This window comes from Ixodes scapularis, unplaced genomic scaffold (genome assembly GCF_016920785.2).
Source record: "Ixodes scapularis isolate PalLabHiFi unplaced genomic scaffold, ASM1692078v2 ptg000827l_1___fragment_3__unscaffolded, whole genome shotgun sequence".
In the NCBI taxonomy this organism is placed as follows: Eukaryota; Metazoa; Arthropoda; class Arachnida; order Ixodida; family Ixodidae; genus Ixodes; species Ixodes scapularis.
The window spans coordinates 423,241-495,130 of NW_024610047.1; the positions used below are offsets into that span (position 1 = coordinate 423,241).

General features: G+C 48.6%; 2 protein-coding genes across 2 annotated transcripts; one reads left to right on the forward strand and one right to left on the reverse strand.

Moving 5' to 3' along the window:
- Nucleotides 1–22,818: 22,818 nt before the first annotated feature.
- Nucleotides 22,819–31,943, reverse strand: LOC120841294. The gene is made up of 3 exons (XM_042287990.1): nt 31,444–31,943; nt 24,235–24,574; nt 22,819–24,099 (listed from the first exon to the last, which is right to left on the reverse strand). Exons 1-3 carry the CDS (start codon nt 31,941–31,943, stop codon nt 22,819–22,821), a joined length of 2,121 nt encoding a protein of 706 aa, XP_042143924.1.
- Nucleotides 31,944–42,238: 10,295 nt separating this feature from the next.
- On the forward strand, nt 42,239–49,745 carry LOC121834243. Its single transcript, XM_042287991.1, has 3 exons — nt 42,239–43,197; nt 43,789–45,223; nt 49,575–49,745. Exons 1-3 carry the CDS (start codon nt 42,239–42,241, stop codon nt 49,743–49,745), a joined length of 2,565 nt encoding a protein of 854 aa, XP_042143925.1.
- The last annotated feature ends 22,145 nt before the right edge of the window (nt 49,746–71,890 follow it).

The following is a 71,890-nucleotide window of genomic DNA, read 5'->3' on the forward strand; positions in this document are numbered from 1 at the left end:
CGACTTTAGAGAATTTGCATCTCAAAACGTTCGCGAATCCACTGCCGGTCGCCACGCGCACGAGACGTACGCCGACCACATAAAGCGAAACTTTGCAAAGTTGAAAATGACGCCCACCTCGTCCTCGTTCCGCAAGCTCGTCAACCTGTACGAGACGCTGTCCACAATCCAAGATCCGCTCGAGCTTAAAGGATTTTGTTTGCGAGCGTGGGCCCTGGACAAGGACGGCGTGTGGGTTGCGGCCGAGACGTTGAGCTTATTTGCGAAACAAAAGATTCCGGTCGGGACGCTCTTATCGTTGCACGGAGAGAAACTGCATTCTCATGCCGGCCCCGAGCAAGTCCGGCTCTTGCAAAAGGCCTTTGATTCGCAACAGCAACCGTCTACCAACGACGAGGCGAGCTACCGCCAAGATTTGATAGAGATGAACAATCGAATCCGATCGGCCACGCCGCTACCTTCAGTCGGTAGTCTAGTAGCGATCCTCGTTCCTTCGACAGCGATCGGATTGGTACTTGGAGTCGGGACGTATTTGATCACGCGTTGATCAATACAAAAATGTCTAGAGACGCGTTGAAAGAAGACTACGAACGGTTTTACGATTACGTAAAGGAAAATTGGACCAAAGTTGCCCTTCGCACTTTTCGATTTTGGCACCAACACGTCAAGAATATACAGATGTACGAATTCATAGGTCTGAGTAGACAACAACTTTTCTATATGCTAAATTCCAAAGTTCGCATGTGGATCGTCGCCGAGTATGCCCTGACTTTGCCGGGACGAACCAAGTTTGTGGAGACGGTATGGCCGTCCTACAGTCGAAGGGATCCCGAAATCTTTGACTCGTTTTACGACGACGACACCGCACTGACCAAAGAAAACGATGGCAAGAACAAATGGCGCTACGAACGGCAAGTCGACCAGTACTTTGCGGATAGATTTAGAGTTACGAATGCAGCGCCGATCACGTCCAGCACGGTCCGAAAATTTGTCGACGTGTACGAGAACCGTCTAAAGACGATCGAGTTGGCCAAACTGGAAGACCTGTGCGTGCGCGCCTGGTACAGCGAACACAAGGACGCGCTCTGGTTCCTCACCGAAGTGTTGGCGGCGTGCGCCGGTCGCGACCTGTCCACCGACCAACTCATGCTAATGTACGGCGAAGAGCTGCATTCGCATCTGAGTACGTCAAACTATAAAATTTTAACCGAAAAGTTGGACGTGGAAGCCACGGAAGAGGAACGCGGGTCCATACACAATTCGGACACGCTGTCAAATTACAGGGTGGACCTCGCCGAGATGGCCATGGATCGGCAGATCACGTTTCTACCCAAACACTTTCGAAGTAGTAAATTCGCGACGACGACCGATGAGGAGCTGCCACCGCCCACTGACAGACCCGTTACGACCGACGACTCCACCCGTAAAATCGACCCCTTATTAAAACTCGTGATTCCGTCGGCCGCAACGGGTCTCTTTGCGGGCGTGAGCGTGCACCTCGTTACGAGTACAAAACAATAGAGGATGGATTTAGTTTCGTTTTATTCTTACGTCAAGAACAATTGGAGCAAAGTCAACGCCGCCGTCTTTCCGTACTGGCGAGTCCACGTTAAAGATTTGGACTACGACATGTGTTGGGAAGAGATAGTATTTCGCAAAAAGGGGCTCAACGGGGCCCTACTTTCCGTGTGGTTGGCGGCCGAATACGCCCTGACTCTACCGGGAATCACAAGGTTCGAGACGCACTTGCGCTCGAACGCCAAGATTGTGAGGAAAGACATCTTGGAGGAATTTTACGATTTCCGACCGCCCGCCACCGCAGCGGAGCCGTCTGACGACATAAACCGTTACAAGTACGACGTAAATAGAAACTTTAATAGACTCGAAATTCAACTGACCTCGATCGTCTTCAGATTCTTTATCGAAGTGTACGAAACCTTCAAGACGGCCGCCCGCGAGATACTCGAAAAGGTCTGCATAATCACCTGGTTTCGCCACGGGAACCTCTGGCCCATGGCCGAAATCATGACGACCTTCGCCAACGAACGCCTACCGACCGACGAGTTTCTTCGCGAACACGGCGAAAAAATTTCCACGCAGGCGACGACCCTTCGAAACTATTTAATCTTGTGCGACGTCTTCGAACAGGAACAGGTTGGCGACTACGACGACACGCTAAGTCTCGCGTTACGATCGTTGACCACCTACGAGACGTCTCTCGCCAAACTTTCCGAGGCTCACGGCATCGACTTTATGGAGAAAAGCTTCACTCGTAGCGACACTCTGTCTACTTCTCGGCCCGAGGAGTCCGGCGCAATGACCGCGATTACGTTGAGCTCGACGGCCGTCGGCGTGGCTGCCGGACTAGGCGTGTATTACTTTACGGCTCACAGGTGAAATATAGTCTTGAGATACTTGTCGTCTCGACCTCTTTCGTCTCCCATCGCTGCCAGTCGAGCCTCCAAAAGGTTCTTACACTCCGTCAATTGCTCCTCTTCTTCTCTCCTCTGTTCGAATCTACAGTGATCCAACACGTTCGCGGCGGCATTATAAGCGTAGCGCAAAACGTCCGCGTCATCCACGTGCTTGGCCAAGACGTGCAGCAAGTGGTCCACGTTGCCCCGTATGGCCGACGCGGCCCTCCGTTCGGCACTGGGAGGCGGCGTGTAGTACATGTGTCCGTGGAACAACTTTCTATCGTCTTCGACATAAAAAGTGTCGTTTCCGAGCAGCGGTCTCACGTATTCTTCTAGGTAGCGTCTACATTCCTTGACTAGTTTGTCGTCTTCCCTTCCGTTTTCGCACAGCAGAGTGAACGTGGCGTAAACGGACATGTTTTTTTATCTAAAACAAAAAATGCCCACGTTCCAGGACGTATTGACGTCATACGTAAATCTCACGCGGGAACAGAAACACATACTAGACTCGCAAGTATCCAAAGACGCAGATAACTATCCGGACCGTTATTCGAAAGAGTACGTGTTCTTTGCGTCGCTGCGAGAGGCCCATAGGTTGAATCGAGACATATTGGAAACTCTGCGACAAAGCAAGGACGGCGTCCCGATCTGCGCCGACGAGTCCTTTTTTCAAAGCTTGCTCGATAGAATAAAGACGGCAAAAGACATTCACGTCCACGTATCCAATTGGGGTATGGGACACCTGATGGCCCTGACAGTGAGCGTTCTAGGCCTGCAGCTCGTGGTCACATCGTTAATAGGCTACGGTTACAACGAGTACGTATTGAACAGATACGTACAGCGACAAATACAGGCGTTCGACGATAGAAGAAGAGACATTTCAGAGCCGAGAATCGCCAACCGACCGCTTCCACCGAGACCACAGATAGACAACGAATACGAAACGCTACCGCCCCCTTCGCCATCGGTGTACGACGTTCCGCGTAGTGCGGAATCTCTATACAGCGTTCCACCTCCGCCTCGGCCCGTGCAATAATTTTTCACTAACCTAGACGTATCTATAATAAAAATATAATGGCATCAGTCGTACCAGGAGGAGGTGGTGGTGGCGGTGGTGCTGGTGCAGGGTCGCCGCCGCTCGCCGCAAATAACAATCAACATTCGTGGGCAAACGGAACTCTGCGTCACGCATATCACCAACCCGGCGCGTACACGGCCGAGGCCCCGAGTCCCGTCGAACACGTTGTTGAGGTCGTCCTCAGGGGTTCCTTCACGACAAACTACTGGGGTAGTTACGATCGAGACTCGTACGCCGACAACCCGATCGCCTTTAGACCCCACGTACCCAACAAGAGTCTACTCTACCCCTTTTTCAACACGAACGGCGATCCTCACGACGTGCACACGATTCCCTTCTTTCGCGTCTTGTACGCGGTACCCACCTTCTTTCACATTCCCGGAGAAACCCGTCGAATCATCCACGCCGAGAGCGACTGCGTGGAGAACCTGACCGCCAAGTGGCGTCTCACGATGGAACTGGACCCGAACCAAGGAATGCTCCTATTTCGAGTTGGCACGCGCTCCGTCATCGATAACGGATGGGTCCTCTCGCATGCCGTGCCCTTCGATCAAGTATTGGCCCGCATGCTCTTTACCGACGAAATAGAGCCGCACCTCGGCGACCTGCCCTACGATTGGGCTCGCGAGTTTAGGGTAGGCTACGACAAGGCCCTGACTCTGATCCCCAATCACGACGAAATCTTTAGCGCGTGCAAGACGATCCTCAGGTCCCCGTACTTTGCAAATACAAAGATATTTGCGAAGACCCTCAACCCATTCACTTCGAGCAGGTCCTCGGTGTGGGACGCGTCGGCGGCCATCATGCTCCTGGCCGAGCGAGAAGGAGTCTTTTACGTTCCGGCTCTCAAGACCAGACTGGCCGAGCGGTACCCGTCGCACACACTGTACGGAACGGTGATCGACGTAGTGTACTCGTCGGCGACTCACGCGGTGGACAAGAACGTTTTGGGCCGATCGCACTATCACCTGCACGAGACAAAGTCTCTTTCGGACGACGTAGCCGAATGTCTCTTGGACTTTGTCGCTCTTCGCTACGTGTGCAAGGCGTACGCCCTCATGCGCGCCGGAATGGTAGTGTCCAACACCAATCTGCCCCGCCTGCTAAACTCGCAGACGGGCCGGCCCGAAGAATCGTCCACGTCGGTGCCGCCGGTGGTGGCCCAACTGTTTCCGCACGCCCTGCCTTTTTTCATCACGGGCGGCAGCGCCGAGAGCGACCTGATGCACATGGAGTACAGCTCGTCGGACCTCTTTCGCTACCTCTACCATTTTGTGGTCACGGACCCGCTCCCCGACACGGACAGGCGCTTTGCCGTGACGAGGCGCGTCGCGGAGCTCTGGCTGCAAAACCTGGCACCGTACGTGATGCGCAGGGTGATTCTCACACACTTTTTACAAGGCACCGCCGACAACATCGAGACGCAGACCAGAGACGATTTCCACTACATGCGCATCATGAACAATTCGCGAAAACTAAACGAAATCATGGTACTAGTCGACGGACTCCGCAAGGCACTCGGCGTGGCATCTTCGATCGATAACGGAATAAACTTGGCCGGGTACGACGGAGACGCGCGGGTGGTCAAAAAATACCTTAGTCATCTGGGTGCCGGCGGGTCGGGCATCACCGACATGGTGGAAACGTACCACTTTCAACTCCCCATACACACGCACAACGGGCAGAGCCAACACTTGGACGCTCGTCTACCCTACGAGAGGGTGGCATTACCCGACTCTATGGAATCCCTCTGGGACAGGCGACCATCGCCACCGACGCAAGGGCGTGCGGCTCCGGCGCCGCCCAACAACAACAACAACAACAACAAATCAGCTTCCCGGGACAACTCGTATTGCCAAACAAACTCATTATTTACGCCGCCAAGGTATCTACCGATTTCGTGGCGTCCCAAGTGGACGAAACGGTCGACTACGGCAGGAGACCTGAGAGAGACTCACCCGGCACCGTTGTCGGGACCGAAAACCCACCGCCGCCTCCTTCTCATTCATCACCAGCTCCGGCGGAGCATAGTGACAAGCCCAACAACGAAGTGTTTTACATGCTTACAATCGGGACGCTAGGAGGATTGCTGCTTGGCAGCGGTGTCGTGAATTACCACCAAACAAAAGAAAAACCAGCGACACCACAAACCAGAATCAATTAAATTTTATTTGTACCGCTTTCGATATATTCGCATTATTTCGTCGCCACTCATTTCCGTAACGGCCTTGCGCTTCCCGTACATCCTACCGGTCGTCTCCGACTGCATCGCGGAAGGGGACTTTGCATCTCGTCGTAGAGTAAACAGGTTTCCGGCCACGTTGCGGGCAAGCAGTCTTGCAAAGGGGGAATCGCTGACGACCAGTCCGTTGACGTGCAGTATCGCGTCGGCGACTTCGGAGCTGTTCTTGCCGAGGCTTTGTGCAATCTTGTACGCCAAGTCTTGGGCGTTGCGATTCTCGAAAGCGTAAGGAGCCATTCTCGCCATCAACTCGGTCATGAAGGTGGAAGAAGAGTCCATAGTGGCCTTGGCAGACGTCCTCGGCAGGACGAAACGACTCCTCTTGGATTGGTGGACGTACAACGAACAAATGGGAATTTCAAAGTTTATTCTCAAGAGAGCCAGCACCCGGACAGAGTTTAGTTTTCGTCGAGGCTGCCGAACTCGTCTTCAACGCACAGGACATGAACCTCAAACACTTGTTGCTCGTCGTCGTACCTGCAGTATATCACGTCTTTTCGCCGACACAGACCATGATGGCGACAAACACGCGCCTCGCCACAAACACCTTTTACAACATGAGAAACGCCCTGATCAAAGTACTCGAATACGTGGCCGTTCAAGCGCCGTCCAGGTGCGTCACGCCGTGCGTGTCCGATCTCGCACACTGCAGTCCCTTTGCCAAGCAACTGCTAGCCGACTGGAACCGCGTGTACCGTCAGCGTAAGTACGACGACGAAGGCGACGACGAGTGTCTGGATCTTCAGATCAGGTGCAGATTCATTGAGGCGCTGGGCTACGCGATCAAGGGCGACGTCGTCGACGTGACCGTTGGCATCAAAGACAAGATTACCAATCTAATGCTCCAATTCCTGTACGACGGCACCCTCGACATTTGGGACCAATATAGGCACGTGTGCGACATCAATCGACAGAGGAGAGAATTAAATCACATGTTTGATTACGCGAATCGGTGTTTCGAAATCCTATGCGAGGTAAAGTCGTGGATCAAGGGACATCGTCTGGTCGAGGCCTTCAAGGACCTGTGCGGAGCCAACCCCCGCAAGAGCTTCCGAGACTTGGAAAGCGTGGTGTCTCTCCTCCAAGACCTGGACGCCTTTGAAATTCGAGACGTAGCCGAGCAAGCGGACGGAGTTCTCGCCGACACGAGCCGTCACTTAAACTGCGCCGAGATGGACTTTAGCCAGTCCGTCAAAGAGTACGCTGCGCACGTATCGCTCGACGATTTTGTCAGAAACGAGGCCGAATACGCCAAGCTATACTTTCGAGTCGTTCACGATTTCTACTGGCGGCACAAACAAAAGATGGCCAACGTCAATTACACTTACTGTCTCGACAATCTCAAGGTAGACGGAGCCGATGACCCCTATTATCCCCTGCAGAAACCGATCGAAGAGCTCGTCGAGGTCATGAAGTCTCTCGCGGCTCGACACGTAGAGTACAAACGGGTCTACTTTTCTCGAAATTGTCCCTGTAAACGGCACCACCCAGAGCAGCAAGACGATGAACAAGACCGATGTTATCTATTTGACCTCAACGAGTACGCCGAGTGCCAGGAAACGGCATCCGTCCTCGAACTACACTCGATCCTCGGCTACTGCGATTCGGACGACTGCCGCTGCAAAACGGACGAACTCCTGTACAGCAAACACCTGTTGTACAAACAAAAGCGCTGTCACTTTTGGTTCATAGAACTCGTGTTGGAATTTCCCGTACGCGAGCACGTTCTGAATCTGGAATACACCAGATTGTAGATGGGCAAGGAGGGGTGGGACAAATATCGTCACGGAGATTTTGGGTCGTAAAATTCAAAGTCGTCCTCTTTTTCCTCCACGACGACGACCTTGCTGGTGTTTTGCAAGACGCCCACGTGCGAAATGTCGAGACCAAATGCAAAGTTGGTTGAAGTCCAGCCCCTCTTGCGTTCTTCGCACAGCGCCGACTTGACGAGCACCTTTTTGGGGTTCTCGAAACAGGCCGCCGAGAGGCGATCTCTCGACTTGCCAATGTACGATCGATTCAGAGAAGCAATTTTGTTTGGGTCTCGCGTCAGCATGTTGATGTACAAACGAATGTAGGCCAATAAAACGTTATCCTTGTTCGAATCGGCATCCAACACGTTCTTGAGACTCTTGTACAGGTGAGAATAGATGCGCCTGTTTGTTCGACACAATACAAACAGCGAAGACATGTGATCCAGTGGATCGATATAGTCTAGGTTCTTCAAGACCCACCGGGTAAACTGAGGGCACAGGTTGTTGGTAAAGTACTCTTGCGGAATGACAAAGACCAACTGCTCGTCTTCCGTCAAAAGGGCGCAGTCCAACAACTTTTCAACCACCACATCGCATCCGCTAAAGTCGACGGCGACCTCGTTCGCGAGACGAAAGTAGACCGGATTAAAGTCGCCGTTCTTGACCCTCTTGCCGTTAAACAGGGTGTACACAATCTGCTTGCCCTGATCGAGGGCGTCCACTTGCAGGCGCGACCGACCGGCCGCCCTCTGCCTAAACACCTGGATCGCGTTTTCACAGTCTCCTTCGGGCTCGTCGGGCTTGAGGTCCCCGTCCTTCACGTTGCGCATCAGATCTTTACAGGCCTTTTCTCGATTGTGCGAAGAGTCTAGATAGTCTTGGGTGAGTGGAGAGGTGATGTTTTGCGCCACCACGTCGCCCAGTACGATTCCCACTTGGGCAAAGGAAAACATCACGGTGCAAAACATGGCAGTGAAAAAATCCACGCCGCAAGCGTCGTCCACGTACTCGTCGTATTTGGGGGGCACGCGCATGTCCTCGTCGCAGTACGATATCAACACGAGCGTGTGGTGCAGCACGATCCTAAACATTTTGCGAGTGTAGTAGCGCAGGCTCGCAATCTGTTCCATCGCGTCGGGTGGGTCGCAATCGGTTGACACCAGAGTAGAGTGCACGACGGGGTCTAGGGGTGCCGCCACCGAAACGTTGTAAAATAGACAGCCGTCGTCAGTGGCATACTCGTACGTTTTCAATAACGCCTCTAGGGAGGGCAGACTACTGTTGGCATCCGGCTCCAGAGTCTGTAAATAGGCCTTTCGAATGTTACCCACTACTCTCCTGATTCTCTCCATAGATAAAATATGCGATGGACGGTATAAAGAGGGTGGGTTCGAAGCACCAATATATTCCAACCAAAAAGAATGCCGAGAGCGGTGGTGGCATAAGCTGGAGCGTCGTCTATCTGGCGTCCAGCGTCGGATTCCTTTGCAGCTTATATTACGTTCATTACAAAAATAGGCGGAGGTTGTTGGAAACCTGTCGATCCTACAGACACCTTTGCGAGCGCAAAAACGCAAAGAAAAACGCCCAGATACTGACGGACGAGCAACTGCTCGAGATTCTAGACGGGCTCGCGTACGTCAAACTCAGAATTTTCGCCAGCCACCCAAACAAGCTCAGAAAACTCGTTTATAAAGAAAATAATGTGGACGCAATATTCAAACATGCACCATTCTCTGTGTAACATAACGGCCGACGGTTACGTCTACAAGCACGGGCGGCTCATTGGCTACCCGAGCTGGTTCGTAACCGAAGAGTACGACAAGCGTCACATCGAGTGTAGGGTGGTCGATACCTCGGGCCTCCTCAAATCCCACCTCGAAGACTCGATGCGCCGAATGTTGGCACCCGACGTCATCCTGTCGCCCTACATCGACCGATGGGAGCAGAAACCGCCCGTCGTAGCCGTCGACGGAGAGTTTGTCTCACGAATTTACAGTGACCTCCGCGAGCTCAGCAACTCGGCCGCCTTTGTCGGTTTTGAAGACGCCTTCGAGCAGAGCCTCGTAAAAAATCTCCCCGACGGCGACGTAGTCTTCGATTTTAGATGCGTCGACCTGGCCTTTTCACTGTCCACCACTTACAAGACGGACCTCTTTCAATTTTTCTTCTACGTGCTCGTTCCCGTCTTGAGAAACTGCATCGTCCACGCCCAACTCACGCTCGACAACAACGAGTACGAAAACAGAACATTCTGCCACGCGTCCAACGTCCTCTACTACTTTCTGGAAAACCTAGTCTACCATCTCCTCACCAAAAATTCCTCGCGCAACAACGGACTCGCATCCCTCGAAATTGTAGACAAGTGCAAGCCCAGGGTCGACGACGCCAAAATCACCAAAAGCGTGCTCCAGCCCGTCTACGTCCGCAGAGCCATGACCGAGGCCTTTCGCCTCTCCTCGTGGGTGGGCGACGGATCCGTCGACTCCAACACACTCTGCATCCGCGTGGGCCATCTCAAGGCCCCGAGCACAGTCGAGATACGAAACGTAAACGCGCCCGTCTCGTACGTAAAGTACAACTCGGAATGTCGTTCGGAAGCCTATTTTGGCTCGGCAGCCACCTTTGTACTCGACGTACCCAACGACCGAGTCTTCAACTGGGCGGTCGTCAAGTGCAACGAGGCGCACGTCGAGGGGCTCCACTTCCCCATACCCGCCATCTCGGGTAGCCACACCGATCCCGTGTACATAAACTACCTAGACACGTGCGCCTCTAGCATCCGCGTGCTAGACATGGGCTACTTTACAGTGCCCGCCTTCTTTGGAAAACACGAATACAGCCAAAAGTTTACCTCGCTCGAGTATCTCCGCTGCGGCAGCCTGCAAAGCGAAAGCTGGTACGCGATGCTACATGAAAACACCTCGCCCGTGGCCTTCGAGTGGAACAACATCGTGAGGATTCTAGACTCGCGTACTCAAAAGCCCTGCGCCCTAATCAAACTCATTTCGGACCACACGACCCACATTGGCCTCACTCACCCCGATGACCTATACTGGCTAACTCCAGAACTCGACGCAAATTCCTGGACCTCGGCGTCCTTCGTAAACATACCGCCGTACGAGTTGCACCGCGAATATAGCGCTGGCGGCGACGTAGAAGAAGACTCGAACATAGTTATCATCACGCGAGACCGCTGGCCCTTCGTCAATCTTTTCAAGGTCAAGATATCCGTCGTAGAAGGGGGGCCACTCTGCAAGTATCTCGACTCGTGCATCTTCAAGCGCGACACGCCGCTCCTACCTCACTTGCAAACCTTTCACGTGCGGTGTCCCATAGACATGTTTACGCGCATATGCACCAAACACCTCAAGGGCGGCGAGCGACTACAAGAACTCACCGTCTACTGTGAAACCAGATTCTGCGACAACAGATACATTCAAATCATAAATCAAATATGCAAAACCGCCACGCGCCTGCGATCCCTGTCCATCTACAGCAACCCCTCGACCACCGCAGAGTATATTCTCAACAACATCCAGACTCAAAGTCTCCAGTCCCTCTATCTTCTCTCCAACAACATTAGCGTACCTGGCATGAGCGTTCCAGTCATGTACGGCGAGTCCGAACTCTCTCGCAAATTTTGCGTCGACCTACTCAAAAAGTCCTTTCCGAATTTGCGCTACTGTCTATGCGCCTTCAATCACATGTACAACATGGACCTGTCACCCACGCCCGCTCTGTTGAGGCAAAACTTTATTAATCCGCCCACGCCCATATCGTCTGTACGAGAAGAAAACGAAGATACGTACCTGCCGGCAAAGAAGCCTCGTCCTCCGCCCAGACAACAGCAAAGGCCCGTAGAGCCACCCAAACAATCCAACATGTCAGAGACTCTCTTGGAACAAGACTTTATTCCACCACCCAGCATTTCGACAACTTCGATTGAAGAATTTAAAACTCCGGACCCACCCTTATCGTCCACCACGGAAACTCCTCTGATCAGCGAAGTAGACAGCGTTAAGAACTTTCCATCGTCCGAAGACGGCAACAGTATTAACCTATCCAATCTCGGCAACAAACCCTCCATTTCTACAGTCTATGCAGATGGCGCCGTCTACTCCGACACGTCGGTAGAGGCTAAAAGAGTCTTTGAAAACGACCAAGTCGGTCGAGACGTGGTGCAATCGATGCAACCCAAGCCCACCTTCCCAGTCAACCCCTATTTACTTAAAGGAACGGCACAAGAAGAATACGACGAAGACATTTAAAATAATAAAATTTAATTATTTGCCTCCGACACCAGAGAAGCGGTCTACGTCCCGTCGGACAAGAGGGCGGCCGTGCAGTCTTTCCGCAAGTCTCTCTTTATTGACGAAGACCGGGTGTTTGATCCACCGCTGACCGACCGGGAAGTTAGCATTCGCCTCAACGACGACCGAAGAGGAGGGGGAGACAGGTTCGTCTATGCCTTCGAGATCGACAATCGACTCGTCGAGGAAACGAACCTACTATTCGCCAGGCACGTGCCTCAACTACTGGACGCTTCGCTATTTGTGCCGCACGAAGCGGAAAAACTCGTCTACCCAATCACAGACTCTTATCCGGCCGTCTGTTGGGTGACGCCCATCTTTTGCCTGTGCGCCTTTGCCGTTCTGTTTTCGAGCGAGTATGCGAATAATAAAAATGACTAATGAAACCAACAACGTCTACAGGGTCATGCTTCAGAGCATTTACTTATATAACCGAGACTTGCACGATCGACTATCCGACGTTGAGAATGGTTTGATAGTCGTTGGGATCTTATCAATACTTCTGTTTTTTGCTGTCGTTTTTCTCACCTTTCTCGTATACAGAGAGGGCCCGTCTTTGATACATAATAGTAAATAAGAAATGGAACTACCGGTTCTCGAGCGATTAGACTTTTGGCAGGCGGACACAGAGCCGTCGCCTTCTGCATTCGGAGACTACATTGACGTCGGTTTGGACGTGTGCCGCTCCATAGACCCCACGATCCTGGTCTACGTGTCCCGGTACTTTGCGGAAAATCACCACGTCCAAGATCCGCCCTGCGAACAGGTAGACGCCAAAGACATCGTCCTGGTGTTTACCTTCAAGGCCACGACCACCGTGGACGACGACACGCGCTACAAGATGACGATGGTCGTAAACTTTGTGAACGCCTGTAGAGACGTCGTAATATCCGACATGATGTACAGCCGACGGCAGATTTTTCTACAACTGGAATATAAAAAGAGACTGTACGGCGGTCGTCACAAGTTTACAAAGACTCTGGGCCTGATCGACTACGTACTCAACGGCTACCTCAATTCCAAATCGGGATTTTACAAAATTTGGTACGATTATTACGACGTGTCCAAAGAAGACCGCGTAACAAAGACGATAAAGTACGTGGAGGGTCTAAAGTAGAAGGGCGTCTACAAGCAACAGGATTTTGAAAAATTATCATCTTCGTGTGGCGAGCGCAAGTGGATGAATTTGAGAAACGCCGTCATTTGCAACGGCGTCGACACGAACAAGTACTATTGTTACGTCACATACCTCGGTTGGGACCGATATGACTTTTACATAGTGCCGAGATAACCTTGACAGAAGACTACCGCCGTCTACGAAAAAAAAATAGAATCGCGAAATACTCTACTCATCTACCCTCGCCTCCCCCCCTACACCGTCCACGCATGGTGTGATATTACGTGAGCGGCTCTCATTCGTCGGCTGATAACACGTGGGCTTCTCCGACGCGACTGCTTGTACTTACAGCAAAGTTAACCCTACCCTCTCCCCCCACATCGCTTCGAGCCAGCCCGAGAGTAGCACCATGTCCATCCTGAAGAAAATTTCCACCGCCGACCAGTGGGCCTCCAACTACGAGAATCTTCAGAAGATGTTCTCGTATGACGATTTTTTTAAACCCTACGTGGATGTGCCAAAACATCTCGGCGCCGCCACGAAGAACGTCCTCCAACATTTTATAGAGTGCGGGCACATTGTCTCCGGCAATGACAACTGTTTTATCAAGAATTTTGTGGTCGCCTTCGCGAACCCAACCGTCGACCCGGTGGATCAACGCATAGTCGACGTGATTAATATCATAAATGCGTGCCATTATCTGAATGTCTTTGACTTGGCGGTGACAAAGTACTATCTCTTGATATTTGTGCGGATCGTGCCGTCGAAACGGACGGATGCTGTCGGGCTGCGGAGAATACTCTGTTTTTTACACCGCGTCATCACCAGCTACGTGGGAAACCACCACGTCGAGTGGAGCGAAGACTGCGACGTGTTGGCCCCGCCGCCCCCGTCCACGATCCCCATGTACGAACTGGACTACAGGGGGTTTTTGGAAGTGGTGGACACTGACGTTTTCGTGGCCGAGTTGAGAAGCCAGCTAAACCGGGAGCGTCCATGGACGACCCTGAGGAAACTAGTCGTGAGACACGCCGACACTCCAAAATATTATATCGAGAGGGTGCGCAACTACGACCGTGCGGTGATTTACTAGGAAAATAAAAAGAAAACACTCGCAAACCAGAAACTGTGTCTTTATTCCCACAAAAAACCAATCGCCCGGGTGGAAACGGGCGCATTCGTTCGTCTTTTCGGAAGGCAGTAAAGTTGTTCCCAACGCGTAACAATAGGCGCGGTAAAACGCTTTTCGAAATGGGCAAACACCTGCGCAGCGCAATTTTTGCTTTATACTAAGTCTTATATCGACCTCAGCACATCTCAATGTCAACGCTCTGGGACCAGGTGCATTCGTCTCTACCTTTCCGAACAACAGACTTCTGGAGGCGTTACCTAAGGCGGGGGTAAAACATTCGCTTTAAAAATAAAAATGCATAAATTCGTTTCCAACGCGTAAAAATAGGCGCGGTAGAACGCTCTTCGAAAGGGGCAAACACCTGCGCAGCGCAATTTTTGCTTCATACTAAGTCTTATATCGAACTTAGCACATCTCAATGTCAACGCTCTGGGACCAGGTGCATTCGTCTCTAGCTCTCCGAACAACTAGACTTCTGGAGGCGTTACCTAAGGCGGGAGGTAAAACATTCGCTTTAAAATTAAAAATGCATAAAGTCGTTTCCAACGCGTAAAAATAGGCGCGGTAGAACGCTCTTCGAAAGGGGCAAACACCTGCGCAGCGCAATTTTTGCTTCATACTAAGTCTTATATCGACCTTAGCACATCTTAATGTCAACGCTCTGGGACCAGGTGCATTCGTCTCTAGCTCTCCGAACAACAGACTTCTGGAGGCGTTACCTAAGGCGGGAGGTAAAACATTCGCTTTAAAATTAAAAATGCATAAAGTCGTTTCCAACGCGTAACAATAGGCGCGGTAGAACGCTCTTCGAAAGGGGCAAACACCTACGCAGCGCAATTTTTGCTTCATACTAAGTCTTATATTGACCTTAGCACATCTTAATGTCAACGCTCTGGGAAAAGGTGCATTCGTCTCTAGCTTTCCGAACAGCAGACTTATGGAAGCGTTACCTAAGGCGGGGGGTAACCTAGGAACCCACCACGTCGAATGAAGCCAATACTGCGACGTGTTGGCCCCGCCGTTCCCGTCCACGATTCCAAAGTACGAACAGGACTACAGGGGGATTTTTGGAAGTGGTGGACACTGCCTTTTTTTTTCGTGGCCGAGCTCGGAACCCAGCTCAACCGGGAGCGTACGTGAACGACCCTGCGGAAACTAGTCGTGAGACACGCCGACACTCCGAAATATTATATCGAGAGTGTGCGCAACTACGACCGTGCGGTGATTCACTAGTAAAATAAAAAAAACACGCGCAAACCAGAAACTGTGTCTTTATTCCCACAAACACCAATCGTCCGGGTACCATGGGCTCGATTGAATAGTATCGACACGTCAGGCCGCCGGCGACGCTTCACAGGTGGGAGGGGCTGAGCTTGATACTATTGTAAAAATATTCTCGTGTTTATTATTCTCAAAATGAAATGAGCTCGTGCCGCGTAACGTCCTCTACCGTTGCTCGATCGGGCAATGGGATCCGGAACGTAGAGCGATGTTTGGTGACAGGCGTAGCGAGTCCACCACAGAGGGTTTCCGGTGGAGGAGGCCGACTTAACGGCCAAGAGGACGTAGGTGCTGTCGTGAGCGCCGACGACCGAAGATCCCTTGAGTGGTATGGGGAAGACGACCTTGACCGTCCTGGGCTCGGTGAACTCTATAGGTTCCTCGTCGCGCCCCAGCCGTATCTCGACCACCTCCTTGCACATGGTCACGGTGCTATCTTCTTGGGAATCGTCGTCGACAGTCTTCAAAACTACGTCCGCGCACTTTTCCACCTTCCAGACGTATTCTCGACCGCCGACATCGGTCAGTTGGATCGACCGAAGGTCGCACATTATTTAGATCTTTTCCACCACGGCAGATATTTTGTCGACGAGTCCTGATTCCATTAGAAGACATACACGCACCACGTGGACTCCGCGCACGCCCTGAGTCAGGAGGTGATCTAGCGGAATGACAGCCGCCTTTAGGAAGGAGAAGTGCTCAAACACGCTAATGTGCTCCTTTATATAGTCGGTGTTCTTTTTCAGCACGTGACAGAGTTCTGGGAAAGGGACGTACTTGACGGCAACGTCTTTGAGCTCTACCGTCACCACAATCTGCTGCATGTAGGATACGTACTTGAGGTCGGGATGCTCGGCGCACGCCTTTTGCGCGATGTGTACGAGCGCCTCGACTTTGGCGAGCGGCTGCGTGTCCTTTCGCGTGTGAAGCGACACGACACGCCCCATGCCGCCGACTTCTCCGTTGATCTTGGCGGCGATGCGTTTGAGTCTGTGCGACGAGTTGTCGTTCATGAGCGCGATGCGGAGAATGCCTTCGCCCGATTCCGTTTCGCAGTGATACACCGAGTCCAGTCCGCACTTCTTGACGACGTTTTCGTAGACCTCTAGTTTGGACTTGTTTAGCGTCATAAAGTCCGCGAGCTCCTTGGCACTGAGGGGCTTATATCCGTCGAATTTCGTGGCGATGGGCACGTTAATCAGAAACTGGAGACATTCGGTGCTAAAGAGAGCCGAAGCGCCAAATCTTCCGTCAACGTTGCACGTTATGTAGTCGAGTATTTTGTCCAACCCGGAGACGCGCTTGTCTTCCACATCGCAAAGCGTTCGCACCGGCATGTTTTTATATAAATTAAAAACCAATTATGGAGTATGTCGTAGGGCTGCTGGCTTCTCTGCCTGCCGCGTATAATATACTGAAGAGGAAATTTAAAGGACTACCCGTATTTGTGTACATATATTCGAAAGAAAACCAGTGCGTTTTTTGGGATAACGTGGGTATGCGGTGGAACTCTCTAAATAATACTTTATACCTGATGAGTGACGATTACAGTCCGGACAACCGCGGAACGACCGTCCTACTTTCGCCGGGCGAACTGGAAGTCGTGCACTCGAAGCGGGACAAGACAGCCGACGCGTACGTCCCTACGCACGAGAGCTCGCCTTATGCGAGCTCTCGGCTGCGAGGAGAAAATCTACGACGTCGTCTGGAATGGCGGTCAGCGCGTCGTCTACACTTCCATGGACCTGTTTCGAATGCTATACAACAAGGGCGTCTTTATTTGACGTCAAAGTTTGGAAAGTTGAGCGAGCACTTTAACAACCCGTTGAGCAGGCGCCTCGGAAGCCTGGCTCTGTACTCGTAAGGAGTCACGTCCGCCGTCGTCGGTCCGTAAATATGTAGCCACACCGAGTCTCGCTCGTCGCTTTCCGACGCCAACCTTCGGTTGGACGCGACGTCGTGGGGGCTTCTTCTCGCGTCGGGCGCGTACTTTACCATGTCCACCGGTACGTTTCGCGGTTCTAAATAACCCAAATTTCTGTTCATTGCAAACACGACAATCATGTTATCGTCGTGCGAGCGCCGCTTGTACGTTTCGTAATGTTCTCTGCGTACGCATCGTCTGATTCCTTTTCCGTAATTGCCGCATATTGCCTGCCCCGTGCATAGAGTCGAGCAGTCTCCGTCGTTGACGCAAGACACGTATTCCTTATCGCAATCCATATACTTTTTTGTTTGAAGAAGAGATGACCTTTAAAATTACTATACTCAAGGCTTCGGAAATAAACGAAGTCTATTTTCTGTGGGCTATGATACTGCTAGCATTTAGCGTTCTGGTTCTTTCGCTCACAATGTGCCGCGTCCTGTTTGCCCAAAGAAGAAACGGAAACCGAAAAAGGAATTGAGTAAACGGGACAAGCTCGTAAACAGCATTAATAACGACAGCGACTTTTCGGACGACTTGTACGAGAACGTTCTATAAATAAAAATGGACATGTTTAGGAGTGCATTCCTGCCTTCTTCGCGAATCGACAATTACAACAATCCCCACAGCACCACCACGGCCGCAACTCCCCCTTTCAATACGACTGTGCATACAACTACGGCTCCCATGACCACTATTACTACTACTGCAACTACTAGTACTACTACTGCTACTACTAGTAGTAGTACTAGTACGAACCACAGACTAGACACCGTCCCACTGACGACACCCGACCAAAGAAACGTAGCATCTAATGCGACCATAGTCTACGACATGATGCTGGCATATTTCTGGAAAAACACCGACAAGAACAAGCGATCCGACATTTACGACAGTCTCACTCTCCGGAACGCGGTGACTTCCGCGAGCGACCATCGAGCCGGTAGCGAACGTCTCTTTAGAAAACACGTTTACGAGGTTTTGGGCAGAACCTTTCCCTGGATCCTTAGCGTCGATAACGTCCGCGTCTGCGTCTCGGACCAGAGATCCGTACTGCCCATCGAGATCCTCATTCCACGCAGGGCGGCCTACACCAACGAGAGCGCAGACTTGGCTTTTGTCGGGCGCGTCCTATACGACCAGTACAAATCGGTGATTGATCCGTACGATCACGTCACGTATTTGGTTAGGAATCACCCCAAGCTCGTGGAACGCTACCCCATGTTCTGGTCCTACGTGTTTCTCAAAAACGTCCCGGCGTACAACGATTACGTGGAAGGCGACTGGAGCGACGAGAAGACAATCTTTTCGAGTCAGACCTATCAGGCGGGCTGGTTGAATGCAGACGCAATAACAATGCTGGCAAGCACAGTCACGAATCTGCCCTTTGGCGGAACGGGTGGCGTCGGCGAAGAGCCCGTAGCCCTGAGCGTGCGCGCCATGTACAACCTGGAGTTATTTAGTTCTGCCTACAACGGAGACTACCTGTTTACGGCCGCCGCCATCCGCAACGCGTACAAGTTTGCCTACGACTCGTGCCTCTACGTTCCGCGCGGCGTGGCCACGGCCGAGCTCCGTTCGCTAAAGAAGAAGGAGGTCCTTCTGGGCGTGCGGCAACCCACCATCTCCGACGTGGTCAACGACATCAACAACGTCAAGACGTCGTCCGTCATGGTCTACCTGGACGGAACCGTGAGAAAGAAGCGCGGCGGCGGCATCGCGAGTGGCGGCGTGGGTTGCCTCAAGGCTTCCGGCCTGCAAGAGGACGTGGTGGAGAAAATTGTCGAGAGCGTCGAGTCGACCGTCAAGACCATACTACCCCGACTGTGCGAGACGATAGGAATTCCGAGCGTGATTGCCAACGCCATGACGGCAACGAAAAAGATTCGGCTACTAGACGTGCTGCGCACCGTGGACAACGTCCTCTTCCAACACAGCGACTGGGAAGAGAGAATAAACAGGGGTCTTGCCGCGATTCCGTCTCTGATCAACAACATAACCAACGAGCCGATCGTCAGCTTTGTGCCGAGCAAAACGGCATACACGCACGTACCCACAGGCAGCACCCTCGAACTACCTGGCTTTGACAACTCGATTGTGCTCTCCACTGATCTCGATCCCGAAACAAACAAGCGCTTCTGTCCCCTCAAGTTCATTTTACAAGAGCCCTTCCTCTATCTAAACAAGGGGAGCGGGCGTTACTTTACCCACTCGAGTGGAGGTCACCCGATGCCCTTCACCCAGGTAGAGGGATTACGCATACTGTATCACTTTCTCGTCCAATAAAAAAAAACACAACCTCCATTATTTGGCGTGACCTTGTGTGATGAGAGTACTTAAGCGTCGCCCTTCTACACACACAATAAACGTATTGACACCATGGGTATCCGAAATCTTTGGAATACACTCAACGCAGTTTGCAACCGCGCCGTCGAGGAGGAACTGGCACCGTTACTCGAGTCTCAGTTACAGCTCTTGGACGACCCCGGCAGTAACGTCGAGACGGCCACGAACCTCGTTTTGCGGACGTATTTTTCGCCTACGCCGTCTGCGCGTCACTTCGACTATGAGAGCGTGACGTCTTCGTTCGTGATCGGAGAGTCGGCGCGCATTCAAGTCGTCGTCGACGGTAACATTTTTCTACACCACTGCAAGCACTCGCTGACGGACCACCATCTCAAGACGTTTGCGGACAAGATCGATGCCGCACGAGCGATCGCCGACCGAGAGGAACGAGAGCGAGCGTGGGAAGCCTTGAACCTCGAGATTATCAAACACTACGTTGGCGAGACCAACGGAGATCTGGTTGGCGATTACGTCGAAGACTATATCGAAGACGACGCGTTTGTTCTTCGAGATTTGGACTGGGACAAGGAGTACGAGGCGAGACCGGGCGAACGCTGCATCCGATACGACGCCTTCTTCACGACGGTGTTTCATTGCATATCTAGGACGGTCAAGAGGGTCGTCAAGGGGCTGTCCCTAAACAGGCGTGTGGAAGTTGACGTGGTGGTGGTGTTTGACGGAATGTCGCCGACGGTAAAGTGGCCCGAGCAGTACAAGCGTCGCAGTAGAGAGCTGGCCAACGTCATCAAAAACTCGTCTGGCGAGGACACCAAGCGAGTTCGGACCATCGAAAATTCGAGACTGCAGTCTGTCCTGAACGGAAGGCTCAAAAACTTGGCACGCTACGGCAAAGACGCCATGGCCACAATCTGCCGATTGACCGCGGCCTCGGACGTGATGCAGCACGTCAGGGAATATGCCACGCTTCTCGAGAACCCACTCTACGCCAAAGAGGTGATTGACGGCTACTCGAACGAGTCGGCTGCAGCGTACCAACTCTCGTCCTTTACGATCCTGCCGCCGTTCTACGTGGGGGAAGGCGACGTCAAGGTCGTGGACTCTTTAATGTGGCCGCCGCCAAACGACGAGCGCTGGGACGTGTCCGTCGTTGTCACCGACGATTCGGACATTCTCCTCGGGGTAGCTGCGGTCGTGGAAAAGATACCCTCGCGAGACGTCTACGTGTATTCGGCCCGCCAGTACAGCGAGAGTAAGAAGCGACAGGACGAACACAGGTTCGAGTTTGGCGGCGTGCAACACGCCGTGTCTCTGCTGGACAAGTCTCTTCCCAGTCGTCAGGCGGGTTACTACCACATCAAGGACGATTTCTTTACTCGCGCTGTACGCGTCAGTAGTTCCGATCTTCACCCGCTGTCGTTTGTGGTGCCAATCTTGCTGTACGGCGGCTACGAGATGCTCCCGTTTATGATAAGCTCATCTAAAAAGGTGGACGGCAAGAAGGTGGACCTGTTTCGCGCAATGATGAACGCCGCAACGAAGGAGACTAGCTTCTTTGACATTTTACTGGCGGCGGTCGATGCCGCGGCACCTATGGAAGGGTCCACTACGCGGAGGCGAGCGGCCGCAATGTCCAAGGACTGGCCCAAGGCGAACGAGCGTCGGCAGAAAGTAGAGGAGATTGTCACGAAATACCTGAAGCTGCTTCAGTACACCGCGCTCTACACCACGCAGCAGGACCGGCTAGCGTGGTACGTAAAGCCCGTAGAGTTTGTGTACGAAGACCGCGTGGTAGAGAGGGACGCGACAACAAACGCTTTCGTCACGCGACCGATCACGACCATGGGGCAGAACAAGGCGTGCCGCGTGAGTCTCGCCGACGTTGCGAGCGTCATAAGGGCCCTAAAGGCCAGCGACGCGTTGGAATCTGCGGTGGACATACGAGCTTACGTTATCGAATCTAGCGGCGAACACCTTGCGGTTTCCAGCGCCATCAAGGCGCTTTCGGCGCTCTACATGATGGGTGCTATGGAGTTTGATGACGACTACGACAATTGGTCGGACGTGGAAGCCCTTGCTGCCGTCTACAAGTGGTACGAGACCCGCTGTCTGTGTCCCTGCATCAAGACGATGGATCTACGACGCGTCTTGTGCATCTTTAGACAGAGCAGCGACTGGTCTCGCACGTTCACCACTAGCCTCATCAGACGGGCCTATAAGAAGAACAAGCGGCGACTGAGCAACCTTCGATTTCCTAGTTTCGACGCCATTTACAACGACATGTTGTGAATAAAAGAACGTTTGTTTGGACACACACACACACAGACGCACACATATAGAGATACAGATGTATAGCAGCGTGCAAGCTAGCGTAAGCGTTTATTTTAGGCAAAGCAGACAAACACAAGCGAAAGCGAGTCACTTCTTGTAATACGACACTTTGTAAATGCCATAGTCGTTGGTGGACGTAATGTTTGACTTTGTAACATCTTTTAATATCTGCAATTTCTGTATAGTGATGTAGTAGAAACAGTCGACGAGCCTCAAGACGACCAGATTGTGTAGACACATCCAATGCTTCTCGCAATAAAGGCGATCTGACACATACTGTCCGTCTTCCTTGGGTTTGATTTTGGCCACGAGCGCCGGTAGAGAGGTGGTCACCTCGTAGGTGCCGTGGTACGTGACTGGAATCACGTCGAAGAAGGATTCTTGTTCTTCCAGGGGATCGAAAGTGTAATCGAGTGGCAAAGTGGTCGTCTTGTCGTTTACATAGCTTTGCAGAACGTGGTGGAGAAAGGGTAGAATTGCATGCACGTTGTGATGCGCCGACGAGTGACGGACGTAGAGGTAGACGTAGTGCTTGGTGCATATCACGTCGTGCACCTTGAGATCGCGCAGCACGTTGATGAAGTTTATGCAGTCCACCACCACTCGGTTGGCGTCCTTGTCCCTGTATGAAAAGACGAGTAGATAGTTGGACGACGAGCTGTCTTTCTGACAACACTCTGCTCCCTCTACGACCGATGGGACGTTGTTTTGAATAAAGAAATTTGCGATAGCGATCCAGATTTTATAGGGTATCGATACCGAAAGGTCCAGTTCGCAATGGAGATAGTCTCGCAGGGTCCTCATTTTTTGTTGCGAAAAGATATCGACGAACGTGACCTGTTTCAACATTTTACTCCCTCGATCGTTCAAATCAGTCACCGAACCTTTTTGTTAATGTATATGGGGGCGTTGGCGGTTATTTATTTCAAATGCATATGGGCACGTTGCTGTCGTCGTCCTTGCTGTGAGGCGCGGACGTGGATGGATTGGAGAGTAGCGGCGCCATCATCGTGGAGACGTCTTCCATGGTTTTACGGGGCTTGTCTCGCATCGAGTTGGACAACAGGTCGTCGCTGTCGCATATCAGTCTGTTGAGAAACTTTGTTTCGACCGGAACGATGACTTCCACGTCGTCGGCCACGGACCACCTACAACGGGCTAGGAAGAGGCGCAAGGCCGTCGCCGAAACAAACTGCCCCCTAAACAGGTTGTAGCAATTAGACACGGAGGCAAAAGCCTCGAGTAGTTCCTTCTCGAGAAATTTCTTGTTGATGACGCTAATCTCGGTCTCGTCCTCGATAAAGAGCTTGATGAACATGTTCAAAAAGTCGGCTAGTACGCGTTGGTCCACCTCGCACGTGGATATGGCCGCCATGGCGCACTTCGCTCCGTTGGCGTCGCGCGTAGTGTGCATGGCAGTAGACATGGACGTGCACCACGAGATGATGGACGACGACACGCTAGGCGAGATGTGGTGTTCCAGACAGTTGGGCGACTGGACCCAGAGTAGAAAGTCGTTAAAGAAGCGCGAGTCGTACAGGTAGGTGTTTTCGCCGCGGTAGCTCCTGCAGAAACGCGTGTGATAAAACAGGTTGGTGGCCATCCGAAATAGCGCCGTGTTTGAGTAGGTGGCAATTTCTTCCTGGCGCGGAGTGGGTATGCCCTTGGTCATCTTGAGGCACTGTAAGGTGGCCCCAAACATGTCCGAGTCCATCATCTCAAAGTTTAGGCACTGTAGAAACAGACCGAGGTTACGGGGCGAGACGCAACAGGCCTGGCTGTAAAATTTGTTGTGCTCCTGCGTGCCCTGGTCCGACTGTTTGTGCACTTCGACGAAGCGAGAGTCCACGCGCCCGTTGCTCATGCACTGTTCTATGATGGAGGCGATGTTAAGGACCGACACCTCGGTGGCCGGCGCCTTCTCCTTCTGCAGGGCTAGCACGTAGTGGTTGGTACGCGGCACGGGGATCGTGTCGGAACTCTTCATGATGAGCTCGTTGTGGTCACGCAGCGTCGTAGAGATGGCCGGATCGATGATGTTGACGTCGTCCGTGACCCGCTCGGCCGGCATGACGGTCCGGAGCGTCATGTAGTCGGTGTCGCAGCGGTACACTCCGTTCTCGACGTTACTCGTGTACAACCTGTTGCTCTCTTCGACCAGGAGGTTGATGACGTCCTGTGGCTTGTTGTTTTGCGAAAACTTTACGCGAATGGCCCCGACAATGTTTTCGTTGACGGTGTGTGGCTGCGTGATCCTGTGCACGAGGCTGAGACCGTTGGCCACGTCGAGCCAGTTGTGGCCCATGGCGCTCTCAAACTGAAAGATGGGGTTGCACTTTACGCGCACCGCCGCGTAGTTGCACAGGGATACTAGCATGACCGCCGTAATCTTGGCTGCCGTACTTGCGCCCACCGCCATACCGCGAGTCGCCTCGCGCGCATGGGAAAATATCCCTTCGATGTAGAGGAGTAGCAGGCGCAGAATGGCAGTAGCGTACGCGTCCACGAACGGCTTCAGATCCCTGATGACGCGCTGAGTGGTCGACGAGGAAGAGGTTTTCCTAAGTATGTTGAGACTGTTTCGTACGTATTCGATTCCCATTACGCAGTGAAATACTGTATTGTCATTCAGGAGCGTTTGGATGGCCATCTGATCCTTGTCGACCGTCATCAGTATGTTACTACCGAGCTCGAAAACGCGAAAGAGCATATCTGCAACCGGTTCCACATCTCCGTTGGTCAGGAGCGTCGTGCGCGCCTTGGTAATGTGCTGCATGAGTTTCTTGGACGAGTAGCCGAGTAAGGTCGACGTGTCGTTCGGGAGCGTGGGCACGTATTTATCGCCATCTCTCCTGTAAGACACGTTTTGATTTCCCCGCTGCCGGAATACGGGTAATAAAATATCGGTGGCGTCTTCGTGATTCACCGAGTGTTGACATCGTCCCTTTTTCAACAGGTCTAAAAAATTTTCTGCGACAGACATTTTTATAATAAACAAAATTGCTACCGCCTATGGGAGGTCGACTCCGCTCCCAGTCGAGGTGAACCTAGATATGGAGAGAATATATATTGCGCACCGAGTAGAGGGCTCCTCTCATTATCGTCGCTATGGCGCACCTCGTTACGGATCCCATAAGCAAGGAAGTCGTGCGTCGCTTCAAGACGTTCGCCGAATGGCGACTTCGCACCAGAGCCACGCCTCGAGACTTTGCCTATGCCGGCCTAGAATATTGCGCTGACCGGAAACACATCTACTGTCGGCACTGCAAATTTCAAGTCGCCGAACAGGACTGGGAGACGCTCACGTTTCACCCGATGGACCTTCACCGCCGAATGCCGTGCAAGTTTCTCGAGCAGTACAGAGACCCGCGGCTGAACGTAGCAAGGGTCGTGTCCGTCTTGCCGAGCTACTCTCACCCGGTCTACAAGAGATACGTCGACGAGAAGATTCGAGCCAAGACCTTTCACGATGTTCGAGGCCCTGCGTTCGCCAAGGCCGGCTTTTTCTGCTCGCACGACGACGAGCAGGGCTACCTCTCCCGCGAACAGATAGTGACCCGCATATTCGTTTGTTTCTACTGCGGGGTGCAAGTATTTTCGATCCTCGACTGCGAAGAAGACGATCCGTGGCTGCTACACGCCCGCAGGTCCCCCAATTGCGTGTTTCTACGAGTGAACAAGACCTATTACTACGTGCACGATGCAGTCGAAAAGTTTTACAGGAGCGAGATGTACTGGGCGTCTCACTTTCCCGAGATCGACGATCTCGTCAAGGACCCAAAGTTCCGCAACAGGACTATGAGTACTCTGTACACGGCCAACCTGACGCATCCCTTGAACGTATCGGCGATGGTGAGTGCCATTCGGAGCAGCAAGGCGACTCCGTTGGGCAGTCACACTCTGTTTGAGCCAGTGAACGCCCTTCCTTCGTTCGATCACAAGGCTATCGGTAGGTGGGGTAACTTTGTGATAGATAGCGCGATCTGTGATACGCACTATTCCGCTATAAAGTCACGAGACGAATCAACTAAGAGGTGCATCGTATGCATGAAGGCTCCGGCTAACATTGCCTACTTGCCGTGCGGACACTGCGTGTCGTGTTTCGACTGCACCATATTATTCAAACATTGCAAGGCCCGTAGACTCAAAATCGACTTTATTTCTAGAGTCTACTTTGCTTAAGAACATGTCTTTCTACTGGAGACTGTTCGACCACGACCCGACTGTGGCCAAGGTGATGTCCGACTTTAAAACTTTTGCGACGTGGCCTTTGCGCAACAGTACCCCCACACCCAAGGACTTTGCCATGGCAGGACTCGCCTACGATCCGGAGAAGCGGATTCTCAGCTGCTCGATGTGCCAGCAAAAGACTCAACTCTCTACTATCGTGGCCTCGGACGAAACACTTCCCCAAGGACTGCACGAATCCGACTGTGACGCACCGCTACGCACGCTGAGTCCAGATGTCTCGGCGGTGGTGACCGAACGAGCGCTTGCCTTTAGGCCCGAGTTTCAGACTTACACTGCGAGGTTCGCCTCCTTCGACGCTCGGCCGAAAGAAGAAGACGTCTTTGACGTGGATTACATGGCATCTGCGGGATTTTATTACCTGACCGATCGGACCGTGGAATGCTTTTGTTGCGGACTTCGGTTGCTTTCGTGGGAAGCCGACTACGACGACCCAGTCGAGGAACACGCCAAGTACAACCCTTGCTGCCCCTATCTTCGATTGTGCGCGAGCGTAACCTACATCAAGGAGGTGTCCGACGTGTATAGAAATAGCGATTTATTTTGGTTGCTAGAATATACCAAGGACATTGAGTTTGTCTCAAACAAATACAGCCTAGACTTTATAACAGCATTGGCCACTTCCAAGTTTGATCTTTCCTGTCCGAACAAGCTAAAGTCCTTTCTCGAAAACAGCGATTCTTTTTCGGCGCTGAGCGTAGGACGTCCGTATCCCACGCGCATCGACAAGACGAGCATCTCCATGAAGCGGTCCGATCCGTCCACGACGATTTGCGTCGTCTGCATGAACTGTCCGGTGTGTATAGTTACTTTGCCCTGTGCCCACGCCGCCTTATGTTTAAATTGTCTATTTCCAATGATTTACAATTCGAGAGAGCAATCTGTGTGTTGCCTTTGTAAATCTGCAGTGAGTGGAATGTATCGAATTCATTAAATAAACTATTTGTACTGGCACTAGTGTAGTGTGCATGCAAAAGAACGATTCGTGACTCAAAAATATAAGCACGCGAAATATTTATTTTCAAGCATAACTCAGTCGTCTTCTTCGCCCATTGAGTCTTCTCCTTCGTCGTAGTTGAAGGTGTTTAGGACGATCGGACCCAGCATTCTGTCGTCGTCCGATTCGAGATATTCGTCGGCGTCACTGTCGTAGTCGTCACTGTAGCCGTCGTCACCGTCACCGTCGTCACTGTCGAGGTCTTGGTACTCGATGTCACCCACAACACCGTCCACACCTTCGATAACGTCTAGGTCGGTTGGCGCAATGTTTCTTAGTGACGGAGACACTGTGCTAGAAATACACAAAGTGTATTCACCAAGGTAGACGTCCTTGTTGGGGACGTCTCTAGCGGTGAGTAGTCAGTCTTCGATGCACGTTGAGAAATTGGTGAAGCGTTTCTCGGCGTATAAATCCGAGTCCGGTCATGCAGAGGCTCCGTATGCCAACGTCGATGATCCTCTTTTCTGCGAGATACATCAAGGCTTCGTCGTCTAGGTCTAGGCACGATCAATCTGCAAGTGAGTCAAATTAGGTAGACCGTCCGCTAAGCACTTTACAGAGTCGTTGGTCAAGCCGGGTGCGTGACGTAGGAGCAAAGTCTTGATGTTCGGGTAGAAACGAACCAAATCACTGACGTGGCGGTCTCGCAGCATTGGATAGTGCACCAACTCCAAGAATGTGATGTGCGTAGGAAAGCTTCTTAATATTGAAATTTCGGTATACGCACAGTGAATTTACCCTTCCACGTTGTCCCAAGCGTAGCCCTCTTCTTCGTGGTATATACTAAGCACCACTGTTTTCCAATCCACCGCGCTTGACACTCTGGACTGAGCGAACACTTGTACGCAGGTGTCGGCCAGCGGGAGAGATGGGGACCTGTCTAGTCGAGCCATTGTCGCTTTGGGTTATAGGGTAGTAGTCGTGTCGTGTCGTGATGACGGGGGAGAGGGTAGGGTTAGCTTTGCTGTAAGCGTAGTACGTGCGAGTACATATATATATATATACCCTCACTCGCTATCTGAAAACGGAGATAACGTTTCGCTACAAAAAACAAAATCGTACATTTCCTGACTCAACTGATTCGAAGCGCAAAAGACAAAGTGCGTCACGTTATCTTTAGAGGCGAAGAGTTCCGTCGTTATCACCAAGATAGCGTATATAGATTCGTTGTTCTGCAATATCACTCGAAGGACAGCTCGACTGGCGTTTCTTATTCCAGTCAGACACAAACTCTTGAGTCGACGCAAAGGAGCCAGATGAATCAATCCCTCGTTCCTGATACGGCCACCGTTGTTGCTGATTTGAAGATGTTCGAGAGATTGAGCGTAGGTCGCCAAGTATTGTAGAGCAGAGTTTGACAATAGGGGGGCGTTCCTCAGGAGTATGGTCTTGAGGTGCGTATACGTACAAACAATGTACAACAATTGTGCGTCCTCCAAGGTCGGATAGTCGACAAGGTCCAAAACGGTCAGAGCGTTCGCGGACACATGAGAAAGTTTACAAATTTCGGAGAACAGGACGACCCTCTCTCGTTCAAACTCTTCCTCATTTGAGTCTTCCGAATAAACGTTGGCCACTACTCTGCTCCAGTCGAAGGTTCGCGATTGATCAAACTTGGTGGCCTCGCGAAACACATTGGACACGCTGGATGCTACTCCGGTCATGTTCTACGTTTGTCGACGCGCTTCGGCAGGCGCGCGTATATATACGTACGTTTTGTGTATGTAGAAAAATAAAGCCTCTCGAATGATTGTTTGTTTATTTCAAAAAAGACACGTACTAGACGTTGCGCAAAGCTCGCATAATGTGATCGCTTTCGGTGTAGTATCTCTTGTACTTGTAGCGCCTGATCTCGTCACTGACGTCGTCGTCACCGTCGTCACCGTCTTCAGCGTCGTCGTCGCTATCCACGTTGCGCTCAGCGTAGTCGTCGTCCGAATTTCCGTGAAACTTGGGCTCATTATTATTATTATTATTATTTGTCTCGTACACCGTCCGTCTGGTACGCAGAGTCGATTTGTAGCGGCCTCCGCCGGTCGAATGGAAGAAGCTATCCGTGGACGGACCCAGCGGTCTCTTTTCCGAGTCGTCCACGATCCTGTAGTTGGGGCGATTGGAAACGCGATACTTGAATTCCTTTCGCACGTTGTCGCGCGCGTTTGGACGAAACTTTGCACCAGACTCTCGGTGCACGATGTTGTCGGAATAATACGTGTCGTGCGTGGGCAAGTTTGTAAAGTCGCCGTTTATTGTCCTATACAACTCGCCTAGCTCGACCATCTCGTAGGCCACGACTATGGTTTCCAGAAAGGACGGCGGTGGGTCGCGAATCACGTCGATCCACTGCCCCACCTTGATCGAGCGGCTGGTGACCACGTCGTGAAACTTGCTAGATATCTTGTCAATGTTTACGTCCACCAAGACTCCCGAAACGTAGGGCGAATGATTATCTCCGGTGGTCCTACCGACTTTGGTTTCCAACAGGGCTGCGCCGTCGCTTCTCGCTTTAAACACGGGATAGAACGAGTTAGATCGAATAGCCTTGGCCGTTTCGGCGTACTCCCTTCCGCACATGACGTCGCCCTTCTTGTTACGCACGGGCACTATCGAGTACATGTCATTCAACACGTGAACTGGAAATTGATTGACGAAAATTGGGGCGCTGCGCTTGTGCATCTTAAAGACCTGAAAGTCTCTGATCACGTCGTTGGCACGCTTTATGAGACGGTTCTTGTCCGACCGCAACCCCTCGTGAGCGCTCGTGAGAAACCTGAGCAGGCTCGGCGGGAGTTGGTCGAAAGAATAATCCACGCGCACTTGATACATTTTTTTATTACACGGGATACATGTACTTGGAGTCGCTGCTGGCGTTTCTGGACATTGTTCGCCTACCGACACTGACGCTGCGACCGAGTCGGCCTCGGTTGATTGAAATGCTACGGCTCCTCCTGTTGCCGACGCTGCGACTCCTCTTCCTTCCTCTTCTTCGACCCGAGGAGAGAACGCTCCTACTCCTACTCCTCCGCCGCGCGACGCTTCCGCTCCTGCTCCTCCGCCGCGCGACGCTTCCGCTCCTGCTCCTAGTCCTCCGCCGCGCGACGCTCTTGCTACGACTCCTCCTCGTTCTTTGACTCGATGGTCGAATCTTGTCGAGGATCGCGTGAGTTATCAGCGCGTGCCTGGCTCGATTGATCGGACATGACGCCGGCAGTCGGTGTTTGCGAGCAAAGGCCTGAATTAGTTTCCCCAATAAAAGTTTCAGGTAGGTTGGACTCTGTCCTCGTTTAACCCGCATGGAGCCGAGAATGCGCCTTTGATCTTCCTTGGTGAAATGTTCGAGGCGATACGGCTTTCTCGTATCGAGTCTACGACCGTTCCTGTTGCATCTCGAACACTTTGTTCTGGCGGTTCGTTTCGAGAAACCGCACTTGGAACATTTGACCATTTTTATTTACTCGTTAAAAGCCATGCCTCTCAACAGAGCCTCGACATTTTCTGGAACGCGCGTCGGAAGACGCTCTTTGTTCTTGAGTTTGTTCACGTAAGAAGAGACCTTGACGGCGATGGCGTTTTCGCGAAACGTTGTCGAAAGCGGGTGCTTGGTGACAGAGTTGTGGGTGACGACTCCCTTTTCAAAGTGTTCGCGGACGTCGCGGGGTATCTCTCTAAACTTGTAGCGTTTGGCCAGAACGTTTGTCGGGTACTGCGATATGTCGTACTGACGCTGCTTACAGTATTGTAAGATCGCCTTTCTCAGAAGAAGGTTATTTAGCTGAGTCTTCAATTTCGGATTAGGAGTAAAGGACTTTTCAATTTCCAATCGCATGTCTGTCGGTAGACTACTAATGTCCGGGACTTTTGTCAGGGAATAAAATCCCTCACCCGTCTTCTTTGTCCGGCGGGCGCCGGTCCGTCGACGCTTATTCTTCATTCTCTCGAAACGAACGAACGTGGATATGTTTTCAAACAGAGCGTCTCATAGGGCTCTCGTAGGTTTTTTTGCTCGTCGTCCATGATCATTCGGATGGCCGTTTGAATCCGCAAGTATCGCAACACGTCGCCCGTGTACAGGTGTTGATATGGTTTATAAACGACGGCAGTGTGTTCCCAAATGTCTTCACCAATCACAAAGTCCTCGATGAATTTCCTCAATATTTTTTTCTGCGAGTCCGATTCCATCATTTTTATAATTGTAGTATCGAGGGCCCTCCCTCGTAATCCATCACCGCATCACACAACGCTCGAGCGTTCAAGTCGCGATCTCTGGACAGTTCCTCGGCCAGGCTCGGTTCTCGTCCATACTTTTCTTTAAATTCGACTCGCCACTGCCGCTTGCAGATTTGCTTCTCCACGATGTCGACCCGTTCGTAGCACTCGACGTCGATTTTGTTGTCTTTCAACACGACGTTCATGACCCTGTAGTCGTCTCGGCGCAGCACAAAATTTATAAACTCGATCACGTTGCGAAAGGCAACGTCCACCCTGGTCATGCGCTTAACTGCCACGAGCGCCTTGTAGAGGAATTCGCGTTGGCGCAACGCGCCGAGTTCTTCAAAGGCGCGTTCGAGTTTGTAGGCAAAACCCTGATCTACCGTGTAATGGTTTAAGGTCTCGATCGTCATAGGGCCCAAGATTTCTCTAAACTGTCGCCTGATGGCTTCCACCTTGTCCGCGTTACTTTCGGCCAGTTCAAAATTGTATTGCGGAACGTGAAACGGCGTCACGCCATAATACCTGGGGGTTTCTATAGCGCTCGATGCCGGTGACTCCATCATTCCGTATTCTTCGTTTGTAAACAACATTGCGCGGTCAGAGGCGTCGTCCAATTCCGAGTCCCTTTTCTTTCTAGCTGCGGGATGGGTAGGCGACGAAATGGGTGGTGGAGACGCAGACGACGACGAGGCGCTATAACTATCGAGTACCAGATACTCCGCGTCTTCGTCATCAGAGAATATGGGTGGTGGTGGTGGTGTTTGAGCTGCCCTCGCGGGTGGCGCTTGGGGTGGTGGTGGTGGTTTTTGAGCTGCCCTCGCGGGTGGCGCTTTTGCCGGTGGTGGCGGTGGCGGTGGCGGTGGCGGTGGTGGTGGTGTTTGAGCTGCCCTCACGGGTGGTGCTCGGTGGGGTGGCGGTGGTGTTTAAAAATAATTTGACATAAATAAGTGCTTTTTAGAGGCCTAGAGCTCTCTAAGAAGCCTCTATGAGGCCTAGAGGCCTTCTCTGCAAACCACTTCTCAAATCGCTCTAATGACACACCAAAGATGACAATGTCGCACTTAAAGTGTACCTTGTAAACGGAACCTTTTCGCCCAACTGGGAGTCCATGGCATTCATTTCGTCCTTCTATGGCATTGAACATGTGACATGACACCTGCGATTCTCAGTATTCTGATAGGAAGTGTATAGCGCAAAATTAGCAGATATGTATTTGATTGTGCATACTTGTTTGCAGGTGGTGGGAGCGATCAACATGTTCAGCTGCCTCAACTGCAGGATCTTCAGGATTACCATCTACAGGTGGAACCAGCCCAGTGTTTTCTAAGCATGATTCAGATTGCAGTGGAAGCCCACAACGGGAATTGGAGCTGCTGCGTAAAGCTGTAGAACTTCAGAAGAAGTGTTCAGTGGTGAGTTGGTTGTTATTTTGACTTGTTCCCAGCCATCTTTTGATTGCAGCAAAATGCAACAGAAGCTGAAAAGTAGGAACTCAAACCGAAAAACTGGCAGCTTTGTTACGGTTACAGCCGTACTATGAAATCGATTTTGCTTCGGTACGCTATTTACTTGAGTCTGAGCCGGCATTGATTTTATGCAGACCCCGAAAGGTAGAAAAATAATAAAAAAATATACTCGAGTATGAGCCAATCGGAAGGTAAAGAACACCGTGCATTTAAAAAAAAAAAAACCTGGCTCGTGCTTTCGACACTTCTTTCGCTTTTGCTTTAATGATTTTTATGATCATGGGAAGTGCTACTGCACTCTCCGTCGAATGGATCACTCGAAGTGAGATTCGCCAATAATAACAAAGTAAGTGAGTTTATTGCGGTTCAAGTAAGGTATCTGACACAAACCAGAATACATCGAAGTCAGGACAATGCTAAACTGGAGACGCGAGCTAAGATAACCAGCTCTTCAAAAAGTCGTAGAGGAATCAATATCTTAGTTTTGCATAACCAGACCAAAAATCGAACCCAATTTTTCTTTTTAATTTTTGTTGGGAGGTGGTATTTTGAAACAGAAACTCGGGAAAGCATCAGAAAACCAGGTGATATGTCATTCACTAAATCTGCATATCAAAAGCCGAGCTAGTCGGATAATAAAAAAATATGTGCCGACTGACCTGCGCCGTCGCAGTTGGGGTCAGGGAATCCGGGATGCTAGTTACAGCCACTCACTGCCAATAGCGGAAAGACTAATTCTGTGGCAGATCAAAATTAGTACGGTGATTGTAACACACGCCGCAGTGCACACATAGAGCCTTAGCTCCCTTAGAGCACCTGTCTTTCAGCACCAAAACAATGCACGTTTCATGGCTGGCCTCTCTAAATTCGCAAAATAGGAAATGCTCTTTAAGGACATCCAGACCGATGATCTCGGTACTTACAGTCGAGGCTTTGCAGCCTACACGTGCTTCCTCGAAGGTGGAGATGGTTGCACACAAATCACACATCGCGAAGTTTGCGACTTTAGGACACAGCACCGGCCATGGGTATCTTCAAATATTCAGGTCCAGCTGAGAGGACAAGTTTCTTCGGAGGTCATGAAGGCGTCCAACATTCAGAGGATTCGTTACAAGGCATTTGAAATTTAAGCATGAGTGCATTTGCTTTGTTTTTGAGCATGCTGCCCCTTGTCCCTGAGCGGAGCTGTGTTTGACGCTGGGGAACCGGCTGCTCTTCTTTCTAATGAAGCTGAAACTCGGGTTGAGCTACACTGCACTTGGTGTACTTTTAGTGTTGACAGAACAACGGCATCACGCCACTTTCGAGCTGTGCTAACAACGCTGACTGCTGCGACAGCGAGGTGGAGTTTTCGGCCTCCATTTAGCATTATGCGGGCTACAGTGATGTGATTGGTCTAAGCCATTTTGGAGCACATTTTGGAGCAGCCAAAACAGTGTTTTGGAGCAGCAAATGTAGCCTTTGGAGCAGCCAAGACAGTGTTTCAAAGCTAAAAAAGTGACTTGTGGAGAATATATTCTTAGAAAAATAAATATTTGTTTTAAGTGCTGGACAAACGAAGGGCACTATGTGTTGTGTTGTGATGTGACGTGTTGGGGCGGAACTCACTGCCTGTGTGTTTGCTGCTGAGACATCCCACAAGTATACAGTGCTGTAGGCAATGCCGAGCAATTCCGAAAAAAAAAAAGAAAAAAAAAAAAACTTGCTATTGTTTTACTGGTTCCAGACGTGGCAGATTTTTATAAAAAGTAAGCAAATGTAAAACAATGGATTGCAAGCGTCCCGGCTGGTGCCTCTCGTGCAATCATGTTCACCTCCTCGTGAGGGCAACTTCGGCAGGCTTGCAGTTACACGTGCTTCGTCACGCGCGCGGAAGCAACGGCTGCTCAATCAAAACCGAAACCATGCCACTCCGCTCCGTCGCCAACTGGTTCCCAAAATAGTATGCAAAATGTAACTGTCCAGCAGACGACAATAAACAGTCCAGCGGAGCGTGCTTGCCAGGCCGGCAGGCGAGGTACAGGCTAAACACACAGAAAAAAAGAACCTGAGCGTATCGATGCAAGACATTGCGATCGAATCAGGGTAAAAAAGTTCTTGGAGCGCTTAAATTTGTGCAACGACTGAACTCGAGACAAACAAGCGCGGTGTGCGGGTTCAGCGTGCAGACATTGCCTTCTTTGCTTTAGCTCACTTCTCGTCATCAACTTTCTTTCGCGGCAGATTTCTCACGTACTGGGGTCCCTCTCGAAAGAAAGCTTATCGAGAAAAACCTAGGTAATCAAAACTTCGCCAAGCAGTCATTGAGTTAAGGAGGGATCTTTATAGCAGCGTATGATTTAAACAAGAGCAGGAATGTCGATGCGTTTCAGTTTAGAAAGCGCCATATCTGTAGCGACGTGGGGACGGACACATACGACGTCGCGCGATCACGGCGAAGGTGGTCGCGCGAGCGCTTCAGCTCACGAAGTAACTCTAGCCGCGCAAGTAAAGGGCTGTTTATACTCCGACGTTGAGCGCAGTGAACGCAGCGTAGCGCAGAACGCGCGCCGTTCATTGGCCGGCAACCAGAAACTCGATATCTGCGACCAATCCGTATCTGTGCGGGCTGCGCCACGCCCGTCGATGTTACGTTTGAGTATAAACGTACCTTAAAGGGATTGTCCGGTCAAATTTTGTATCCGAGAAAACAATTGAATATCATTGTTATTGCCTCGAGACGGATCGTACGCGCAATATCTGAATTTTATATGTCCCTCTGCGTGAGTAATTGAATTTATGCTGCTTTAATCGCATTCTAGCGTAAACGCTGTTTTTGTTGGCAACATTGAAGCTCTGACGTCATAAAACACAAAGCGAGCATTTTCGTCTGCCTCAGCGTGCTTCGTTTTTGTTGTTGTGCTCGACTTTTTTCGTAGTTGGGTGAGATTTTTGTTGCGCGGTTGGGTGCCACAACCACCGGGCAGCACATGCAAGCCAAGACATGACGTGTCACACTTTTCCGCGAGATGTGCAGTGTCGAGCGAAGTGGATCGTCGCCGTGCGTAGGGACTAGGTTCCTGTCAAGATCGAGATCCCGCTTATGCAGCAATCATCTCACAGAAGAGAGCAACGAGCTGAGCTCTAAGCGGACAGGAGGCTCGCTGAGGTATACGTGTGATGCTGTGCCAACGATATTAAACTACGTCCATCCACTCCTCACCCAAATCGGATCAATCAATTTGATTATGCAGCGATACCGAAACCAAACATCTGGAAACGATACCATAAAGGCCCGTACACACTCTTGCGACCGAGTACGACTGAGAGAGACGAGATCTCTTAAGGCCCGTTCACACTCTTGCAACCTCTTAAACGTGGGTTCCTTAAAACTTCTTAAACCAGAGAACACACTGGCGCCATCTATTGGGAAGCAGTGTAAACTCGGCGGTCCGGCATATTTTTTTTTATTTCTCGCGCATTATCCTTTCTTTCTTGGCTCGAAAAACTTTTGTCAATGTTATAGCCGAGCCTTTCTATGGGTATTACGCACATTTGACCTCGGAAATCCTGCAAAACCTTCGCTCTTGTGAAATGCAGTTCCAGGCTCACCGCATAGATGGCGCCACAATGCCAGTGTGTTCCCTCATTCTAAAAACATTTAAGAAGTTTTAAGAGATCTCGTCTCTCTCAGTCGTACTCGGTCGCAAGAGTGTGAACGGGCCTTTACTTCTTAAATGTTTCTAGAATGAGGGAACACACTGACATTGTGGCGCCATCTATGCGGTGACCCTAGAACTGCATTTCACAAAAGCGAAGGTTTTGCGGGATTTCCGAGGTCAATAGTGCGTAATACCCATAGAAAGGCTCGTTTATAACATTGACAAAAGTTTTTCGAGCCAAAAAAGAAAGGATATTGCTCGAGAAATAAAAAAAAAAAATATGCCGGACCGCCGAGTTTACACTGCTTCCCAATAGATGGCGCCAGTGTGTTCTCTGGTTTAAGAAGTTTTAAGGAACCCAGGTTTAAGAGGTCGCAAGCAGTCGCAAGAGTGTGAACGGGCCTTAAGCTGTATTTAGCACGCGTGCAGCCCGATTCTGTTTGACCCGCTTGTGAAAGTGGAGCGTGACTACGATTCACCAAGCTTCTCCAAGTCAAGTGACAACATGCATTTGAACGATTCGCCGTTTGTGTCCGACCCGCGGACATCACCTCTGAGGGAACGATCCGCAGCCTCATCACCGATCCAGTGGATCCGCTCACATGTGTACCCAGAGGCCGCTTCGTGTACTTAGGTGCCGCTTCAGAGGCGAAATCTGCATCCTCTGCTTTGCAAGCGCCCCTAGTTCGATCGGTGGCCGTCGCAGTTGTGTTTGCTCGAAACGGCATATACGTTTGCTCGAAGCTTGTGGCTGTCTGCGAGTAATTTGCTGCTAAAAGGCGTGACTTTTTTTGCACATGCTTGGGAACTGCGTTAAAAGAACCGTATTTAAGTAGGGTAGCCTTGGCGACTATATAATTCGAAACAAAATACAAGACATCCATCGACCAACGCTTGTTATCCCGACCATCCGACAAACCTTTGCGTTTTGTGACGTCACGCAGCACCTACGGATGTCAGCCATTGACACTGGCGAAATTCGGGGTGCAGTTTCGTAGATAGGCTCATGAAAGGTTTAATTAATAACGGGAGATCATATATCAAAATAAAAATGATGTTAGTCTACATGAAGGCTCCCTCGACGTAACGAGCGCAAGAACTTAAGTACTTCCGGTTTCGACCGGACAATCCCTTTAACTCTCGCCGCGCGGCAGGTTTGGCACTCGGCACACTAACATCGGAGGGTGTGCACACGCACGCGTCTATCGCAAAAAATATTTAAAAAAAAAGAAAAAGAAAAGAAAAAAAAAAAGACGCGGGATGAGATTTCCCAGACGACGAGAGCGCGAAACGCGAGACGACGGGAAAAATCATGCAAGACCGAATAGCAATTGATGTAGGGTACTTTGTGTCCGGCGGCGTCTTTTGTGCCACCAAGCTCACGCATGCTCACTTGCGGTTTTCAGTTTAGTTCCGTTTTTGAAAGGCGACCAAAATTGGTCCTTTGGCGCAGGCTTGGCGCAGATTAGCCATATTTTGGCGAAATGTAGCAGGATGTGGCAGGGTTAGCCCCTTGGCGCAGTTTGGCGCAATTGGCGCAGCAATCACATCACTGGGGCTATGTTGCCAGAGTGTATTGAAGCCCACTAGCTTAAATTCAAAATGAATATTGATTCCAACGAAGTGAGAACAGAGACGCCGAATAGTGTAGGCCAGCAGCGCGTGCTGTACTCGAGCTACGTGAGTGGCTACACTCTTAAGTTTCTGGTTGCTATACCCCTAATGGGGCTATTTGTTTCCGTTCAATGGCGTACGGAGGCCGATGCTCCGACATCCATTTTACGGTGGACTCTAGGTTCTGAAACATTGTGCAGCCCGGGGACGTAATACTGGCTGACAAATGTTTTCCGGGTATCAGGGAAAGTCTGGCAGACACTGATGCGGTGCTCGTGATGCCGCCTTTTTTATCGGTGCATGGGCAGTTCAGTGAGCCAGAAGTGTGCGACACACTACTTTGCCCAGGTCCGAATTCACGTTGAGCGAATGATACAGCGAATTAATATACTCGGGACAACGGTGCCCATTACTCTGATCCCCCCGATGGATGACGCTTCAACATGTGCTGTACGCTGGCAAATTTGCAACCTGCCATTATCAAGCCAAAGGAATAAATGGCAGCAAATGTAGGTACATTCAGACGCATGGCGAGGCTAGGTACAGAGCTCCAATTTCTCTCGTGGGGTTGGCTCTTCCTGGGTACCAGCGTAGGCTTCTTATCCGCAACCGAATTCTGCGCCAGAGATTGATTTAAGTGTTTCTGTATGATATGTGATGTCCTGCCGTAAAAGATGGCTAACACCTTTTTTACGAGATGCAAAGATGATTGATAGCAACGAGTGTATTTTCCATGCCCTTGTGGTTCTATTCTATAATGAAAGTGTCAAATCGGAGCACGTTTTATAAGTAGCATTGTTTATGCCAATGAGAATAAAACAACAGCAAATAAAAATAACACACTTTAGCAGAAAACTAAACATTCTGATTGCAAGATTATATTTTGTGTACTGGACTTTACATTTCAGCGTAGTTCTAAACCACCACTTCCTAAAAAGACCGGCAAGTATGCAAAAAAACACATGGAACGTTGTCGCGAGTCATATTGTCTGCAGTGAATTGAATGCAGTACTTTATTGTTCTGTCTTTTACATCACTTGTACTGACATGCTTAGAGCTGGTACTTTTGTGCAAGGACTAGCAGTACCAGCTGAAATAAAACCGTTCTAGAGAGGGAATCGCATTGCTCAAAAACTTGTCGTTCCTGGGAACGAACACAGTGGAATCGTGCTCACCGCATGTGTAGACATAAAAATAACATGATTGCAAGTCCAGCACAAACATCAACACATGCACTTGTGCATAGTACTTGTGCGGTGGCTTCAGGCACAACTCGTCATTAACGTAACTCCGGAGAGTTGTCCCAGCGCGCTAGCGCCACCCGCGGTGCGCAGGTGCGTCACGGCTGGATGTGTGCTTTATTGCCAAAAGCGTTGTAGGCGTTGGAACATATTTCATGTTTATTTATCAGTTCAAATATATCAGAATAAAAAATTATACCTGAAATACATATTTATGTTTACTGTAGTAACCAGGAAGGGCGAGTTACCGAGTTACTCCACTACTAGATTATAATGCGCGCCTCTTTCCCGAGATCCGAGTCACCCGGATTCCCATTTCCTCACTTTGTGTACATTCATGATTTTGTTTGTCATATTCGCTGTCCTGTTTCTATTGCCGCACCCGAGCTGATCATGTATATCGTCTGAGTCAAGTATGTCCTGGATGGCTTTAAGAAAACTGCTGAATTCTTCCATAAAGGACTTCCAACCCGAAAGTGTAAACGATTTCGATGCCGACCGAACTTACTACTGTTGGTGGCGTGGAGACGGCCGAACTCGTGCAGAAGTTTACGACGAGAAAATTATCACCACGACCGGTACTTTCAACTTCACTAATAAGCTATTTCACGAATGTATGGACTCTCGCAGTTTGCTTAAAATTTGTGTTCATTTCTGTGCCTCGGTCCACAAATACAAGCGAGCGATGTGGTACAGAAACGACCAAGCGTGAAGAGAAGCATCGCGCGGCCTTAGTATCCACACACACAAATCAATTTCTTTCTGGTGGGTAACACGCATAAACCTGTTACTGCAACACTGCTGGCCACAATCAACAAAAACTACGAATTCCAACCACACAAGTTTGCCCGGCACTTGGTGCGCATTGTTTTCACCGTGGAGGAGAGGCGAACAAAGTCTCTACATGAAAAGGCTTGCACACTGCTCGAAAAGACATCCCCGCGAAGCAATGCATCGACAAGGAAAAGAATGCCATCATCAGTAAGTCCAGAAACTTGTGTAGTTTATTTTGTTTCGTTCTTATACTTTGCTGATACCTAAAGCTCTTATACTTACGCTTTGAGTGACCCACTCTTTGTTGGCCGGTCAAAATAAATAAATAAATACTGTTAACTTTTTCTGCCCCAAATGGTCTAAAATTTGTCATTTATTTCTAAAAACAGTTATCTCCTTACTATTTTCCTAGTTCTCTAATTATATATATTTTTAGTATAATGTAATCAATCATTTATTGATAATACCAGCTTTGCTGCATAAATATATTTTTAGTTACTTAGCCGCTGCTTTAATAAGTGTAATATATAGGTGTCATGTCACACTTAGAAAAAAGTTGTTGCAACCGGGCGATGAGGAAGAAGAGAAGCGGCGGGAGCTCATGCATTTTGTAATTTTTATCAGTCTGAAAAACGAACAGTAAAGGAAAAGGTCGCACCGACCGATTTGTCTAGCGTAATTGCCTTCGTATTCCTTGGTTCCTCAACATATGGTGCCGAAACCCGGGAGTGTCCCGCTTCACAAGGGCCCAAGCTACACGCCGCAGGGAATTTCAATCCTGCAGCTGCAACGGAATTCAGCAGTTCCTTGGCGGGAGCAGACCACTGGGAAAAGAACAGCGACGGAACCTTGGCAGGCGACCGTACGGCCTCGTAAATACGAATAGTCAATGGAGAGGCTGAAGGCTAGGCGGTCGGCTCGGCGGGCACAGAACACTAGGATAATGAACGACGCCAATCGGATTCTCCAGGATCCCAGCCCCGACCTAGCAAGAGTGCGTTCGATCAAGGACAGACTCACTACCAGCAATGCAGAGCTCCGACTACTTGACGGTGAGATAGAGCCGCTAATTCCAATCCAAGAGCTGGAAAGTGAGTGCACCGCCACTGCAGAATACCAAGACGAAGCCGTCATGGTGATCAGCGAGTTCGAGACCAAGATTGAGTCCCTACAATCGCAGAGAATAATAGCTTCGGCGGCGAGCACCGGAAACCAAACCGGCATTCAAGACAACGCAGCGAGACGTGGACCAAAGCTTCCGAAGCTGGAGCTATCTACCTTCGATGGAGAGCAAAGCAACTGGCTCACATTCTGGGAGCAGTTTGGTGGAGCCATCCATAACAATGCAACTTTAACAACCACAGATAAGTTCCACTACCTTCGTCGGTGTCTAACGGGAGATGCTGCTGCGGCGATTGCCGGGCTACCAACAACAGAAATATGCTATGCCGAAGCGATCACCATCTTGCAACAGAGGTTTGGAGAGAAGAGGAGAATAGAGCGGCAGCATCTGAATGCCCTCAGAAATCTACCGCACGATGCTTCAGCTAATGACGTGAGAGGGTTGAGAAACCTGTATGACACCACACAACTCAACGTTCGGTGTCTAAACTCTTTGAATGTTCCCACGTCAAGCTTTTCAGCCGTGCTCTGTGACATTCTTGTCAGGGCGTTGCCTTACGAGGTTACAGTGGAGTATCACCGGCAAGTCAACAACACCGCTTTCACCAACGCAGCGGCTCAAGACCAAGGAGACGGATCGGCGGCTGGAACTTCAAGGTCAGCGGATACTACGTCGGAGTCAGTGACCGAATTGAATGGAATGCTTCGCTTCCTGCGTGTGGAAGTAGAAAGCCGAGAAAGAAGTAGCCTTGAGGATGCTCGAGGTAAACACGAGACAAAGGTAAAGTCGTTTGCATCAGCATCAGCTTTTCCTAACGCAACAAATGCTACACATTCTCAGTGTTTTTTCTGCCATTCAAAGAAGCACACCACGCCATCTTTTGATTGCAGCAAACAGAGAGAGGAAAAATTAAGTATGTTATCAAAAGACTGCAGATGTTTCCGATGCACATTGAAAGGTCACCGAGCACGAGATTGCAGAAAAAACCTCAGTTGCGCAGTTTGCAGAGCCAGACATGCAACCACAATGTGCGATCCTGAGTTTGTTAGGCGGATGAAGGAACGTTCGCCCCAAGGTAACGATACGATTTGCGTGTCTGCATCCAGCGCGGGCGCGCGCTCAGAAAAGAAGTTTAGTGACGGCATATATCTCCAGACGTTCAAGGCATTTTTAGTGACCAACGCTGGCAGCTGCTATGTCAAGGGAATAATCGACGGTGGCAGTCAGCGCACATTTATAAAAGAAGAGGTAGCGCAACGCCTAGGGCTGAAAGTCCTGCGGAGAACAAAGATAGCACTCAACACTTTCGCCAGTAATGCTTCGAAGGTTATAGAGCGCAGTCCCGTTGTGGAGGTAAAGCTCAAAAGTCAATTTGACAATACAGAAATAACCTTTGAAGCAATTTCCATCCCGGTCATTTGCCAGGACGTATCTACGCGAACAACGGACATCCCGTTTGTGCGATTTCTGCGAGAAAGCAGTAAGAATTTGGCAGACGACGTAATTTTCCCAGGTGTAAAAACAGTTCCTGAAAAAAGTCTGTTGATTGGATCCGACCAGTTGTGGAAGTTCTGCACAGGAGACGTGATCAGGTGCGCAGATGTGGACGGATTGGTAGCGATCAACACAAAGATGGGCTGGACGCTGCAAGGTCCTTCAAGACAGGTGGGAAGGCTCCAATGGGATTCAAGTCTGATGATATGTGTCCTACAAGCGAAGACAAAGGAAACCCAAGTGGAAGAGGCGCTACAGCCCTTCTGGGAGTTAGACAGAATGGGAGTTGCCGACAGTGAGCTCGGAGACACTGATGCAGACACCATTACACACTTTGAGCAAAACATCATTAAGAAAAACGGACTATACGAAGTGGCTCTGCCGTGGAAAGAAGACACTTTTGATATGCTGGCAAACAACTGGGAAGTTGCCATTTTACGTCTAGGGAGCTTGTTGAGAAGAATCTCACGAAAGGAGGGATTACTCAAGCGGTATGATCATGCAATGAGACAGTATTTGCGTGATGGGCATGCAGAAGTGATAAAGAGCAGAAAGGAAAGCGACAGCGCGCAGGTCATATATTACATGCCGCATAAAGAAGTAATACGTGAAGATGCAACAACAACAAAGTTAAGGATCGTCTTCGACGCATCTTCTCATGCCAAAGGGTGCAGGTCGTTGAATGAGTGCCTAGTAACAGGACCCAACTTGAACCCCGAGCTTCTGCAGGTCCTGCTTCGGTTTAGATGGTACTCAGTTGCAATGACCACCGACATTAAGAAAGCGTTTTTACAAATTGCCATCCGTGAAGATGATCGTGATGCTTGTAGATTTCTTTGGTTTGCTGAGGAGCCAAGTTTCCCTTTCAACAAGGAAGAAATTCAAGAGTGGAGGATGACTCGGGTTCCTTTCGGATCCACGTCTAGTCCATTCATGCTCACAGCTACAATACAACATCACTTGAAGTTGGTCTGCGAAGACCCACAATTAGCAGAGTAACTCAGGACATCTTTCTACGTTGATGATCTACTGCTCGGAGCCGACGATATTGAGGATGCCGTGAGGCTCTACCACACTTCCAGGAACGTCATGAGACAGGCAGGAATGACACTCCGGAAATGGACTGCGAACAATGAGCAACTGCAGGAGCAGTTCAACAAGGAGGAGCCAACATTTATGACCGAAGAAAAAAGCCTCTCACCTTCACCAACCTCCAAGGTACTTGGAATGATGTGGGATCACGAAGGGGACTGCTTTATTTACAAAGTTGAAGCTTTGCTTGAATTCCTCTCAGCAAATGTGGACACTAAACGGTTCATCCTCAAGGCAGCCTCAAGAGTATTCGATCCTCTTGGATTGATCGCGCCCTTCGTCCTAACAGCTAAGCTGCTATTTCAGAAGCTGTGGACATTGGGAATCAGCTGGGATGAAGAACTCCCCGCTGATTTGATCACTGAATGGCACGCTCGGACGGCGGACCTTGTTCAACTGCACTCGTTAAGTATACCAAGACATGTCAAGCGAGGCATCCAGGCAGGAGCCAACAAAGTACAGCTACACGTCTTCGTAGATGCAAGCACGAAAGCCTACGGATCTTGTGCGTACTTTAGAACAGCCGATGACCAAGGAGAAACAGCTACCATGTTAGTTGTTGCGAAGACAAGAGTGGCACCGATAAAACCTTTATCACTGCCTAGGTTGAAGCTGATGGGGCCGAATATTGGAGCCAGACTCCTACGATACATAAAACAGTCATATTATGACGTGGAACATGATTACATTATGTGGACTGACTCAACGGTTGCCCTCAGTTGGGTGAGAGGAGTCCCTGAAAAATGGAAGCCATTTGTAAAAAACAGGGTGGCAGAGATACGCGTCATGACATCCCCGGACCACTGGAGGCACTGCCCCGGTCAAGAGAATCCGGCGGATCTCTTGACCAGAGGACTAGGCGTTCAGGAGCTTCGTGCTAACTCTCTTTGGTGGAAAGGGCCGAGTTGGCTGAGTCAAGAACCTTCAGAATGTCCTGAATCTTCAGTGTTCTTGGAAGACACGCCTCAACTCGAAGTAAAAGAAGAGACACATGTGCTGTTGGAGAAAGGCCAAGAAGTTCCATCATTGTTCGACACCGGAAGTTACGAGAATTACCAGAAGGTTCTGAGGATCACTGCCTGGGTCATCAGGTTCGCTAACAACGCACAGAAGAGAAATGACAAAATACGAGGTGGATTAATTGCGGCAGAGTTGGACAAAGCAGAGCAGTATTGGATCAGGCAGATACAAAACGAAAGGTTTCAGACGGATATTATGCTCCGCGAGAAAAATACGACAGAGGTTAATGTAAGACTCGCAGAGTATCATCCTCTCTTTGGCGAAAACAAAATCCTGCGGGTCGGAGGACGACTGCAGAGGTTGACGGAAAGTCTCGATGTGAAACATCCAGTCCTGTTACCGAACGACCATGACTTTGTCAAGCTAATTGTGATGCACGCTCATTGTAAGGTTATGCACGGGGAAGTAACAAGCACAATGTGTTACCTACGAGAGAGGTACTGGATAATACGTGCTAGGCAGCTGACCAAGAAGGTAATAAAAAGTTGCCTCGTATGTTCACGGTTGAATGCGAGGCCAACTGCTGTTGAGCAAGCTCCGCTACCGACAGATCGAATCAAGAAGGCAAAGCCGTTCGAGGTAACCGGAGTCGACTTCGCAGGGCCGCTGTACGCAAAAAGAAACGACGGTAGCTGCAGCAAAGCGTACATCGTACTTTTCACATGCGCCTCCACGCGAGCAGTTCACCTCGAGCTCTCAACGGGCCTCACTGCTGAAGCTTTCTTGCTTGCATTCCGGCGTTTTATAGCAAGAAGAGGCATACCACTGGACATATATTCTGATAATGCACTAGCCTTCAAGAAAGCATCAAAAGACATCCAGAAGGCATTGGGTGCACTGGAGCAAGAAGTTTTCAAATCATACATTGCAGAACACAGAATCAACTGGAAGTTCATTGTGGAGGCCGCTCCATGGTGGGGCGGGTGGTGGGAGAGGCTCGTTCGATCTGTCAAGGCAGCACTTAAGAAAGTGTTGGGCAGAAGCAGCCTATGCTTCGAAGCACTGACGACTGTCCTTGCTGAGGTGGAAGCAATGGTAAACTTAAGACCACTGACATATCTCTACTCGGGAGTAGGAGACCCCTCAGTCATCACGCCAGCACATTTCTTAATAGGGCAAAGTTTGACAGTTCTACCAGAAACAAGCTTGTCTAACGACCGCCCAGGATGCGTGACACAGAAGGAAACAGCTCGCCAGTTCCAGTATCGAAAAATAATCATGGAACATTTTTGGAAACGCTGGCGGTCTGAGTACCTGTTGGAGTTGCGGTCAGCTCATCAATATCTCGTCACCAATACTTGCTCCCTGAAAGTGGACGACGTAGTCATAGTGGAAAATAACCGAGCATCCAAGCTGTTCTGGGAACTGGGGAGAATCGTAGAGACGTACCCCGGAACTGACGGAATTGTTCGTGCCTGTCTCGTGAAACAGCAAAACGGTACGCTCATAAAGAGACCCGCGCAGAAACTTTATTTGCTGGAAATTCGTCCAAGTCAACTTCAGGCTCGGGGAGGATGTTGCAACCGGGCGATGAGGAAGAAGAGAAGCGGCGGGAGCTCATGCATTTTGTAATTTTTATCAGTCTGAAAAACGAACAGTAAAGGAAAAGGTCGCACCGACCGATTTGTCTAGCGTAATTGCCTTCGTATTCCTTGGTTCCTCAACAAAAGTATTGATTCTGGCTGATTGTAGCAAAAACGTTTTCCTTCCCCAGCCTACGTCTGCAGCCATTGCAAGGTGGATGACGCGAAGTAAAAAAAAAAACAACAACATGCTGTCAAAGGACTCGAAAGAATAGACTTGTAGTATTGGAACTAATAAACTTGAGTGAAATCCAATGGCACGATTTCAATCATCAGGAATAGTTATAAGTACACAAATGACGTATCACAACCATCTCAAATTTTTTTTTAATTATACAATGTGATCAAAAGGCAGCAGAAGAGGGTTAATGAATGGCATAATGTCAAAGGCAAACGTGCAATATGAATAGCCTCGAGTAACCAAGAAACGTGGTACAATACTCACTAAAGTAAATTGAAAAGCTAATGAAAAATAGTTGCCATCTCATATCTTCCGTGTCACTTTTCTATTGAGCCAAGAAAACATCTGATGGTACAGTGCTCAACGAAACGAAATGGGCCAGCGGAACGCGTGGCCTCCAGAACTTGCTGCGCCATCTACCGATAAAAGACGGGCTGCCTGGTGACGCGAGTCGGAGGTGTGCAAAGCTGATACGAGCGCTCATCGGCTGTTCCCACGCTGTGCACAACTCTCGATGGGTAATCTCTGCAGAGTGATAGCCTTTTTTTATTATTTAATCGCCGCGTGGTTTTATCGCGATCTGTTTGACGCCCTGTGCATACTTTTATCTTGTCTCAAATATGAAAGAAAAGGAACAAAAGGGCAATATTTTTTTCTTTTAATAAAAAGCACAGTGCCATTTCACTTCACATTTATTTTTCTATAAATTGTCGGTTCACTGCCATCAGTATCCATTCGTGAAGATGCCGTCGCGAGTGCCAATTCACGAACGCTGGCGAATTGTGGCCCTATGCCGCGCGGGAATGCCCCAACGAGAAGTCGCCCGGATGACAGGAAGGACCCGAACCGCAGTGGCCCGAATTTTCACGGCGTTTCGAGACGACAACGGCCGCATCCATGACGCTCCTCACGACGTCCGCCCAAGGTCCACTACCGATGAGGAAGATCGATGGATCGTCGCGGCTGCAGTCGACCAGCCTTTTATTACGGCCCGTGACATTCGAGGCGAACTTGGTCTGAATGTCAGTGACCAACTTGTGCGACGCCGTCTTGCAGAAGCGGGTATTAGGAGCTATGCTGCGTGCAAGAAGCCAATTTTAACTCCTCCACAAAAAGATATCCGCCTGCGGTTTGCCATGGAAAAGACATCATGGACGATTCAAGACTGGAAAACCGTTGTTTTCAGCGACGAGTCCTCTTTCTCAACTGACTGGCACCAAGGAAAACAAGTTTGGAGACCGCGAGGTGCACGGTATGTTACTTTTGAGCAACACGACAATTTTTAACAAGCCGGATCTTATAATTTGTGATTTTGATGTTCCAGGTATGATGCCCCTTACTTGCAGCGTGTGGGCAGGAGTGGGCGACAAACCGTTAACGTCTGGGGGGCATTGTCAGCGGAAGGACTTGGTCCACTTGTAAGAATCCAGAGGCTTAACTCCGAAACGTATTGCGACGTCATTGAGCACGAGCTCATTCCTTACGTTCTTGAGGGACCTTTCCCTGACGGATGCTTTTTTTTTTCAACATGACCTTTGTCCTGTTCATCAGTCAAATCGTGTGCGTGACCTTCTAGAGGAACGCGGAGTGGCGGTTATGCCATGGCCCCCAAAAGGGGCTGACATGAACCCCATCGAGAACATCTGGGGAAACATGAAGATCCAGCTATCGCGGCGAGGACTTCACTCCGTCACGACTGACCAGCTATGGGATGCTGTGAAGGAAGAATGGGACAGGCTGCGGCAATGTCCAGAGTTGGTGGTGAATCTTTATGAATCCCTTCCGCGTCGCATGAATGCTATTTGTGAAGCCAATGGAGAGTTCTGCAAATATTAGAGTAAGGTGCTGATAATAAAACAAGCACGTTACTTATATTATTTTTTTCTGGTAGGCGCAGCATTGTGTAACATGTCAAATAAACTATGTTGACACAGCACACGCTTTTTAATGACTGTCAGACGCTCGCTAAAATTGAATAAAACCACGAAAAAATAAAACTCTGCATTAATATATTATAGCTGCAAAAGGCCGGACGCGCTGGCTCATCAATCTTTTATGGAATAAAAAATGAAGCTTTATCTTTTCTTTTTTATATATTTGAAGCAAGATAAACTCATGCACATCATCACGACAGTGTCTCTGAGGAAAAATAAACGTGGTCACTCCGCAAAATCATGGCCTGCGCAGATTATCGGGGTTGCGCGCCTGTGTGCGAACAGCCGCTGAGCGCTCGTATCAGTTTTGCGCATGCGCGACTCGCGTCACCAGGCAGCCCGTCTTTTATCGGTAGATGGCGCAGCAAGTTCTGGAGGCCACGCGTTCCGCTGGCCCATTTCGTTTCGTTGAGCACTGTACTTTTCTTTTGAAATGCTGTAAAAAAAGTCAACAGGGAATATTGAATGTCAACAGCTTTTCAACAAAAAGCATCACAGAATGTCTGTTGAGTTTCAATTAACAAGTGGGCCAATATTCAATAAAAAGCCAACCGACTTTTTACGCTTTTCTTTTGAAAAGCTGTTGACATTTAATATTCAACCGTGACTTTTCAAGAGATTTTCAATAGAAAAGCATCACAGAAAGTCTGCTGACTTTCAATAAAAAGTGGGTCAATTTTCAATAGGATGTCAACAGACTTTCTCTGATGCTTTTCTGTAGAGAAGCTGTTGACATTTAATAGCAAGAGACAAGCTGTTGACATTCTATATCCTCTATTGACTTTTTCGGAAACTTTTCTATAGAAAGGTATAACAATTTTTGTAAAGGGGAGAGAGTAAACATTGCGTGCCCAGTATGAGAGTCACGTCAACATAATTCTTGTTGACACCAGAGTTGTTTTTAGTGTTTCAGCTCTTCAAGGCTGAACTTCACAGCTCGAAGAAAGACATTGGAAGCCAAGCTGATACCCTACAGCTTGAGGAAGAACAAGTGCTCGGGATTGTACGGGTTAAAAACAAACCGGCCCTTGTATCACTAACCTGTGTGCCATTTTAAGTTATTCTACAACATTTGCGACCTGTATGTGGAGTCTCGCATGTCGAACAAGAGGAAGGACTTCAGCATCAGTAACGCGGACGCAGTATTGCTAACGATGATGAAGCTCTATTACAATCTGAAATTTTCCCTTTTTGGTGTACTGTCTGGTGTCCAGGATGACAGCTTTTAAGATATTCAAAGCGTCAGTACCAGTCCTGGTAGCAGTGCTCAGGCACGCCGTTTTCTTGCCCGAAAAATAGGCTTTGCTCCAGTCCCTGACCAACTACTTTAAAAGGGCAACTCCCCCAAAACATAGATTCTATAAAAGGGGCCGATATCGCTTTAGGAGATCAAAATAAGGTCATACCCAAAATATCACGTGGAACCAACGTCGCATTCCCGATTAAAACCAATATTAAAAATGTTGTACCAGCCGAGTTAGCAGCCCGACAGCGGGTGAGCAACGCTGGCAGCAGGTCAGCTAGTGAAGCATCGCAGGGCAATGATGTAGGTTTCGTCCTACGCTCTCGTACGAACGCCGCAGACGCTTAGTTTCCTGTGGCACTCTGCGGTTCTGCTTACGGCGAGAGGTGCTTACAGCGAGTCGAGAACTGAGCTAGTTGGTCGTTGTGAAAAAGAAAAAACACAGCGCCGGAGACACCTTGCCTCTCAACCAAAAATAGAAAAATGAAAGCATGGACTAAAACAGCCTGAACTTAAGAAAAAACATAGAAAGAAAACAGGAGATGAGATGAGACGGCTGACTATCAACGAGCTCTAGTGAAAACTTCTTCCTCAAGTTGTTTTTATCCAAGTATGTACCAACCGCGTGATGATGATTGGGGTTCAATGGCGCAAGAGCGACTGTGGCCATATTGCGCCAAGAAAGTTAACTTAAAAAGCCTAGCATGCAGTTACATCTAAACTTACTTGTCTACCTATATCAGGTGCAAAAAGCAAATTGCATGTAGGAAACTTAAAACGCGAGCAAATGGTACCAAAGGTCTATCACCAAGCAAAAAATAAGGATGAAATGGAAGGTGGTTTCTGAAAAGTTAAGGAAACTATCTTCGGCGTTGATGATCAAGAAATCTACAATTCCAAAGGATGTGAAGGGCAGTTAACACTTTCTCACACTTTTCACAGAGCTTGACATCTTCACCGTAGAGCAAGTGCAGGTGTGTCAATCGAGAATGACCAATTCTCAAGCGGCACAAAAGGACTTCCGAACGGCGGTCCTTATGGGAGGAACTCTCCCTTACTTCTAAGTTGGGCTTAATAATGTGGAGTTAGTTATCGATCTGTGTGTCCCAATCCAGCTGCCATAACTTAATAATTGACTTGTTTAAAGGGTAACTCCGGTCCATACTTTCCATTTTGGGATTATGACTGTTTTTAGTCCAGTCAGCGTCCCTTAATTACAAGGTGTAATTTTTTTCATGTTACTGTGGGTAGTTTTAAAGATATTGAAACCTCAAAGTTTTGTTTGAGGCGAGGCCAACAAAACCGAAACTAGCCGCTCGAGGCTCCGGCAACACTGGAAGTCAGCCACTATGTGAATGTGACGTCAGGATCGTTCTCGTTCAACGAGTACGCAGGCCGAGCGGCACCTACCCCTGTTGCGCTAGCCGTCTAAAGATAGGAGGTAGGCTGATTTTGTTTTAATCCTGTATAGTGTAGTTATCCAGCATATGTAGCAAGAGTTAGTGCGTACACCCAAAGGCTATCGACTGGAAAACGAGTGAACTCGTTCGGTGCCGTACTCGCCGGCTGTCGCCGTGTGTGCGGTCTTCCGTACTCGTCGCTAGGCCTAAATTGTCATCGGGGTTGATTGATTGATTGATTGAGTTTTATTGGCGCAAAAGCATCTAAGGCTATAGAGCGCCAAAGTCCGTGACTATTTCATAAATGGTTTCTAGAGAGGAAAGAGGGCTCTAGTGGCCAGTGATAGAATAAAAGGATGTGCATGAATCTGTATATAAATAATGTGGATGAAAAATTTAAAATTGCAAAGCAAGTTTAAAGTCGATGTAAAAGTCCAGTGCTTTCTAGGAATTTAAAAACATTTGTATGATTTATAAAAGGTTCATCTCCAAGCAAAAGAGCAAGGTGTAAAGGCATCTGTGCTGAATAAAACTGGGCAAAGTAGAATTGGCGGTATCTGTGATATGCGGGGCACTCAAGAAGGATATGAACTACTGTTAATGGTTTTGAGCAGTGTTCGCATGGAGGTGGATCCTCTCGACGAAGCAGATACCCATGTGTTAGATGTGTGTGGCCAATTCTTAGCCGACAAAGGATTACCTCGAAAAAACGGTCCCTATGACGGGCACTCGCCCACTCCTGTAGCATCGGCTTCACAACATGAAGTTTGTTGTTGGTTTCGCGGGACCATTCCTCTTGCCATTTACACTTGATACTTTTCTTTACAGTCGCTTTGTAGTCTTGGTAGGGTATGTCGCCAAGATCGACCTTCCTTGTAGCACATGTGGAAGCGGCACGATCAGCAGCTTCATTGCCGGGAATACCCGCGTGACTAGGCACCCAGCAAAAGACTATCTGCAATTTGTGGTCCCTAGCCGCAGCAACCACTTTATGTTGTAGCTGAGTTATTATAGGGTTTTTCGCTATCTCAAGGGATCTGAGTGCTCTCAGAGCACTTAGTGAATCAGTGTAAACTACAGAGTATGTATGCCTATTTTTGATAATATAGTCTGTGGCCAATAGTAAACCGTATAACTCGGCAGTCAAGATAGTTGCACTGGAATTAATCCTCCGCACACATTTAAGTGATGGTCCAATCACGGAACATCCGACACAGGAATCGGTTTTTGTGCCGTCAGTATAAAAGCTGGTGTAGTCTTTATATGTGTTTTGTAGCTCAAAGAATTCCTGTTTCAAAACTTCTGGTGGGGTATTTTTCTTAGTGTACTCAGTAAGTGACAAGTCTGTGATGAGCAGACCATGTTCCCATGGTGCCACTGTTCCCAAAAGCTGAGCAACAGGTGGGTTTGTCTGAAGGTTAGCTGATGCGGCCGCAGTCTTGTTCCGCAAAGAAAAGGGAGGCTTAACGGCGGGCTTGCTTTGGAAGGTTCGTTCAAAACGTGTTCCCTCGACTAGTTCCCGACACGGATGTTGTACTACCGACCGTATCCTAAGCGAATACATTAGACCTAGGACATCTCGCCTTTTCTCTAGAGATATTTCATTAGCTTCGGCATAGAGGCTCAGCACAGGGGATGTACGAAATGCACCAGTGGCAAGTCTGATCCCTGCATGATGGATTGGATCCAACATTTTCAGTGTTGATGCACTCGCTGATCCATACACCAAACATCCATAATCTAGGCGTGACCGCACAATCGACCTATAGATTCTTAGAAGGCACAGTCGATCGGAGCCCCAAGTCATGTGGGAGAGAACTCTTAAAATATTAAGGGATTTATGGCATTTTTGTTTTAGAGTTTTGATATGCTGGCTGAAAGAGAGCTTGGAGTCGAATATAAGCCCTAGAAACTTATACTCAGTTTTTATCTGAACTGGTGCACTGTATATGGTCAACGAAGGCGCCGGCATCACACCAAGTTTTCGTGAAAAACAAACACAAGCAGTCTTCTCCGTGGAGAACTTAAATCCGTTATTGTCAGCCCACCTTGTCACATTATTAATAGTTAGTTGAACACTCCGTTCACAGATTGCAAGGTTACATGAGGAAACAGCGATCTGGAGGTCATCTACATATAGCGAATAGTGGACCGATGGTGGTATGACACGCGCGATAGAATTGATTTTTATAGCAAACAGAGTAGCACTTAGGACACCGCCCTGTGGAATACCGTTTTCCTGTACGAACCATCGTGAGTGTACAGACCCCAGCCTTACTCGGAAGGTGCGTCTACCTAAATAGCTTTCAATGGCAAAGAACATGCGGCCCTGGATACCAATGTCAATCAAGTCCCTCAAAATTCCATGCCGCCAGGCAGTATCGCATGCTTTCTCGAGATCGAAGAACACAGAGAGGCAGTACTGTCTATTGACAAAGGCCTCTCGAACAGTTGTCTCCAATCGAACCAACTGATCCTGTGTTGAGCGGAATGAGCGGAAACCGCACTGGTATTTATCCAGGATGCAATGTTTTTCCAAGTGCTGCATCAGTCGTCTATTAATCATTTTTTCGAGGGTTTTACACAAGCAGCTCGTCAATGCGATTGGCCTGTAACTAGTAGCAGCATCCGAGTTTTTTCCAGGTTTAAGTAGAGGGATAATTGTAGCCGTTCTCCAAGCTGATGGAAAACGTCCCTCCTCCCATATTCTGTTGAAAAGGTATAAAACCAAATCAAGTGTAGACGGGTGGAGATGATTCAACATGAAGTAGTGGATACCGTCAGGACCAGTTGCCGAGGGTTTGACGTTATGAAGGACCATCTTTAGTTCAATAAGGGTGAAGAATCTATTGTACGGCTCCCGTGCACTGCCAGGTGCCTTTATGGTCCTGGCTTCTTCCCGTTGTTTTAGCCGAAGAAATGATGGTGAATAGTGCCTGGAACTTGAAACAAACTCAAAATGTTCCCCGAGAATATCGGCTTGTTCCTCTAGACTTTCTGGACAGGTTCCGTTGCAGGATAACAGGGGGATGGTGAAAGCAGTATAACATCCATTGATTTTGTTAATTCGGTCCCAGACCTCTTTCGGGGATGTGTGGCTATTTATTGATGTCGCATACCCTTGGAAACTTGTTCTTTTTGATTGCCGGCGAATGTACCGTGCACGGGCCTTCATTTGCTTAAAGTGAAGATGATTGCTCGATGTCGGATACCGTCGAAATATGCTCCATGCCTTGTTTTGTTTTTTTCGTGATTCTGAGCATTCTTCGTTCCACCAAGGCTTGGGACGGCGTGGGAGGCGTCCCGAGGTCATGGGGATTGCCATTATGGCTGCCTGAAGGATACAATTCGTTAAGTATTCGTTCACTTCATCCATTGAAAGCTTGTCAAGAGATGTGCATGCCAGCAGTGAGAATTCACTGAATTGTGACCAGTTTGCCTTCTCAAATTTCCAGCGGGGAGTTCGGCTGGGGAGGGTCACACCTGGGTTATTTCGTCTTAAAACTATCGCCATGTGGTCACTACCTAAAGGATTATATGTAACCTGCCACGAAAAGAGTGAAAATAAAATAGGTTCACTTACAGAGAGGTCAATTGATGTAAATGAGTTTGTGGGTTTCTTTTCGTTAAACAGACACAAATTTGTAGATAAAATAAACCGTTCGACAATTGCTCCACGAGTATCGCGTCTAGTACTGCCCCATAAAGGATTGTGTGCATTAAAATCGCCAAGAATAATGAATGGATGGGGGAGTTGCGCGATGAGTGACTCAAGATCTTCACACCTTAAATGAAAGTTTGGAGGAATGTAAAGTGAACAAAGGGTTATCAGGCGGTCTGACAGAATGCGAACAGCTACTGCTTCCAAGGCGGTCTGCACGGAAACCTCAACACATGCAGCTGATTTTTGCACTACTATGGCCACGCCGCCAGAAGAGTAAGACGAGTGATCTCTATCCTTGCGGAAAAAATGAAAGTGCCTAAAGAGTCCTGACTGACTTCCCTTCAAGTGAGTTTCCTGGAGACACACTGCCAGTGGACGATATTCCTCCAAAAGGGAGCAAACATCGTCATAATTATGTAGGAGACCTCGGCAGTTCCATTGAATAAGACTCATTGTCGGTTACAAGTTTGAAACTCGGGACCTCGAGTTCGTAGCCTTAGCGCATAAGCAGCTAAAGCTGTAATGCACCACTCACAAACTAAGGTTCTAAGGAAAAATCGAAAAACTAATTTAATAAAAAACGAAAGAGGACATGAATGGGTGTGGATGTCAACAGGAGGGCAGTTCCGACCAAGCCTTCGGGGAAAGAAAAATAGAGGTAGTGCCCCAGGCGAGGGAGTCGCCAATAGTCCTCTGGCTGATCCTTGTGGAGCTGCCCCCTCTGACCTCCAAGGGGGTCGAGACTTTGGGCCAACGCCACTGGCGAGGGAGTCGCCATCATTCCTCTGTCCCAACTGATCCCTAAGAGTGAGTGAGGTAATGCAGGTGAGCGACAAAGAACAGTGATGCTGTGAGGTGTATGAAGTGTTAATGAAAATTTTTGGGTGTTGAAACAGCGTCCACGACTAAGCACTTGCAATGTGCCAGCTTCTGGACCTGTCGCTTTGGTCTTTTTCTTTGGGTCCTCAACTTTTGACGAGATTTTACCAACCTTCGGGGCAGGTGGAGGCTCCGGCGGACTGCTGGAGACATCCATTGCCTCAACCTCGCGATGCGAGGAACATGAAGGGCGCCCCTCAAGGCACTGTGACTCTGTCGTCACAGTTTTCTCACGAGAACGTGCGGGCATACGGCGCGGGGCCGTCGCCTTTGAGGATGCGGTTTGAGTTGAATCCCTCTGTTCTTGAGGGATTCCAGGTGAGATTTTGGGGGCTTGAGGTTTGCGCGGGGCAGAAAGGTCTAAAAGGCAGACCTGTGTCCCCACGGAAGCCGTTGTCGGTGCAGCCCCCTTGCTGACCGCAGCGGCGTAGGTGCCTCTCTGTAGGAATGAGAGGCGTTTTCGTGCTTCAAAGTAGGTCAGATTTTCTTTGGTTTTCAGTGTTAGTATTTCTTTTTCTTCTTTAAACTTTGGGCATGAACGGGAGTATGCAGGGTGAGCACCTGAACAGTTCACGCATTTGGAAAAATCACTTGCACAGCTGTCAGTAGGGTGATCATTGCTTGAACATTTTCCGCAGGTTGTCCGTCCCCTGCAAGTGGCTGCCCCATGTCCGAAACGCTGGCAGCTAAAGCAACGTCTCGGATTGGGGATAAACGGTCGAACCTTGCAGTTGAGATAGCCAGCCTTGACCGTCTGGGGGAGGGTTGTGGAGTTAAATGTAAGCACAAGGTGCTTCGAAGGCTTCTCTTGGTCTTCTCGACGAAAGGTAATACGCCTCACTGCAATCACACCCTGATTGCTTAGTCCTTCAAGGATTTCATCTTCAGTACTTTCCAACAGATCATCTTCGGAGATCACGCCCTGAATGGTGTTGAGAGATCGGTGTGGCGTTACTGTGACTTTGCGATCAGCTATACTAGTAAGTCCAAGGAGCGCTTTACTTTGTTGCTCAGTTTCAACCTCGACAAGGAGGTCTCCAGAGCGAAGCTTCTTTGCTTTGTAAGATTTTCCAACACATGATTCCAAGGTTTTTGCCACAAGGAATGGGGACAGCTTTCCAAGTGGTAGTTCGTATTCGCAGTGTATTACTAGAAACTTTGAGAAGGCTTGAGTGTTATCTGTAGTCTTTAGAGGAACGGTGGCTTCGGTGCGAACTCTTTTCAGAGATCGATCAGAAGGAAGTTTTGCTTTGGAACCCATATAAAAATGGGAGATCTTCGACACCTCCGGTGTGCCGCCCACCATGGAGCCCAACATAGGACAGGGTAACGGCACATAACAAAAATGGCTTTGCTGTGCACGTTACTCAAGTAGCACCTACCCAGATGTTATACCCAAGAATGGGTCTAGACTAGCGTCCTTCTCCACTCAAGGTTGGCCCTTGCCGCCAAGAAGGTGAAAGGGGAATGGAGAGAAAAGAGAGAGAAGTATAAGTAAAGGTGGGAGTGAAAGATCGGAGGGGATAGTAGAAGAAAAGGCGACTAGGCTGAATCATCCTGGCCGGGCCTTACCAGGACTCCCGTCTACGAGAAGCAGGGGCCGAAGTGGTGTATTGCCTCACCCGGGGGGCCCCGAAGGGTCCAACCCTACCCCGGGCTCGGCTCAACCACCAGGATGCCCTTTTCCCCGGACACGGGAAAGCCACGCACAGCCAGACGTGGGCGGGCGAACCCGCATGGCTCGGGGTCCGTGGAGACGCCACTCTCCAAACACCTGCTTTCACAGGTGCCCCCTGAGGGGAATTGTCATCGGGGCTCCGTGGATGGAGCGGCGTTGCTCTGCGCCGTGCTGCCAGTGACATAAAGTACTGGGAACCCTCTCGCTATCGCGCTGCGGGTCAGTCCGAGACACAAAGCTCCGAGGCTCTCCGGCGCGGGCCGCGGCGCCCGAACAGACGTGCGCTGGGCTGCACACGTCTGTTTTTTTTGTGTGTGTGTTTTTGTTCTTTTTCCTCGGGCGCGTAAAAGCCGAAATCCAAAGTCCACTCGCCGAACAGCGTTCACCCACACCTTCTCCAATTTCCGGTCCGTTGGAAACTTGTGAAAAAGCACCTCCGGGTTGTGCAGCGGGTTGTTTGAGCAGCCGACAGAGCTTCAAGTTGTACTCGGCATCTTTCGAGGAACAGCTGGGCAGTCTGGGACGCACCGAGTTGCTCACTAAAACGAGTCTTGCAGTCCTCACAAGCAAATAAACAAAAGGCTATAGCGGAGCTACACGGGCTCCAGATAAAAGCAACGGCTAAACACGCCAATCACAAGCCGAAGTAGCGCTGGTAGCGGCTCAAAGAAGCGCACTCCGCGCAACGCCCGGATCAGAGGAAAAAAAGAGAACGATACTGATGTTACGGCCCAATGTTGCTTTACAATCAGCAACCCGCTGGCCGCCCGCTAAGGAGGAGCGGCTCGCGGTGAGTCTCATTTTTATTATCGGCATTAGTTGAGAATGCGGCGTCCCACGGACGTGATATTTTGGCTGGTGTTGTATTTTGTGTCACTACAGCGATACCAGTAATTTATTTCATTTTGAGTTTCGGGCAGAGTTGCCCTCTAATGCTGGCTTGAGGTCTTGGTGTGGCAGGCCAAGAGACGTTTCCGTGTAGTTTTTTGCAGAAAGTGCAAGGTGGTCTGCATTCTCGTTACCAGGAATGCCCACATGACTGGGCACCCAGCAGAATTTTATAACTTGTCCTAGATGGAAAGCTTTGTTTATCTGAAAACAAACCTACTGCACAAGAGCATTCTTACTGTCTGCTAAAGATGAAATAGCTAAGAGAACACTTTGGAAGTAAACAGAACTGCTTTGTTAATGTTATTTTCTGGAATATATTCAACAGTAATCAGGATACCATACAATACGGCGGTAAAAATAGTTGCTAGAGGGTTGAGTTGCCTAACTTAACTGTAAGCGAGAGAACAAACTGCACACCCTACGCAAGTCGACGTTTTCGAGCCATCAGTGTAAAAGTGGAGATAGTCACTATATTTCTGCCCTAGCTCTGCGAACTCCCGCAAGAGAACAAAAGGAGGAACAACCTTTTTGCTGTACCTTGAAAGGGACCAATCGTAAGAGATTGGCACCAAGTCCCAAGGAACAACCCTATAGGCCTGTCTCAACAAGGGAGGCTCATCAAAAGAAAGGTGCAGCGACCTTGCCATGCTCTCAGTCCGAAGGCTCAAGGGCCAAACAATACTAGGCTTATTCTCAAAAAGCCGCAGTGATGCAGAGGTCCGCAGAGCGGAGAATGAAGGTTGGTACGGATCCCTATAAACTTTGTAGGCATAACACAGACTAAGATATTGTTTGCGTCGCTCAAGCGACATCTGATGCGTTTAAGCATACAGAGTCAGCACGGGCGACGTGCGAAAAGCACCTGTGGCTAGACGCAGCCCCAAGTGTTGGATTGGGTCTAACATCCTCAAAGCAGATGGTCGTGCCGAAGCATATACCGGTGCACCGTAATCCAACCGGGACCGCACTAGAGTTATAAATTCGCAGCAGACATTGTCTGTCAGGCCCCCGAGTAGTGTGTGACAGCACCTTAAGAATATTGGAAGATAGTAGGCATTTTTGTTTTAGTTCTTTCAAGTGAGGTACGAATGTTAGCTTTTTGTCGAATATCACGCCTAGAAACTTATGCGCCTCCTTTACAGCGATGGTAAGGTTATTCAGATGCAAGGTAGTATCCGGTGACAACCAGACTTGTACGTAATCCGTTACAAGTAACGAAATTACTTGTAATCCCTTACATTTATCAGTAATTTAGTAACGAAATAATTACATATTTTCTGATGTAATTTTAAAGTAATTCCCTTACATTTTTTACGTAACGGATTTCTTTTAATCCGTTACTTTTTTATTGAAGACCCCCCCCCCCCCCCACTTTTTTTTTTCTAAAGGAAGGGTTGTTTTTATTTTGGTAAAGTCGAGCTCAGTGACACTCTCACGCGCAAAGCGAGGCTTGGCACCCTTCAGTTCCGCAAAACCATTTTTGTTTTCAACACCAAGCCCCTAAATTTATATTTGTTTAGACCCTAACAACAATGTAAAAAAAAAAAAGAAATAAAAAACATTTTTACACAAAAAAGGGGGGGGGGGAGTGGGGTCAAGTTATATCCGCTTTTTTTAGACCCTTTGTTTTTTTCTTTGCTATCGAAGGCGGGAAGAGGACACCAAGTGGGTGTATGCCTCTTTGAAAAGCTCGAGGCGGTAAGTGCACAGACAAGAATTAACAATGTCCTTCTCGGTTTTGAGTGACTACGACCATTTTCATTATGTTACAACACCAGACAATGCTCCGTATACCCTAAAATTCACTAAAAAGAGATGTGATATTTATTATTATTTATTTACATTGTACCTACATCGCCCTGTGGGCATTATTGTAGGGGGGTTTTAGAAAACATTATAAAGAGTGGAAAAAGAAAACGTCATTATCATCAATGGACACAACATCTTCCGGGAGATCGTTCCACTCTCTCGCGGTTTTGACAAAAAATGAATTCGCAAAACTGACAGTCCTGTAAGTGGGAACAGCAACCTTTTTAGAATTATCACAACGGGTAGAAACGTAGGATGGCTCCATAAGATAAGTGGCTTTATCAATTCCTGTTTTGTTGTGAAAGACACGGTGGAAAAATTTTAGTCTTATTTTTTTTCGTCTACATTCGAGTGTTTCCCATCCCAGCATGGCCTTCATATCTGTAACACTAGCATAAGGGTCATAGTTGTTCAGTACAAAACGCGCGGCCTGATTTTGAATTTTTTCTAGTTTATTGATAAGGAAGTCGTGATAAGGGTCCCACACAACGCACGCGTAATCAAGGATCGTTCTTACCAAAGAAAAATAAAGTGTTTCTTTGACGTTTCGCGACGCGGATCTAAAATTTCGACGGATAAAATAAAACATTTTACTAGCCTTTAGGATTGTACGTTCTATATGGCTGTTCCATTTTAGGGAATCCGCAAATAGCACTCCTAGGTAAACATACTCAAACACAGTACATAAAACAGTCCCGTTGATTAGGTAGCTATAAGAATCGTGCAGCTTACTTCTCGAGAAACGAATATGATTGCATTTACTTAAATTTAGGCTCATTTTCCATTGATTGCACCAAGAAGATAAAATATTTATGTCGGTTTGTAACATGGCCAGGTCGTCTGACGTGTTTATTTCCCTGTACAATACGCAGTCGTCGGCGAACAGTTTAATATGAGACTGTATGTTTTCGGTGATATCATTTATGTATATGAGAAAAAGTAAAGGCCCTAAGACACTTCCTTGTGGCACTCCCGACGTAACCCGAGTTGATGTGGATATAGTACCGTTTAAAACAACCCGCTGCTCACGACCTTCTAAATAATTTTGTATCCAATTCAGGACGTTGGGATCTATGTTTAGCAAAGCCAATTTATACAATAATAACTGATGGGGGACCGTGTCAAATGCCTTTCGAAAGTCTAAGAACACGCAGTCGACATATTTCCTGCTGTCTAGTGATCTGGATATATGATGATAAAATTCTACCAGCTGTGTGTTGCAAGAGTAGCCGCTTCGAAAACCATGCTGTGAGGGGGAAAAGAAGTGTAATGAATCCAGGAACGAGTAAAGGTTACTGTAAATAATGTGTTCAAACAACTTACATGAGATCGATGTCAATGAAATAGGGCGATAATTTTCAACACTGGCTTTAGAACCCGATTTAAAAACTGGTGTAACGTTTGCCATCTTCCAATCCATTGGAACCATCCCCGTCTTTAACGTTTCACTAAATATAACAAAAAGATAACGCGCTATGGATTCACTGCACTTAAGAAAAATAACAGGGGAAATGCCATCAGGTCCGACAGCCTTGGTTGCATCAATTCCGCGCAGCAACTTCACTATACCATTCATGTCAATTGTAATGCTGGGCATTACGCTTTGCTGCGTTCGGCAAGCCACTGGAGATAGCAGATGCGGAGAGTCTTCCGAAAATACCGACTTAAAATACGAGTTAAAGCATTCAACCTTCGCGTTATCAGACACCACAGTATTACCATCAACTTTCAACGCAGGAATAGAAGTGTCTTCCTTTCTGTTCGCGTTGACGAACTTCCAGAATTCTTTAGGGTTTCTTTTTAGATTTTCGTTAAACTTGTCAAAGAACACTTTTTTGCTTAATTTTTTTTTGCAATTTCAGAAGCCTGTTAATCTCTTTGTACTTCTGCTCAGTTTGGACTGACCAACTTTTGGTCAGCGTTTTGTAAGCACGTCTCGCTTTACCTATAAGTCTGCGAATTTCTACATTAAACCAAGGCTTATTTTTTTACGCTTCCTCATTTGTTTCGATGGAATATACACCTCCGCAAGCTCTAATATTTTATTTCTAAAAGCATGCCATATAGTTTCGACGTCACTATTTTCGGACAGACGACTAAATGTATAAAAATAGGATTCAAGCTCTGCATCGATCGCTTCGTAATTACCTTTGTCGTACAAAAATACTTTCCGTGGACACTCCGCTTGCTTTCGCGTTCCGGGCTCCGAGAGCTTAGCAACAACCGCGCAGTGATCACTTATGCCGGGAAGTACAGTGACCTCGGATACAACGCCAGGAAAATTGCATAAAATTAAATCCAAGACAGAATTTTCTCGCGTCGGTTTTTTAACATATTGTTCAAATCCAAATACACTGATTATGTCAGCAAACATCGAGTAAGCGCGGGGTCCATCTGTATCAAGAACTTCATCAGACCAGTTGAACCCTGGTAGATTAAAGTCTCCTCCCAAGAATACACTATCTGGAATTGTCGTCAACAAGTCACCCAATTTGTCTATCGAGTACGCATCACTATCTGGGGGGCGATAAAATGTACCAAAAACTAAAGTGGTCCCCTTAGGTAAAACTACTCGACACCATACAGACTCAGTGTCGTTTTCGGAAAAAACTAGTTCACTACTACTCCAGTCTGATTAAATTAGCAAACAGACACCACCTCCGTGTCCATTTCTATCTTTGCGGTATACGGAAAAACCAGGGGGAAAAACTTCGCAATTAGAAACCGAGTCATGCAGCCATGTCTCCGTTCCCATAATAACTTTGGGTCTGATTGTCTCGACTAGAGATAAGAAATCGTCCACTTTATTTTTTATGCTACGGAAGTTCACAAGTAATACCGAGACATCTACATCTGATAAAGCGGCATTTTGACAGATATCTCTCGCACGGCGTCAATCCTGCTGAATCGGTGGAGCCTTTTTACGAACGAGTATAGGCATGCTTTGTTCGAAATCCCAGGCGTACGTGTCTCCGTTGATAACGAGCTTGTCGTAGGTAAGATATACTTTGTTGTTCTTATCTTGTCGTTTTTCTTTGGAATAGTCCCATAGCTTGCGCCTTTTTTCTCTGACAAGTGCACTGAAATCCTCGGAAACGCTGTAAGCAGAGTTTTTGAATTTAAAGGCGTTGCGCATGATGTTGTCACGTTCTTTCCAATTTTGAAAGCTTGCTATAATCGGCCGACAGCTACGTTCCTTGAAAGTACCTAGACGGTGGGCCCTTTGTATTGAGGTGACATCGATATCTAGATTACCTTTACAGATGCGTCTAACAAGAGTTTCTGACTCCTCCCATGACTCTCGCACTGTGTCATCAGGTATGCCAAAAAACACCAAGTTTGTCCTGCGGCTCCGATTTTCAAGGTCGTCTAGTCTTGCTTCCAGCTTTCTTCTATTTACTTCAACATCTGAGATCCGTTGTTCAAATTGCTCGTTTTTTGCAATTAAATTCTCTATTTTATTGTGAATCTCCGTTTGTTTGCTTTCAATAACATTTAACTTCGAGAGGACACTTCTTTGACCGTTTTGCAGTTCAGTGAACATAGATTGTATGAGTTCCATTTGTTCCTTAGTTGCAGGACCAGGATTAGTTTCTACGTCGCCACTTAACAACAGCAACAAGAGCACAAATAACACTTTTTTCCTGTAATATAGTTTGCGTCTATTACCCACTATGGCATGAAAGTGCTTATTCCTAGTGCTCGCAATCAAGAATAGTTGGTTGGGTGGAGCTGGCAGGAAACCACCAACAGATCGGAAAGGGCCAGATGGCAAATCACTAACCTGCATCAAGAAAGGTTTTCGTGAGCACATGGCCTCGTTCCTGCCAGCTCCGAAACCCAGGGATTCCGTGACACGCGTCGGCTTATATGCTGACTCGAACAGTCCACTCGGTTGACTGGAGGGTGGGACGGGTGGAACCCTGAAGAACTCCGAAGAACTTGGAATCGTCTGACGGGAAGGCTGATAGGTCGTTGACGTCGCATGCAGCTGACGCTGCGCTGACGTTGGACTCAGGAAACTGATGCCAGCGGTGACGAGGCAGAACGGAACAATCGCCTGCATCAAGAAAGGTTTTCGTGAGCACATGGCCTCGTTCCTGCCAGCTCCGAAACCGAAAGTGCTATTGCCACAAGCATCCTCGTTCGTTGCTGCACACTTATCTTCTCGAAAACAGGATGTATTTTTTCTTCTGTTTCTTTCACCTTACCCTGTTTTAAAAGCTACTTAATTTTTTGTAGTCCAACTTCTAGAGTTGGCCCACTTCATTTGTGAATTCCAGCCAGGTTATCTGCATCTCAGTCACCCCTTTTGTGAGTCAGCTTTTTGTGAGCACTTTCCAAAATGGTAATAGTCTTCCTTTCTTCTTCTTCCCGTTTTTCCCCCAGCAGGACGCATCTTATCTCAAGCAGATATTCTTACAAATAAAACATAATGGTGGCTGACGTAGACTTGATATTCTGGGCTTGGGGAGAGAGTGAAACTCAAGAGTGGGGCCATAGCGCGGCTTACTTCGTTCTATGCCCTTCGCTGCCCGTGGCATCAGCGGACGTCTATCTGGAGAACACCGGAGTAAAATGCAGTCGATTCGTGCTCCGTGCGTTTTTAAACGGCACCAAAAAAGGTACACACGACAAACGTGCGTTTACATTTCCTTGTTTTAACCGACGTTCTAATTAATTGTTGTTATCAGTTTCCTTTTTTTCGATTACTATATTCATTTACTGGAAACTTTTATTTATTCACCAACGTCTCAACCGAGGCTCGACCTGTTCAGAACCAAAGGAAGGAGAATATCGAGCCAAACCTTATTTACTATTTAATTATCACCTTACTGTTACAACGATGTTTTGCTATTGCCTGGCAATATATGCCGGTATAGTAAGATGGGCACAAATCAACTCTTATTCTAGTTTTGGCTAGATGTATGATGACTTCTACAGCTTTGCGATTTTGAGAATCGAGAATTTTAGTCGATCGGTCCGATCACTCCATTAACGATACCCGATACTCCGCCGCCGCCTGTCCGCAAATGGGACAGGTTGCAACAATAAAAACTTGAATAACCCTCTTCCTTTTGTTTCTTAATTGAAGGCAATATTCTTGAAAGTAACGCCACGAAAGTAACGGATTACTTTTTGGGGTAACGGTCACTTACTTTTATGGAAGGGTAATTGTAATTGTAATAAATTACAATTTAGCCTTGAGTAATTGTAACTGTAATTCCTTACTATTTTTCAGTAACGTGCACAAGTCTGGTGACAACCCTCGACGCAGCGAAAACGAAACTCATACGGTTTTGTCGGGGGGAAACGAAACCCATTTTCGGCTGCCCACTTGCTCATTCTGTTGATTGTCAGTTGCAGTTGACGTTCGCAACTATACAGGTTGCAAGAAGAAACTGAAATTTGCACATCATCCACATACAGAGAATAAGACACCGTCGGTGGAATATTTAAAATATTGGTGCTGAAACCCGGGACAAATATTCATTAAAATAACTGGACGATATTACTGCTTAAAGCATGGAAATGGGCTTAATGGGACGATGCCCGTTTCAAGCTCGCACCGTGGCGAGAGAGGTTGGTACAGTCAGGTCAGGGAGGTTGGGACAAAAGGCGAAAACGAATCACCTGACTAGGTCCCCAACCCCCGTTACAGCACTCAGCAGCAGGGCACAGGAAATGAATCAAAAACAGCATAAATAAAAAATAAAACAATATCTGAGAAGATAAAAATATGACACTCAAAAATGTACAATCTATTTTGATGTGAACTATAATAGGAATACACACTAGGCACATTGAAGTATACCGTAAGGTATTTTTTGAAAAGAAACACGGACGCTATTGTCTGGGCTAATTCGAATACACAATAATTTCTGTTAAGAAGATCGGGTATCTGGTAGGATGTTTTTTGTGTACCGTAATTAGTTCTTATTTTAGGTTTTGAAAACTGCTGGTGTCTCAAATTGTAATTTGTTTGCTTAAATAAATATGTTTCGTAAAATATTGCGGGATTCCTGTTTATTTGAGTATGAACTAAAATTGCAACCTTTAGGCAAAAAAGATTGTCTAACGTTAATATTCCATGTTTAATAAAGCTAGGGGAAGTCGATTCAGTCCAAGGTAAATTATCAATTGACCTAACTGCGCGTTTTTGCAATGTAAATAATTGCTTAATATTACTTGCTGTAGTCGTCCCCCAGACCAATAAACAGTAATGCAGCCTCGAGTTCACCTGCTATTTCGCAGTATCGCCGCAGTTCTGGTGGTAGAGCTCTCATGCTCGGCCAGCCCGTAGAGCAGAACTCCAGACGTGACAGGATCCTTCCCGATCTCATCTTTGATCCGTGAGAGCGTGTTGTTGACGCAGGTAACAGATCCACTGTGAGAACTTCATACTCCAGAACGGCTTCCTCCAGGTCGGCAGCTTCCTTTTCTCCTGCTCCAGTAAGTGGCTTGCGTTACAGCACATCTGCCGGGTGGATCTCCTTTACCGGGATGTGGGAGATCGTTAAGCCATACTCCAGTAGTCGCATGCGGAAACGTTGCAGAAGAGGTCTGAGTTCATCTAGACGCTTCGTGGTGAGAAGTGGCACAAGGGGCTTGTGGTCAGTGTCAATATGAAATTGGAGCCCTAGGAAGTATGTGCGGAAATGGCCACTAGCCCACATGATGGCTAGTGCCTCCTTCTCAATCTGGGCATAGCGTTGCTCAGTTTCCGTTAGTGCCTTGGATGCATAACTGGTCATCGCTCGCCTTGGGACTCCTGGAGGAGCGCAGCACCCAATCCATAGGATGAGGCATCGACCAAGTGTCAAGTGGTCTCTTTGGTTGTACATTGCCAATGCCGAGTTTGTGATGAGAGCTGCCTTGGTCTGCTGGAAGGCTTGCTGCTGAGCCTCTCCCCAGTACCAGACTGCATCATGACGAAGTAGGTCTCTCAGTGGTTTAGTTTGTCAGCGATAAGAGCAACAGTAGCGGGCACGGCACGCACAACCGAAGCAGCAGTGGGAGCAGCGGACACGCGTAACTGCGCAACAACGCCGGTCCAACATGACGGATCAAAAAGCAGCGGTTCAAGCGGGAAGCAGCTACTTCAACCCGATTTCAACACAACTGCTGGAAAAGTTCGACTTTCACCAGCCGCACACGTGGAAGACGTGGTTCACGAGATGGCAACGCTACAGGATAATCACCGAGTTGCGTCTCCGCTCTCAAGAAACGCAAGTAAACACGTTTACGCCATGGGCCGCGAAGGGGAGGACGTTCTTTGTTCTTTGAAGCTGACTGAGGACGAAGGCAAGAACTACGAACATGCCACCATGTACCGGTTGGGCAGGGAGTCAGTACTGTCCGGCGAGTTTGCGTTTATTGTTTTTTCCGGGCACCCCCCGTCTCCCAAGCGGTGGCGCCTTCTCTTGGCCACTCGCCTAACCCTCCGACACTTTGAATAATAAGCATCCATTCATTGACGTGCTGTAACACACTGGATAATTTCAAAAATATATTAACTTATTGGTGGTTCCCAGAACTGATGAAAAAAGTGGTTCTTTTGCTAAAGAGATTATATGGAAGTGATAGATTCCAATGTCTAATGCACTACAAGTAGCAATGCCAACGTGTCTAATTGTTTTTCTTCCGTATTCTATGTGCCTGCTTAAGTACCATTCACTTTACTTTGTATGAAGCAAGTTATGAAGGACAGTAGTTGCGCAGGCATGTAGAACACATAAAAAAAGCATTTCAATTTCGTGTCACTGGCGAAAGGCATTTAAATTTTGTGTCACTAGCGAAGAGCAATCGTGATGTTGCAGTCAAGAGGCAATTGTGTCATTTTCTGTTTGTTTTTAATAAGGCGTCACTTCCCGTACGTCGCAGGCCAGCATGACTAGCGGCAATGCCGCACACCTCACAAATGGCGCTGCACCCAATGAGCCGCCATATTCGCGCCTTATGAGCTTCCATGGAAGCTTTGTTACCATTTATACATAGAGCTTGGATTAGTGATGTGCGAATTATTTGCGTTGGTGGGATATAAGATAGACCGTGACGACAGCGGTTGACCCTAGAAGAAATATAAGACTTCCGCCCCGTTACGTGCGGGGATTTCAACCCAGACTTTTTGTACAATGTCTTCTGGAGCGGCAACATAACAACCAAGGGGGGCTACTACCACGCGCAGACTGTCAACGTGCCAGGTATGCCGAAAATTCTCCCCCCTAGCATTCCTCTTTTTATAAGTAACTGGTTGATCGAAGTGCATATAACCAAATGCACCTTAATTCAACAATTCCAGAATCTGAAGAACTGTGCGATGTAGTGAGGTGAACGAAGAAAAGGCCGCTCTCAAGCGCAAAGTCAACAGAGTTCATCGAGATGCGCAAGAAGCCTGGAGTGGTGAATATTAAAGGCAGCTTGCTCGGGTATCGGGTTCCAGTGCGCACCCTGCGGAGCTGCAGACGAACGGGCCCCTGTCCCGAAGCGATGAGCCGCGAGGCTCAGGCTTGTGAGGTGGAGTCTCAGGAGAGGTGGCCTTCTAAGAGCCCGAAAAAGAAGGCTTGCATGATCCCGTCAGTCCTACGCCGCTTTAAAGAGAGCATTGAGACTATGGACAGGCAAGCTCAAACAACTTCCTAAATACATCTTTACCCGCTGCCCTTCGACAGACATCCACAAGCTTGCGAGTGGCAACGCCCCCTTGCTACTCTCGCCACGTGACGCTGCAGCCTTAGGCCACAGTTCACACAGTGAGAATAAAAACACTGAAAATAGACGAGGGACAGACACAGTTCTTCCTGCGTGAGCTGCAGTCTATCCAACACACTCTGCTAGAAGTACCTAGCCTTAAGCCACTCGTCGACGCTTGCCGTCTGTGTTTTCTCCAAGACTTCAACACGTACAGCTGTTATTGGCCTCTTCGCCCAGCTGCCCGCCACGGCCCAGTACGTGCTGAGCGCCCCAGGCTCCGCCTGGGTGCGAAACGGGTGCGACGACAATGATGTCGAGGCCAATCCAGGTCCGGTTCGCACCCCGTTGAGCATGTCTGGGGTCGCTGCCGACTGTGGCTACTCAGACTGCTTTCCTCAGAATTTCCAGCAGCGGTCGTATGCACAATTTAATGCGGAGGAAGCGTGGTGTGCCAACATAAAAATAGCTTTTTTGTTGTTGTTAGTGTACTGCAGTGATTTTACCAGTTTCCATGTGGTTCTCAACAAATTCCGCTTTTTGTGTGAGTCCTTGCAACGAGACATTAGTTTTTATTTTTGCTAACATATCCATGTATGAATGTGTGCGTTCTACGCACTGATTATACTCATCAACTTAAAAAAGCTAGTTTTGCACATAATTCATGCGCTGTACGATGTAGTTCTGCCATATACAGCTGCTACAAAACAGAAAAACACAGTTCTTTTGCATCAGCACCTTCATTACACTGCTCAACAATAGCTTGCCATATTTTCCAAGGTCGATCTGGTAAGTCCTAGCACCAATACCAGACAAGCCATTGGTAATTCAAAAGGAGCCTAACAATGCCTTTCGGTTTGCGAGTTCGTGTGCATGCCATTCAGAGTGAAAAGCACTCCGACGAACTTTCCGTGATCTGTGGACCAGGTGTAACAAGGACTTCCATTCCGTTATGCCTACATTCACCATATTCTCGTTGTACTGATGGCATCTTCATATTCTAGTAGCTCTTTTTAAGCTGAGTGTCGTCATGCACTCCACAAAAAGAAGAGGTGCAGCAGATTAGTAACCATCCGAATGTTTAGCTACTTACCTACAGACTTATTTTTAATGTTGAAGCAGATTACAGTCATGCTGAGATGCTGGGACAAGAAGTTAACTGGACAAGCTCTCCGAGCACTTACTCTCAACGCTCTTGATACAACTCAACTTCTGATGCCATGCTTCAACATGCATAAACCCTGTCCTAGAAAAAGAAATCTCTAAGGTGCCAATTTCCCGCACAGCTGGATCCGAACCGCAGCAGAACACCCTTTAGTCCAGGGTACCGTCCTAGGTCATACCGTTACTGCTGTGGCCGAGGATCAGTTGTAACCATGGTGCCACCTGCTCAGCGACCATGGTGAGGGATACAAGGATTCAGCGTCTGGCTGCTCCTCTTCAAGTGTCATCGTTTTGCACGCCATCTTACACTGATGACAAGTTTCCATATCAAAGTCATATAAAGACCTGATTGTCTCCTTAGTTAGGAATGCCAAGAGTGCAGAAACTTGTTCCAGTTGGGGAGAAAGAGAGGAAGCAGCCAGCACTTGGTTGTATGGGCTTCTGCCTTTTGGCTGCCTCAGGCACTCGGCTGTGTGGAAGTTGTGCCATTAAACACCTTGAACCTTGAACCTTACTGCATATGAACAATTTATTGATTACAGTGTGACTGCTGGAGATAATGTTTGCTCACTAAACAAGGGAAACTGCTGTTCTTGCAGCTCCTGCCATGGAGCTAATCAAAACCCTCATGATCTTGAAGGACTTCGCAACTTGTCTTGTCGAGGAATTATGGTATGGAACTTCTGCCGATCTCTTAAGACCCCAGCTCTCAACAGAACTTTCTTTGCTTTCCGATGGGGGAGTAGACAGGGGCGGGGAGCCACTGCCGCCCTTGTTGCCTTCATAAAACTAACACGCCTGTTTAGCAGGAGGCTCCAGCGGTTCTGACATAAATATATAATCTTCAATTTGATGAACACACACAAAGCATCACAAAATGCTGGCAGAGCAGTTTTCAACAGATGAAGCCATGTAGAAACTCAACTTATTGGGCAAATTTCACCTCAGCATTACTGGACATACTGAAGGATGCGCTCTGGCACATAATGCGCGTGCCCACACCTGCCTTCAGAGTGGTGCAACCAGTTCATGCCACATGCAAATCAGAAATTCAGAGCCCACATCTATTGTGCACATGCATGATGGAGTGGTGCATGTGAGCAGCTCACTAGCTATCTAGTAGTTTCAGTTATGGCACAGCTTGGGCTCGCCACGATGCGTGCTTTGTTTTGGAATGTGGCACTTCTTTCAATTTTTTTAACACTGACCAATCGAAGCTGTATGTTCTTGGTTGGGCTACTGTTATATTTATTTTGCTTCTTTTTTTTTTGAGTTTGTGAATTTCAGTAGGTACAGTTTTTTTTTATATTATTAAGGTTTAATGGTACTTTATAGTAAATTAGCTTCATGTAGAGCTGTAATTACAATATTTAATCAATGGTGTCCCCAAACTTAGAGGTTACCTGCATTTGCTAACTTCTAAAGTTGTGAAATAAACTATGATGTACGGTAGTCAGCATTGAAATACAATAGGTTGCTCAAACTAATTAAATATTAAGAACGTTCCTAACATATTGTATACCAATTGGACGAATGCCCCCCGATATCCCCCGAATGTCTCCGATGTCGGAGGCCCCAATCTAAAAATCGGGGGCCTCCGATATCGAAGACATCTGATCTGTGGGAGAAGGGTCGGAGAAGGACGTTCCAGAGAAATCCTGGACGCACTTGAGGTAGCGTCGTACATCTACGCGAATTACGGTTTAGAACAGTTGTTGCTCGTGAGGCTGCTTTGTTCTTATCCGTTCGTGGTTGAGCCTCAGAGAGAGGACATTGAATAAGTTTTTAAGAACTCCCATGTTCTCTTTCAAATCTCTTCTCAAAAGGCAGTATGGCCTCATTCTCCGTGGGAAGGGGAATGCCGTCGAACTTAGAACAGTGGAGGGCCGAGATGCGGCCAGGCTTGACGATGACCCGTTTGCTACTGTCATGTGGGCTGTCCGGCACCGTCTGAT

What these genes read in the sequence shown, in the direction of transcription:
- LOC120841294 (XM_042287990.1), bottom strand. Translation starts at nt 31,943, where the DNA reads ATGTTGTTTACAAACGAAGAATACGGAATGATGGAGTCACCGGCATCG. An exon ending in CGAGTCGAATTTAAAGAAAA is followed by an intron (nt 24,575 to 31,443) that starts GTATGGACGAGA and finishes CGAGCTCGGTAG; the next exon opens with TAACATACTGATGACGGTCG. An exon ending in GCAACTACGCGGCGGTGCGC is followed by an intron (nt 24,100 to 24,234) that starts GTAAAGTGCAAC and finishes GGGGCCATTCGC; the next exon opens with GTAAAGTTTTCGCAAAACAA.
- LOC121834243 (XM_042287991.1), top strand. Translation starts at nt 42,239, where the DNA reads ATGTGCGATCCTGAGTTTGTTAGGCGGATGAAGGAACGTTCGCCCCAA. An exon ending in AAGGAGGGATTACTCAAGCG is followed by an intron (nt 43,198 to 43,788) that starts GTATGATCATGC and finishes CCACACTTCCAG; the next exon opens with GAACGTCATGAGACAGGCAG. An exon ending in GTAAGGTTATGCACGGGGAA is followed by an intron (nt 45,224 to 49,574) that starts GTAACAAGCACA and finishes TGCCATTTTAAG; the next exon opens with TTATTCTACAACATTTGCGA.